At 45.0% G+C, this 71,292-nt stretch overlaps 3 protein-coding genes across 9 annotated transcripts in view; all 3 read left to right on the forward strand.

The window, feature by feature from the left end:
* The first annotated feature begins 12,026 nt into the window (after nt 1-12,026).
* LOC118228218 (cytochrome P450 1A1-like) lies at nt 12,027-17,642 on the forward strand. The gene is made up of 7 exons (XM_035419563.1): nt 12,027-12,159; nt 12,997-13,900; nt 14,009-14,135; nt 14,340-14,429; nt 15,089-15,212; nt 15,520-15,606; nt 15,736-17,642. Exons 2-7 carry the CDS (start codon nt 13,061-13,063, stop codon nt 16,031-16,033), a joined length of 1,566 nt encoding a protein of 521 aa, XP_035275454.1. The 5' UTR covers nt 12,027-12,159; nt 12,997-13,060; the 3' UTR covers nt 16,034-17,642.
* A 367-nt stretch (nt 17,643-18,009) lies between these two features.
* On the forward strand, nt 18,010-43,196 carry LOC118228412 (enhancer of mRNA-decapping protein 3-like). The gene is made up of 7 exons (XM_035419931.1): nt 18,010-18,179; nt 19,353-19,527; nt 19,782-19,963; nt 27,705-28,055; nt 36,176-36,329; nt 40,917-41,134; nt 41,371-43,196. The coding sequence occupies exons 2-7, from the start codon at nt 19,364-19,366 to the stop codon at nt 41,703-41,705; spliced, it is 1,404 nt and encodes a 467-aa protein (XP_035275822.1). The 5' UTR covers nt 18,010-18,179; nt 19,353-19,363; the 3' UTR covers nt 41,706-43,196.
* A 10,011-nt stretch (nt 43,197-53,207) lies between these two features.
* The window catches only part of LOC118228322 (tyrosine-protein kinase CSK-like), a 48,870-nt gene continuing 30,785 nt past the window's right edge, over nt 53,208-71,292 (forward strand). The window contains exons 1-3 of one of the 7 annotated variants that reach the window (XM_035419766.1): nt 53,208-53,396; nt 53,767-53,907; nt 70,135-70,213. The gene's annotated coding sequence lies outside the window, so the exon portion shown is untranslated. The remainder of the gene's footprint in view (nt 53,397-53,766; nt 53,908-70,134; nt 70,214-71,292) is intronic. The other 6 variants (XM_035419768.1, XM_035419767.1, XM_035419769.1 and 3 more) reach the window with 6 other exon arrangements.

Below are 71,292 nucleotides of genomic sequence, written 5' to 3' on the forward strand. Positions count from 1 at the left end.
GACAGGAGCATAGCATACCTGATCATTTAGTCACTCAGCTCCTTGTGTACAGGGAGAGACTGAAAACAAGACAATCGCCATAAACTTTAATGAGGCCCAAAACGCAGCTTGGGTGGAGCTCACCACACCCGTGTGTGCTTTTCGTCCACGCAACTCTTTTTTATCCAGTCCCAGGTCCCCAGAAGCTGATAGGGAAACAGTGCACTATGGGGCTTACCCCTCTGCGGACGAGTTTAGCCGACTGTACAGTGTGTCTGTGCAGGACGTTACATGGCTTCTGTCCAGCGCAGAAACACTTCTCTGTTACAAGGGCACTAATGCTGACTGGGCAAGATATACAGTATATATGCTGAAGAGCTGAAAGTAGCAAAAGAGCTTCACATAGGTTTGTGTTTATGTTGAACTATTCAATTCTCCATTTGTCCATCTTCCCAGAATTCAACTTGGTCTCCTTTTATGGGGGTGGGGGGGTTAGTTTTCAGGTTTTTTTACAGTAATTTTTTTAATAGAAATGGATTGTGCTCTTATTTCAATTTCAACCACCTGAACCCCCCCCCCCCCCAACATTCTGCGATCACAATCTTTCCATTCATTTAAAAAAATTAATGATCAGGCTATGCTTCATTTGCTTTATTAAAGTGTACAAAGCCCTTCCATGTGTTCATGTGATGTAAATAACTTTGCAAAGTCAACTGAATAGGCCCCCAGGTTAAACTGAAATGCCCTCCCTCCTGAAATACCCTTATGCCGACTCTGTCGGCACGCCATATAGGACAAGTGGCAGATGCTCTCTTAGTTGTTCAAGAGCACACGGTATGCCTTTTCTCTAGCTCCATTCCCCGGTTTGTTAAATGCACCCAAGAAAATACATGTATAGCTTAAGAGAGATTTGTAGTACAGCTGTTTTCACCTTCATTTTGAGTACCAAATTCATGTGCTGAAATCTATAACCAGATGGGTTTTGGCTGCTCAAACTTTTTTTTTCAGTCAAAAAATGTCGCTGAAAGTTGTGGCAAGCAGACTGAGAGGTAATGATGTGGAGATAAGGCAGCATTGCCACAGGTGTTCATAAACCTTTGGTGTTGCGACATTTCAACTGGGAGAGGTTCCATACAGGAGCTCCACTAGACCCTGCCCCCCTGCATAGCTCCTGCTCTCCTTCAATGGATCGCCCCACTCAAACATAGAGAGCTGCGGCCTGGCACTGCAATGCTTCAGCCGCAGCTCGTGTCAATATGCATTCTTAAGGAGCACTCAAAGTGCAGCTTTAATTGAATTTATTCATTCCAATGTCAGTTAAAAGATGATACAGTACAAGCCTGCAGGTAAAAAGAGTGGTTATGAAGAGAAGCCAACAGATGAGGAAAACAGATTAGGTGCTTTGAGAATCAAATCAAACAATCAGAATGTTGGAGTCACAGGGGAATTAGGGCTTCTGGGCCAACCTGGCTGCAGGTTTGTTTTGTGTTTTTGGGACTCTTGTTGAAGTCAGGTGGGTGGAGGGGGAACATCACAGCTGCCTTTGGGAGACAGCAGTTTATTCAGGACAGGCAACACCTTGGCCCGCTATGGCGAGCAGTACAATTCAAAGGCCTCCATGAATTTATGTAAACACACACATACACACACAAAAAATGTGTGTGTGCAAGTATGCGCGGGCATGAACGTGCTTACCTGCACACATGTACCCACATGCACAGACAGAAAGACACAGACTCACGCACGTACACTCACACGCACGCACACACACACAGACATATTCCAAATTCTTTTGACTGTCCATCCCTGTAAGCACCCTCCTTAGTTGATTCCTGTGAAGAGTTATTTGCCCTGCTAGCAGTATGATGGGCTCAGAAGACAACATGGAGCATGGACTCTCTCATTAAAGGACTGCAGTGGAACACCATAACATCCAAAGTGTAAAGGGCAATTCAGCGATTCGGTTTTCCAGGGGCAATATGCCAGTACAGACTCCTCACGAAGCTACCCGTTGAGCAATCATTCCTCTGTAGTATCTGAATCACCTTGGTTAATATTTTAATGATTTTTTCATACTGATGCAAGTTGGTAAAAACAGTGCTCATGGCTATGAAAATGTCTTTATATATTTTCCTCAGGATTTATGATAATATGCCAATAAAAGATTAATGTTTGTCTGATTGTATTTGACATTTAAACAGATGCTGTTGTGGCAGTGTGTCCATTTTCTATTTCCAAATCCACTTACTGTACTGAGCATTACTCTTCTGCAGTAGGATAACGCCTTCATTGTAGAAAAAACCTATAACCTACAAAAAACCTACAGGAGGGTAACCGACCATTAAAGCCAGGAATGATAAAGTTCCTGAACATAATTCAATGGCAGAATTGCAAATATACACATATTTACATGATAAATAAGGTGGCTTTGTGAGAAAGGGAAAGAAGATTAATAGTGAGCCAACATATTTATTTTGTAATTAGAATGGCTATGTTGTGAAATACCTCTAATGAGGCCCCTTTCAAGAAGATGGAATGTAAGAAACTGTTTGCTTTGTTTGCTTTGCAGCTCACTGGCACTATAATGCTCTTATCGTAAAAACAAAAAACAACAAACGATGGTAATAAACTGAGAGAACACATATTTCTATGAAAAGTAACAATCAATGAGACCTGTTTCCAGCCATGCAATTTTAAACAAAATCTATCAAATGTCAGAAGTTCTGAACTACTTTCACTGAACCATGAGGAATGAGGTGGTTTCTTATTATCTGACAAAATGTACGGCAAACCCTGGAGATCTTTGACTCAGTGCAGTCCTTTTACGCTGTGACACCTACTGGGAATATGATGCTACTGTGGGAGCTTTTGAAGTCAGCCACAGATAAAAATGCATTGTATTTAAACATTTTTAAGTTTATTTCCCATAGGGGTTGCATATTTATACTTGTAAATAAACTAATGAATTATTTTGTTATTTAAAGCTACATGGAGCCAAGGTGATGACAAGATGAAAACTGTGGGAAGTGTGTCATTTTGGGGCAAGTGGGAGAACTGCATTTTCACTGCATTGTGATATTAAGTGTGGAATGAAACGGAGCTCTCAAACAAACAAAACTCAGTCTTTCAAACATATGGCATTTGCGTGCAAGAGAGAGACTTGCTGAAAATGACTCAAGGAGTTGACCCTAAAAGTGAAAGACTAATGTTTTACTCCCAGAAGAAAAAGATCTATTTGTCCTTACAATTACGAGCTGCCGAAGGAAGACTGTAAAATTATGAAAATACAAACCTATAGTGTGATTTGAAGAAAGACGTGTTCCACAATGCATCGTAATTCTGATGGTTCTGAGAATCAATCACACTTCCCATCCCCTGCAATTAAACCATAACCTCTCCCTCCCCGATTCCCTTCCTGCTGCTGAGAAAACTGCGGAGGAAATCTGAATCACCCTGTGGCGGATATGAATAGCTCCACCACAATGTGCTGTTCAGGCAATTGAAGCCACTCTGACTATTTCAGCTGTGATGATGAATTTAGTGCTATTGCCACTATTGTAAAATGTCTACACCGAAACTTGCTTTGCTTCAGCAGTAGTTCAGACACGTGATGATACAGGCTATTCCATGGCCCATACACATCTGTACGGCACCACATATGCATATTCACGTAGACATGTGTATGTACCCACACACACACACACACTCACGCACACACACACACATATGCACACATGCACACACGCACACACAAGCACACACACACACAGGCAGTAGCCAGCTACATCGGATGTCCTGTCTCACTGGGGTTAAGGAAGAGACGTGTTATGCTTGAACTGGATTCAGTTCATTACTCAACAGGGGCCTGGGGGATAATCTGTTAGTGCCGTCCAAGAAAAACACTGGGTGGTGCAGATAGATGCCTGGTCCTCCGCACAATGCTCTCAGTCCTGCCATCCCAATGCTCCAGTCCACAAGATAGAGGCCTGCACCCACTCGTCTCTGTCCCATGTCGAGTTTCCGATTCCCATTCCCAATTTGCACCCCATTTTCTTTCTCATCCAATGAATACTTTATTTTGGTTAAGATATTTTCATCTTGCGGCTACTGACACTGACACTGTGCTCTGTGCTCTGACAAGAACACAGACTTCCCGAAATGTCCGTGCTGCATTTGCTACCCTATAGACGTCAAGTGAGTTCCCTTTGTGGGCAAATTCCGTTTGATTACATAATTAAAATAATTAATTTTAGCAAGCAGATGCATCCAAGTGTAACGGCCCCACCCCCACAATGAACAGCAACTAATTTTGTACCTGGATACAGTTTAAATGGCCAAGCAATAGAATTTATGATTAATGAAAATTTAATGTGACCTTTATTAAAATTAAATGCAAGATTATTTCAGATAGCTTTTAAACTACACTGGAAAAAACTTTGTAATGCAATAGGCTTTTTAATGAAGCAGGTGGAAACAGAAGGATTTTTTTTTTCTTTTTTTTTTGTCACCTAGCAGACAATTCCCACTAAAATGCACTCAGAAAATACTAATCATACTTTTCAGGGGCAGATGACAGCTTACATTATGTATGATTTGATTTATTGTAAATAAAATAATACCTTATGTCCGAAAAATAGCCTACTTATGGAACAGATATTTTACTTTTATCACTCAAAAACATTAAAAAAAAAATATTTCCCACGAAGGTTGTCGAATTGCTCTGTTCTTTTGGCACGCGGTAGAGGGCTGAATTGTGCCTGTACAAACCAGAAATGGCTACTGACTTGTTGGAGGAAAGCCCTTCAAAAATATATCGTATCGATGCCAAATCCTATATTTACACAACGGCAGCTCTTCCAAAAAAACAGCCAGTGATTGTTTTGATAAAAGAATGACCCACATGGCTGGACTATGCCGCCCTCTGCTCTCACTGTACGCAGCCTCGCGACCCTTGGCACGGCCCGAGCAAACATTGTCTGCACGCAATGCTGGGACTGTGGCACAAATGATTAACCCGTAGAAGCGCCTTCTTTCCGTAGCCCACTGTTGTCTGCAACTGCCTAGTGGCTGCGGCAGGGCAAATGCGGTTAATTTGTTTTTTGGTCAAACATATTTTGCGTGTCAAGAACTGTTGCGCGTTTCATTCCGTGCCTCTCTAAGCACGCGCTTTTATCTTTATGCATTCGTTTTTGTTCGAGCACAATCTGAGTCAGCGAAAAGAAAGCCATTTGGCACCTTCATGTCCGAAAAGTCAGAGGTGGCAGAGAGATGGATGACCGAGATAGATGTGTCCGCACGCAACCATTGTTTACACGGAAAGCGGAATGAAATGGCTCGCATGGGGGGACAGAGGTTGGGCGCCGCAAAGCCATTGTCGAGCGTAGCCTACTCATGTCTGTAAGTGGAAAGGTAATATTATTGGTCCAGTTACCCACACGCTCGCTGTGAAACACTAGCAGTTAGTCTGCGGCTGAATACAAAGCGTGCTCATTTGTTTGCGTGTTTTAGGACACTATAAAACAGTATTACAGCTCTTGACCTAATATTTACGCAACCATGTCGAGTTTATTGTCTTTATCTATCATTCTCACGCTCCACAGTATCCTCCCTTTCCGTTATCTAACACAGACTCTATTTTTTATCTGTCTTTAACTTGACATAGTAATTAACACCTACTTAATTTTTTTTTAATTTTTTTTTTTTTTTTGCTTCTTTTTATACTCCAGTGTCTAGGGCAAAGTATTAACAGAGCAGCTCGGCTACTTTCTGGTGGGAGATAAATAGACATAACTGTTTTGACATTTAAAATGGAAACCTTTAATTCTGCATCCATTTTCCCTAATTGACTACTGGTAGTCTATTGGTAGCAAGCACATTCAGAGCCGGTTCTGGGTGATCGCCTAGGGCCACATTTGTTTCCAACCCCCCAACAATTGCATACCCCAAAAACTATTCTCAGCACCAGTGTTCCGCAATTACAACCCTGCCTGGGTGGGATATAAGTCAAAGGTGGGCCTTCAAAGAAAATTTTGCCAATGGCTACCAATAGTTTAGAACAAGCCCATTGATGTTTAAAAAGGTAGAGGTGCACAACAATGGTCGATCCGTTTCTGCATTTTATACCAATTTCTGCTCTTGATTATTTATTTTTTTAGCTCAATTATATCTTGATCTGGCATTTGTATAAGCACCAGCTACAGCTATAGACTGCAAGAGCATCGTGAAGAGTTTACTGTGCTCAAGTGCTGGAGTGAACCAGCATAGTTTATAGAGCAGTCACAAAACTAAAACTAAAATAATTGGTTGGAACAAAAACCATCACGCAGACCAGTCCAATAACGTATGAGCAAAGATTTTATGTTTGTGTAATTAAATTACCTTTGCAGAGACTTTTCAGCAATATTAAACTGAAAAACTGCAAAGCCCAAACAGTCTAAAAACGCCACTAAGAAGAGCAGCATGAATGCATTTTGTGTAGTTATTGTTAATTGAATGCTTGATGTCATGTTTGCACTATGAAGTTATTGCTTGCTTGTAACAAATGGAGCCAGATTGGCCAAATGACTTATACCATGATAGTACTTACCTCTGACTACACTTGGCCCAGCTTCCCAATTTTTAGAGAACTACTATATTCTGACTGGGCCTATCCAATATTTCCATTGCTGACCCTTACCACATGGTGTTTGACATACTTAAAATGGCTGGATGTGCCAAAAATCTGGGATTGGCCCTAAATCAAAGGCTAGATGAGCATTGGGAGATGGGGCCCAAAATGGCACGTCTTCTTCTTAAGTTCAGTCATGGTCTTTAAAAGGTCTGTCATTTCATTTAACTAGCTATGTGTTTACAGAATGTAGTATAATTTTGGACGATTTAATGAGATATGCATGTGTTTTATTGTGTAATTGATATGTATGCTAGTTTGCTGTAAAATGTTTGAGTACGTAACAGTGGGATATGATTTAAGCACACATTTAAAAATTTAAAAACAATCTCACTGGAACCATGCACACCAGTGGAAATATTGTGTACGCAGTAAAATGTCTAGTGTTAATTCAACTCTTAACAGAGTACATATGAGTGCAATTGGGACCATATTTACCCTATATAGTTGATTTAACACAATTTTACTGTGTGGCAATTCAAAATTAATGTTGTTAGTTAATTATGTACACTAAATTCAATTGTAAATAAGTATTTACTAAACATCTTCTGAGTTTGGAGGATGTGTGATTGCCAAGGCATATTTAATCATCGAAGCTAATGAGAGACTATACACTCATAAAATGTTTCATTGGATAAACCTAAAATGTTAACTTAAATTTGTTACACCTATATTCTTTAGGTTTTCTCAAGTAAACATTTTAAGTATTTTTGTTTCAACTGTCTTTCTTTTCCTGGTTCAGCTCATTTAAATTTACAATAACCGCTATGAAAAATGAGCCAACCAGTGGCTACAGTTCCTGTGCGAGGAATCCCTGCATTGTGCATCCCCTGCTGTCTGTCGGTGTGGGGGGTCAGTGCAAGGTAGACATAGGTAGGGAATGTTATTGTGTGTGTGAGGTCATGACCTGTTGACCCACATAATCCTATTAAGCCTGGCCCGACCAGAGCACACGCGAGGGCACAGGAATGCAGACGGTAGCTCTGCTGCTGATTTACAAGTGAGCCAGTCGGCCGCTTCTCTTCCCCTCTGATCCGCTTGTGGCACAGAAGCTATGTTCCCAACCGCTGTGGAGTCTGTCGCACCTCCGTGGTGCTATACACTAAAGACATGTAGACATTTTCAGCTTCACCCTCTGTACTCCAGGTCAAGGCATACAAGTCAATACTGGATTCATTTCTAAACAACCTGTTGAATGAAAGCACCTGTCAAGTAAATTCATTATCACAAAACCAATTGTTTTGCAGACTCCTGGCAGAAGTATTTTTTAAACAGGCTATCTTTATCGGGTGCATCCTTCATAAAAGTCCTCCTCTAGCATCTACACAAGATGTCAATGTGATATCCTTATTCAGAATGACATGCAGCTGGACTATGGTTTCACCAAGAGAGCAGACAATTAAGAAGGAAAAACAACGATAATGGATCTTTTCCTCTTTTCAGTGGTCTTTTGTGCAATCTCGGTGCTGAATTTGGCACAAGTAAGTTAGGCTGACTGCACTTTTCTCTCATACACCAGGTCGGGAAGGTTTGTGTGACAGGTTCTGGGAGACAGTGTGATGATGATTGGGCCGCCTTTATAGTCAGTACACTTTCATGCGCTTTTCTTGCATGCCCAAGAAGAGAGGATCTATGGAAGATCAGTGCGAAGGGCAGTGATTTTTTAATAGCTTGCCTTCGCTTACAGCTTGTGTGTGATTGAATGTGTCGTGTTTGCAGTCTAATCTTCTGGCTAATCCTGCTCTTATAACATATTTTTTCTTCCTTCGAACATAGGATTTTTTTTTCTCCTGGAGATTAATGGCTCAAAGCATTTTTGAGTTTCCAATTCTATCTTCCAACTAGAATTTTTAGCATGTGATTATTCCTGTCCTGTGCTAAATTTAACCTAAATGCAACTTAACTTTGATTGAAATGAATGTTTTTCACAAAGAAGTCATTAAATTGTGTTGTGAAAAGTGATGTATTGAGGATCTGTGCTTTTGTGGTTTAGAGACCAATACCTCTCTGTCATGGATGGGCTCCTGAAATGAACAGGGATTTTGAACTCTGAGTTTAAAGTCAGAACCATTGTTTCAAAATAAAAGCCATCATATTTTGAGATTTGGAGAAGGGACTGTGGTATATTTCAAAATGACTTTTCACATAACTTAATCTTTCTTTATTTCGGTGCATAACTTAAAGGTGACCCTTGTGAACTCCAATGGTTGTTGACCCAACACCCCTCCTGTCCCTAAAGCTAAAATACAGTGTGAGATGAGCAGAATTTGAGAGTTGTGTAATAGATTTTAACAATAGAGTGAACACTGTTGCTATCGCAAGCAGGTGATATACAAGCTGACAGCTGATTCTACATGGAAGTTCCCACCCATTGTCTCTCACGCTACCGTTTTGCTCTCACAAACGTAAGAATTCCGTATTCACGCCACCATTACTCAACTTTGCCTCAGTTCACAAAGAGTAGATTGGCCGTTTTAAGTAATTTGACGTGTAAATTTAATTTATTAAGAATACGCTGAAGTGATGCTTCTTGAAATATGTTTCGTTTTCTGAAAGCATCTGAAATTTAAAATGTTTAGTGTTAATCAATAACTTTTTTCCTTTCTAATGCATCAGGATGATTTCAGTTCTGACACTGAAGCAAATAACATTCTAGCTTTTCGGTTTACACGCCAATGTAGCTGCCATGGCACTGTGCTTTGAATGAGCTAAAACTGCCGTGCTGTGGCAGTTGACTTTAGCCTATAATGCCACAGTTTGCATGCCTATACGTGAAGTCTGAACAGATCGCCTGACTCCAAAGCCCAAGATCCTCGCATGTACAGTAGCCGCAGCGCACAAATATGTGCACCTCCAGCCCAGGGGAAAAGTCTCACGTCCGGCGGTCTTTGTTCTGCGAGCTTAAGACCCTTGTGTCTTTCCAGGCACCGCTACCGCCTTCGCGTGACTGACCAAGCAGATTTAGGATTGTCCCGAAGAACGAGCCCACCCCCACTGAGCAGCGGGAGCTCCGCTTTCTCACGCAAACAGCAAGAACAGAGACACGCACTACGATGGGGGCACGACTGGCGAGCGACAGAATGAGAGCCAAAACTGTCCACGAGCATCCTCGGAGAAAATATTTAGAGTGGTACTCGATGTGGCAAAATCCGACTGTAAGCTATGAAATGTTAAAAATGACTTTCAGGGCACTCAATCCATTGAGAGTTCTTCTGCCGCTGTTAGGTTGTGTAGACTACCTTGCACCGGCGGACAGAAGTAACCGATTACAGTCCTAAAGAAAAAACCCAAATTAACAAATAAAGTGGCAAATTGTGAAATACTGCGTTGTCATTTGGGGATTTTTTGTAGGCTAATGCAATCAACTCGAAGCGTAGGCTGCCTCGCATGGAAAATATAGCCTATTTGAACACGCAAGCTACTCGAGTCGTGAACAACTTCCCATAATAGCCAACTGCATGCATGTCTGTAAAGTTACTGTCAAACGCAATCCGTGTAGTTTAACCTATATCCAAGATACGAAATGATAATCCGAAAATGCAGTTCAAATAGCCTAACATATCGAATACTGTAGTTTTATTAGCGTTTTCCTTCTATATAAAATAAGTAAAGTTGCGCTGCCCTGCTATCTTCTCTCTTACCTTCAGTGTATAGCCTATTTACATGGCTCTGCAAACTATTCTTTCAAAGAGAGAGAAAGTTAAAGCAGTGAACTCATTTACCCTTTCACCCGTGCAGTGCTAACACAATCATTCCGCCCAGCATCCTTTACCAGGGGAAGAGATACTGCACGAGTAGGCTAAGGCTCTCACGCAACTTTGCCAATCTTTAACGGAGCGCCAACAGGTGCACGCGAGCAGATGTGATCGCGGTTTTTTTTTTCAAGCAATTTCTCATCCAGGGCCAAATCACACTTGGCGTCGTCCTACGAGTATGCTGTTTTATTAATTATAAACGCGACTGGTAACTTAACGATTCGGGGAAGTTGTTTCATATTTTGTGAAACATCGGTGATATGCCACGCGGATATGATTGCGCGTTCATTAAACATTTTCCTTAATAAACACGAAAACAAGACTTGTTACGAGGAACTATTTTATAAATAGGCTATAAGACATCTACCACCTTCTGTTTGGTGAAAGAGCAATGTTTCTTTAATATTTTAATTCCCAGTTCAAATATTTCGCAACAATACCGAACTGTTTTTATAAATAACATATTGCGAATGAGATTTTCATGTTATTGCACTCTTAATTTAAAATAGGAAATAAAACAATTATGTAATTACATTTGATATAAAATGTATGTATCAGATATTCACTGCCAATGCATCCTATTTCTGACACGATAGAAAATGTAAGTTATGTAACAGATAAGAAAAGTGTATGTCATTATGTATAGCCGTATGGCGTAAACAAGGAAACCTAATACCTAAAATATATGGTCTATATCTTTCCTGTTGAAGCCATGTACTGGCAAATGGTTATTTAAATGCCCGTTAAGTTATTGTTTCCATGAAATTACGTAAAAACACGTAGCCTATTCATTGCGGTGATAGGGAAATACCTTTGTTGTTCATTTAATATGTTTAGCAGAAATAAAACATTTTTAATGATGCAATTAAAGAACTATATATCTATAATAAAAATGTCACAGAACATGCTCTAGTAGTAGCCTATAATACATTAAAATATGAATGTTTTAAATGAGCATAGCCAATGTATTTAAAACAATAGTCTATTTATTATTGTTGTTGTTGTTGTTGCTGTTATTAATATTAATAGCCTAATTAATCGGAAATTGTTTGAAATATATTTAGTGAAACAAACTAAGAAAGATTCCGATGCACATTATGGAACACTCGTATTGAATGAAACGCTTGTATGTTTATGTAGTTCTCAGCAGTTGTAGACCAACAGATAATTTTTATTTCTTTTAATTAGATCCTTTTGTTTTATAATGCTGAAATGACCGTTTTAATAACTGATATGAACGAATATGCACTCAAACTAGACTCAAAACTAACGGCACATGGGTGAGTTTATGCTAGGCTATTACGCAGTCAAATTATTAGTTTGATAATTAAAATGTGAACGGGTTATTTCGGTTATTGTAATCTTATTTAATTTGTTGTCACGCATGTGTTAAATTGGAACCCTTCCAATTACTGGAATTATCCGTAGTTTTTACAGCCCGCGTATCTCTTTCATTATCTTTACCTAAGTTTTTTTATTCTCTGTAATTACCCTTCTAGCTTAAACATTCCCTTGCTGCGCCGCGGGGCGTCCAAATACTGAGAAATAACTGGTTACGTCAGTCAGACTGCAGGCCAATAGAACCGAGAGGCACTCTATAAAAGAAACGTCCATCCCCTGGCTAATTCACTCCTCAAGGAGAAAACGGTAGAAGAACAGACGAAATTTATTTTTTCTGCAATACTCTTCCTTCGGTGGATACACAGTTTACTATTTCTCCGACACTTGTGATCTCATATCACTGCTGCATTATTGAAGGTAAATGTTGTTCTAAACTTAGTTTGTAATAATAAGCAATGCTTTATTGATGTGAATGTTTAAGTATAGGTGCCTAATGGTGAATCTACACAAACAATGATAATATAATCCAGATTTCGACATGCAAGCATTCCTGTTAACATACATTTTTTATACTGCTCTCAGAAAAAGGACCGTACAAGTGCTCTAACAGAGAGCTCCATTGAGCTATTTCTAATATGGGAAAAATGCTATTTCAAAGATGTTGGATATTCACGGGAAGGTCTATACAATTTAAACAATCAAAAAAGGGCAGGTGGAATAAGGTTTGCAGTAGCTAATTATCTCGCGTGCACAAATTGCAACTCGTGCTATAAACGGAAAACACCTATACCGGCTTCTCAAAAGGCATTTAGTATTATTTATCCTGGCACATGCAATCATGTGTTCACGGCAGTGTCTTGCAGAGTGCGCTAAATGTACAGAGTACAATGCTTGGAAATTATGCAACAAGTTGGTTGTGGAATGAAGTCTGGATATGGAGGCACTGACATATACTTAAACGTAGATCTACGACTACATCTGCCAATTTGCATTTCAGAATTGAATTCATCCCTTTTGTTAATTTACTCATTAAATATTTTTTTTTTTATCAGAGTGGCAACTGAAAGTGAATAATGCACTCAATGATTGCACCTCCCACAGTAATGTAATCAATTCCATTCATGCTGAAACAAGATTCTGGCAAAGAAACACAGGAGCAAGGTTGATTCATGCATTTAGAAACCTAGGCTGTTGTTTTCCCTGATCTTGCTTTTTGTTTCTCAGTTTAATTCAGTTTTTTTCCCACCTGAACAGGTATTCCTTAAGTGTGCAACCTGAAGTTCCCTCTTGTCTGCTGAAAAAACAAAGCAACCCTAAAATGGCACTGATGGTTCTACCCTTGGTGGGTCCTGTCTCGGTGTCAGAGAGCCTGTTGGCCATGGCAACAGTATGTATAGTGTACCTACTGATGCGGCTCCTGCGCTCAGATATTCCAGAGGGGCTGCAGCGTTTGCCGGGGCCTAAGCCACTCCCCATCATTGGAAATGTGCTGGACGTGGGTGCCAACCCACACCTTAGCTTGACTGCCATGAGTGAGCGTTTTGGCCAAGTTTACCAGATTCAGATCGGCATGCGCCCCGTGGTGGTCTTGAATGGGAGCGAAACAATCCGGCAGGCACTGATCAAGCAAGGGGAAGAGTTCGCCAGCCGGCCAGACCTTTACAGCTTCCAGTTCATCAACAATGGCAAGAGTCTGGCCTTCAGCAGCGACCAGGCTGGGGTGTGGCGCACCCGACGCAAGCTGGCATTGAATGCCCTGCGCTCCTTCTCCACCATCAAGGGCAGTGACTTGGGCTACTCCTGTGTCCTGGAGGAGCATGTCTGCAAGGAGGGTGAGTACCTGGTGAAGCAGCTTAGCAACGTCACGGAGGCCAGTGGCAGCTTCGACCCCTTCCGCCACATTGTGGTGTCGGTGGCCAACGTCATCTGCGGCATGTGCTTCGGGCGGCGCTACAACCACGATGACCAGGAACTCCTGAGTTTTGTGAACCTGAGTGACGAGTTTGGACAGGTGGCGGGCAGTGGCAATCCTGCAGACTTCATCCCCTTCCTTCGCTTCCTGCCCAGCCGGACTATGAAAACCTTCATGGAAATCAATGCTCGCTTCAACGCCTTTGTGCAGAAGATTGTTACAGAGCACTACAGAACCTTTGACAAGGTTGGTGTTGATGTACTCCTGTATACATTTTCTCATTAGCATTATGATATATTCAATACTATCTATGTTCCCAGGTGGTAATTTTTGTCTGAATTTTCTCCCTTCTAGAATAATATCCGTGACATCACAGACTCCCTCATCGATCACTGTGAGGACAGAAAACTGGATGAGAACTCCAATGTCCAAGTCTCTGATGAGAAGATTGTTGGCATTGTTAATGATCTCTTTGGAGCTGGTATGTAAACAAACTCACTTGATCTATTGTTAATGTATGGTGAAAATTCTAGTGATTAATTACTGAGCCAGTGATTACATATTGAGCCAATGGTGTTTATTGTGTTTATTATGTGATCTGTGCCACACTTATAAACACATACATAATGGAGAACTACCAGGTTTTAAAGGAATTGAGAGTTAACCAGTCTTCTCCTTCCCTCAGGATTCGATACCATCAGCACTGCTTTGTCATGGGCTGTTGTGTACCTGGTTGCATACCCTGAAATCCAGGAGAAACTCCACCAAGAAATGAGTGAGTAAAACTTTCTCAGTGTTGTATCCAATTCCCACCCAAATCTGGAAGGTCCAATTGTCTGCAACTGCAGCCGCGTTCCATGCATGAACCACCCTGCTGATTTGGGAGAGCTGGGACATCCTCTGAAACACATGCTGTCCATGGCCTGCTTCTTTTCGCATCGCAGACCATAGCTAAGCTCACACAGTTGTTTCAGAGGAAGTCCTTTCATATGTGGCTTTGGCATACAGTCATATGAGTGCCCTTATTAGCCAGTGGGAGTCACCCAAGAGATGTAGATCCCTATCTGACTGAACCGTCCATATCCTGGGTGAGGCAGGCGCCAATTGCGCATCGCCCAGTGGAGCTATCGGCCACAGTCGGCACTGGCATGGTCCAGATTTTATCCAAGGCCATGAGGCTTATTCATGAAAGACAGCAAGATGCATTAACCAAACGAGCCATCCAACAGCCTATCTTTTTATATTCTAATAAACTTAACATAACTTTCTGATCACATTTACATTTCTAAGACCTGTATATTCTGTCCTTACCTTAGGCTGGATGTAAAGTGTCTACCAAACTGAACCATTTCCCAATGCAGATCTTGTCTTTTTGGTGACTTAATAATATTGCATGTTCACATGTGTATTGTGCCTTGCTATGTCAATCTGCAGAGGACAGTGTGGGACTGGAGCGTACTCCACTTCTCTCTGACAAAGCCAACCTACCTTTACTGGAAGCTTTTATCTTGGAACTATTCCGACATTCTTCCTTCCTGCCCTTCACTATCCCACATTGGTAAGTGATACCTACTCAAAGTATGTCATACTTCTGTCCAGAAATCTACTCATCATTGAGGGTTATCTACATTTTAATGGACAGCTTCTATGTATTTGTAGGGTATCTTCCATTTTAAGATCTCACACTGCACTGGCATGTATGAGCTATATTTTCCACATCTTAAGCTGCTAAACATTGTCTGAAGGCAATACTTGACTCAGATCCCTCCCTTATTTACAACTATATAATGATGTAGGAATAAGAAGCAACTGAGTCTGGTTTGTTATATTATATTAAAGTCTTTCTTCATCGTCTGTCTTTTCAGCACCACTAAAGACACCGCACTGAATGGATACTTCATCCCCAAGGACACCTGTGTCTTCATCAATCAGTGGCAGGTGAACCATGACCCGTAAGTTTTTGTTTATCATTCTACATAATCACTCACTATTTTCAGAAGCATTTGATTCTAATTGGAATTACAGGAGCAGAAAGATCAGTCTTTCAGACAGTTCACCCCTTTACCTCCTGTTTATTGCAGTGCATTGTGGAAGGACCCTTCCTCTTTTAGCCCCGAGCGTTTCCTGAATGCCGACGGCATTACTGTCAATAAGATGGATGCAGAGAAGGTGATGATTTTTGGGATGGGGAAGCGGCGCTGCATCGGTGAGGCCATCGGGCGTACAGAGGTCTTCCTCTTCCTGGCCATCCTGGTCCAGAAGCTGCGCTTCCATGAACTGCCTGGGCACCCATTAGACTTGACCCCTGAGTACGGGCTCACCATGAAGCACAAACGGTGCCAGCTGCGTGCCAGCTTACGGGTCCAGGAGCAGAACTGAGGAGTGTCCCGTTGTTGTGCGCGCACAATTCAGTTTAAGTTATATTCATTGTCCTGAAGTATTTTTAAGATATGAATCCAGGGCAGGTTAAAGAAGAAAAGTGTAACAGGGTACACATCTCTTTTTGGAGTGGCCAGCACCTAATTTCACTGCTTCACTCTTATCCCCTTTAGACATGGTATTTTGTCCAGTCTGTGTAGAAGGGTTGTCAAGAAAAGGGAAACCTAATCCAGAAAGCAGGGAAAGGTAAATGCGACCACATACCTGATATTAATAGGTAATGGCAATCCAGCAAAGGGTAGGAAGCCATTAGAAATGTAGCAGGTGCCCTACAAAGGCAACAAAACATCACAGGTTAATATCAGCTAATAAACATTCATTTAAATTTACATATCATATGGCATATGATCTGATTTATGTTTTTGGCATTTAACAGATGGTATTAAGTAAGAAGAAATATTGCCACCTTCAAATACAAGTGCCTTTTTGTCATACAGTACCATACAGTAAATGAAATGTAGCCACTGCAGTTTTGAAATCATAACCTTCTACATAAAGCTTTTCTCAATTAGAGACAGTCGTAGCATAAACTGGTAAGGTGCTAGCATTAGCCGTAACACTTATAGAAATGAATGATAGCAACAATGAGCAAATCTTCCATCCATTGGTAATGGCCATGTTATAGGTTATGGCGAATTTTGCTACAGTCTAGAGTGCTCAGCCTGTTACCGGCTGAAAAAATGAATGGAAGTCAATTAGGAACGTTGTTAAGGAAGCTACTTAAACCTTGATAACAACGATTGTAAATCTTTTATTCACATTATTTCTTTTTTATACATGAAAAACATGTCTGCCTCAATGTATGATGAACCATGGGGCATGACAACTTATATTTATCCAGCTAAAAAAGCAGTTTTGACATCATGTTCCACTTCTGGTGCTGAAACATTTTACAACAAAAGTCCACAACATACAGCATCTCATTTTATCTGAGTTAGGACCTGAGCTGAAAAGTGCAACAATTGTTGTAAAGTGCTAAGCTAGCGCTACTGAATGGCATTACGCCGTCATCCACTGTATCTGCTCTTATCTCTGATTAAAGTCATTTTACTGAGTTCACCTGTCGAAAGTGGATTAAAAGCAACAAAGCTATTTTGCCTTTTTTGGCTTTTATCCCAAAATGTGACTTCTATTGCCTATGTTTATATTTCTGGTGATACTGATTGATAGAGATTTCTGTGTTTTATTTGAAATGTTATTTGTACAGTGTGTTATGAAAGTGGTTTAGGAGGATGTATTTTACAATGATTCTCTCTGATTTACAAGATCACTGTTTGATTTACAGTGTTAACACTGGCAATTGTTCTCTGTCATAAACTTAGTTTGTAGTTTATAGGCATGTCATCTTGACAAGGCAATGAAGGAATTTGTTACATTTATAGTGGAACTTCGAAGAACAAAAACAACATATGATCAATTATCAAATTGTGTAAACAAGCTCTTACTATCTGTTGGTGTATTTATGTGTATTGTTTGATGAAAGGAATGGCATTCTCTAATGCATATACAGTATGCATCTCTGTGAGATACTAAAAATATGTGGTTAAAATCCTGTCTCTTCGTTTTTCTTTTCATTATCATTAATTCTAAGAGTACAGGTAAATTCAGTAACAAATCACATTCTTCATAAAATGCTATAATAAAAACACTGATATACATTTCTCAAATACTCGTTTGGAATGTACTTTTATTTGATATCCTAAAAAGATTCTTGACCAACAGATTCTCCTTTCTTCCTATGTTCAACCGAATTCATCAACTCCATTTCAGTTCACTTGAAAATTTCTACACGTATTTTAATTTATTTCGTTTTATGATATGCAGGTAACGTCCTGAAAACAACCTGGTTTTGCTCCCCCACCGAAAATGTTGTTTTAAATACGCAGAACTGAAGTACTTTGGACGTCACCGGAAATGAGGTAACGAGCTAAGCTTGGACACAGATTGGCCTTCAGGAAGCGGAACACCGGATCTTAGGATTCGAAAATTTTGTCATCACAGAAATGTAAAATACTAGCTGAACAATAATTTGCTTGTTAAGAGGACATCTAACGTTAACTTTTTAAAAATTGCATTCTGAGAGAAGGTATGTACCTTTTTTCTTCTTCGTGAAATGAACTAGCTGCCAAGCTTCGTGAACGAAAAAGCATACCCAGTAACGTTAAGCTACCACTAACTATACCGAAATAACAATGATATAGCTCGATAAATGTAAGCTAACAAGCTAATGGTAATGCCAAATAAAGTAATATAGCGGGGTCGTTATTAATCTGTTCGCGAAGTCTTGTAAAGTCTAGCGGATGCAGCTCGTTGGTGTAATCCGAAGAAAAGATATCTTGCTAGCTGGGTCGAATGAAACTAGTTCGTTACTAGCTAGCTAACTAACTACCCAACGCTAGCTACATGTGTCATGGTCAGCGTCACTATACTTATTTTCACTTTGTTGTTAATTGTAAAGATCCCAAGTCAAGAAGACTGGTTGGTCAGCTAAGTTATGAGTGTTCCGAACGCTACCTAATGTTACTGTTACTAACAGCTAAGTTAAGTTGGCTGGTTGGCTAACACGGCTTGTTCACCGGCTTGGCGTTGAAGTAGATGGCTACAGGGAGATAGGGAGGATCGAAGAGTGTTAAGCCTGCACGCGATCATGCCTAGTTGACGTTTATTTGGCTAGCTATTCTGCTCTTCATAGTTACATTTTGTTTTATTATCAGTCAGTTGTTTATGTAGATGTGGCTCAGTTTGACACTGGGTCTGCCGCTGCAGTAACGTACTCTGTTCCATAAATTACAGGTTTGTAAACAGCATTACATGGCCATGTTATATTTGCAATCTCGTTAACCAAAAAAAGCAACGCCTAACTCTGTAGTTTATTTGCATTATCTTGTATTTATTATTATTATTATTATTATTATTATTATTATTATTATTATTATTTATAACCGTGTCCAGCTATTTTTAATGCATGGAGTGTTGTACCAGGTTTTATAATTGTAAGGAGCATTGACCTTTAAAGTGTGTGGTACTAAGGAAAATATTAACGCTCAACAACGGCTAAACAACCAGTTGGTTGAAATTCGCTACTCACGCCTTTGCTGCTGGCTGCAAAACAATGAACAAAGTGACATTTAGAATGTAGGCTACTTTTAGGTGGAAGTTCAATTTCACATGAATTACATCTAATTTGTATATTACACCCTTTAGCCCTTTATCTTATTTTTAAATGGGATACAAGTTAACATTAACTACTGGCATCCAGGGAGAGACGGTATGTCTGCCGACTGGTTGGGGAGCCTGGTGTCCATCAACTGTGGGGCAACACTGGGCGTGTACCAGGGGGAGGTGACTTCGGTGGATCAGGCCAGCCAGACCATCTCTCTCAGACAGCCCTTCCACAATGGCATCAAGTGTCCAGTCCCGGAGGTCACTTTCAGGTGAAGACTTGTTAGCATGCATCAGGTTTTATTTCTGCTTGCATTTTCAAATGAAGTGAATGAAGCTGTCAAACACAGTGATAACTAGTGATAGCATGCATCTTAATATTGTCCTGCACTCTGTACTTACAAAGAATAGATCAGCGAAGGGATACAAGGAAATGTTTGTGAACAAATGACAGTGCACTGTTAAATAAAAGGAAAAGAAAAAAATAATGTTCATGGTTCAAGTGTTTGTGTGTCCTCATCTGCAGTGCCATGGACATCAAGGAGCTGAAGATCCTAGAAATTCCAAATGGTGTCTGTAGGAACAGCAGCAGCCAGGGCGTTCCCACTGACCCATGCCCTGCCTCCTCTGGGTTCAGTGGGCGGAGCACTGGGGCTGCAGGCTGTGGAGGCCCAAGCAGCAGTGCCCCAATGGCAGTGCCTCGGAAAGGTGAGCAGTCATTTCTAACTGGTTACATTTGTGCATTCACACGTGATGCTGCCACATTTGAGGGTATCACGGACTTCAGCGAAGACTTGAGGCAAGTGTGGGGAAACTCCTTTCCTGCACTTGTCTCACATCTTCACTGAATACTTTGCTGGTGCATACGCAGGTTTAGTTTTCCGCTTAATTATGCTGGCTGAATTAATGAACTCCATACACCAATGCTGGACCACTTGTAAACTAGTTGAAATTAACATGTTTTGTAGGGACACGGGATCAGTCTTCAGCTGTCATTCACGTTTTTTTTGTTTCCAAAAATGTAGCTAAAATTTCTGATGACATCAATGATTGGTTGAGTTATTTTATTAAGATTAGCCTGACCCAGATTGCTTGGAGGCTAGCCGTGAACTGTGCAGTGTCCTTGCCATCATTTGGGGTACCCTCAAACATGGCAGTCTCAGGGATCACACAAGTCTAATCCATCCATCCATTTCTTTGTGTGTGGTAGCTACACATTGGTTGCAAAAGAGAACAGGGAACCCTGCCAAAAAGATACTACAATAGAGAATGGCTGTGGGTTCATGCTCATACATAGCAACAAAGAAAAGTCAGTTTCATATAGTGTCACTGCTGAACATTTAGTTTTGAGTGGTTTTGATGTATATTTAAAAAAAACACAATAATGAGTGCCACTCCTTTCATATGGACAGGTTTTAGAACTGATTAGGTGTTAGAACTGAAGAATTGATTGACTTTTTGCACCGATTGGCCAAACGGGGGCGTGGTAGTGACTTTACCCAAGAATAACTTCTGAATGGATTCACATAATACCACAAAACTTTGTCCAAAGTTTGGTCATGGGGCAAGGAAGAACTGATTAACTTTTTACTTAGATTTCCCCAATGGGGATTCTGACAGTGGGTGTGACTTCTCTCAAAAAGGCATGTAACTTTTGAATGGATTCATGTAACACCATTGAATGTTTTGTGCCTATCAGCGGGGTGCTGGAGAACTGATGTTCAGCCACTGAACTAATACAGTGCTGATTGGCCTCATGGTGTTGCCATAACCAATTAAAATGTTTAAGAGTGGCTCAAATTTAAACAGGCATATCTCATGCCCGATTCAAGATGTGGTCTTGTAAAATGCTTGCATCTCCTGATGTGAAAGGCATGGAAGTATGAAATTATTAGCTTTTGATGAATATCCAACATGTGGAACTGGCATATCTGCTCTACTGAGTGCCATCTTCTAGTAATTTATTTTTAAATTAAAATTTAAAGTAATTTAAATAGCCTTTCTCACTGATTTGCCTTGTGCTCAATTCTACAAAAATGTTTTTTTTTTGTCATTTTGTTTTCCTGTTTCCCTCATCATGTCACTCAGTTCTAATTCTGACCCTCTACAGCCATTTAAAACTGTACAAGAAGCATTTTAAACGTTCACTATGGAAAGTGTGCTTTATTCTGTGTCCTTATTTTATCAATGGGAACCGAAGACTTGCAGCAATTGGTCCCATTGGAAGCCTGATGTAGTAATGGCTTGCGTTTAAATGGAAACCATATAGCTACTTTCCTACTCATCTTTGGGTACTATGATACCTCAATTACAATGTGTGTACACACTCAAGCGCGCCTAGGCACTTGTATTGCCATCTGAGACTCGGAATAGAGTTTTCAATGTTTATCTTTTGTTTGCTTAATGACATGAAACGTGAAACCGCCTATATCGCTGTCACATGCAGGTCCTCTCTTAAGCCCTAGTTACAGTAGATTTGTCAACAGTGGTTGAAGCTGAGCCAGGACTGTTTTTGCCCTGCATTCCAACTCTGCTGATCACAGCAAAGAATTATCCAAGCACTCTGACATCAGTGCACTATGAAGTGAAAGGAGTCCATTGTCCTTCCTGGAGCCATCTCGTTGTTGTTGCTCTTTCAGGAACTCAAAGCTAAAAAGTGTACTATTACGGAATAAGAGAGAGAAGTCCACTCTGGTTACATCATAGGTTTTTTTGTTTTTTTTCCCCCTCCAGCGGCTGGTGATCAACCTGAGTAAACAATTAAATCTGTAAATCACTAGCAGAGTTTTTTGACAGTCACGCAACGCAAGTTCTTTAACACAGTGTACAGTTGATTATTAACCATACCACTGTTTGTCTCTGAATTCACCTTCACACAGTGCCTCTTTAGACAATGTCAGTGTAATTGCTGTAGTTTTTCCCATGATCTTTTTTTATTATGTCTAATGGCAAAGCCTTTGGCGATTCTTTGAGCCACTGGCAAATCGTTCATCCCTGTCGATGACAACTTCTGAACCCTCATTCGCTGGTCGAGGGTGACCGGGGTGGGCCTGCGGTGTCTCTTCTGCCTCAACAGCAGTGCTATGATTGGTGCATTTCTCAACAGCAGTACTATGATTGGCGTATGCTTAAATCTGCATGTTAATTGTATTTTTACTGCTGTGGTGCGGCACCGAGGCAGTGGTTCCGCAGTCCTGTGTCCGTCGTCCTGCTGCCGGCGTGCAGCGCTGCTGCCGGCAGCCCTCCCTCCAGTCCGGCCGGCCGGCAGCAGCGCCTCCCAGAGAGACACGAGCTGGGAAACGCGCTGGGGGGGGTTTTTACACCGTAGCTGCGACTTTGTGGATTCCCATAGCGTGCTAAGGGCCTATACCAAAGTTCCTTTTTGGAGTTACGTGTGTGACTAAAATCAATAAACATTCCACTTTCCCTCCTTCCCCCCACCCCCTCCTGGCGGTTCCTAAAGAGGAGGTTATGCAAGGCGCCCTGGCTTACGTGCCTCAGTGCCCCACTGCTCTCCCTCCCTCACTTCGGCACGCCACTGTTGCCTCTCCACACAGGAAACCACCCGGCCCCCCCCACAGGAAGTCATGCTGTCCCAGAGCGCATGTAAGTGCAGGGTATATCAATTGTGCAAGCTGTGTTTACCTTTCAGACTTTCTATTTTAAATCCTTGTTGCTTGAGGCTACTGGCCCAGCCAACGAAAAAGGTACTGCACGATTTGTACCGGGGTCGAAGTTCTTATTGGCAGAGGCTTGGCTGACCCTTTCACATGCAAGTGGTTGCTCTAATCCAGCCTTGCCAAGTAAGAAGAGATGTGGGAGGGAAAGCGGGGGAGGTGGCTCAAGTTACACAAGATCATGGGCTGGCCAAGTTTTTTTTCCTAATTTAAATTAAGTGGTTATCTCATCGTGTTATTTTGGGATGGAAAGGGGGGCTGGAGGTGCATTTATGATGAGGTATTTAACAGGCCCTCAGGCCCTTCTGGAGTTTGAGAATTTTTCCCAAACCTAGAATGAAAAAAAAAAAAGAACGTTTTAATGAAACGTCCCTACGGTAGCCTAAGCGTTTTGATTATTTAAAGGATAATTTCTAGTTGGGTTCCCGTCACATTAATCCTTGTTGCTGTTTCCTCCTGGTAGTGATTGCGCCTTGTCACAGTGTTCTGGTTGAATGACAGTGTTCTTCCTTTTCTCAGTGTCACCTTGCATGTGAACAGATTTCCGCCCCAAAACCAACTGATGACAAGTCCAACGCGCTGTCACAACGCACTGTCACACAGAGCAAGCCTTTGTTTACTTAACTGTAGCAATCACAATCTAACAATCTAAAGCGTAGGTTGTCTGAAATGGGGTCGACATTAACTTTTATCTGTAAAACAGACTTTATGTTAACCTTTCAACTGTGCAGTTTTCACTGTTACATGCTGGGCACCATCTCAAAATGTAATATAAAGCCTCCACTGTGTCTCCAAGAGTTTTTTCACCAATTTGCACACATTACATTTTTTTTGGTTGGCTCTTATGTACACTCAATAAATTCAGGGAGTCGACTCTGCAAACCACACATCTGTAAAAAATCTAACCTTGAAAACACTGTCCTTTCTATTGTTAGCTTTTTAGCTCATAATGGGTAAGGAAGGTTAAGCCCAGGACAGGGAAGACCTGACAATAGATCAGTTCTCGATCTTAGAGATGCTTTATGAATGCAGTTCTATGTCGGGGGTCATCTCTGTTTCGGACACGGGTGCATTGTTCTGATAAAGTCACATGCTGAATGTGATGATTTTTTAGAACCTCTGGGGGTTATTTAGAAATGTTTGTAACTTTAAAAGTGCAGCTAATTTAAATTTTAATTCTTGGATTGACTACTTGCATTTCTTGGGCCTTATCTTTATAGCAGGCTCTTATTTTGAAGGTATATATGGTTAAATGCATACATGCAGGATTTTTATCATTACTGTGGTTCTGTATTCCCCTCCTCCATCCTCATTCCCACCCTCTCACCTTCGTTGAGCTAGAGGTAACATTATTTACAGGTCCAATAGAAAGCACTCCCAACTGCTCGTTGCTTTTCATCCCCTTGGTGAACTTTAGCTATTGCCTTTGAGGAAAAGCAATCCCGAATTGGAATTTTAGATGGACCCAACATGCATTTAAGCGGCAGTTTTTTCAGTTTTTTTATGAATGGAAAGTGTGACTCGTTACTGTTTAATGCTCATTTTTGCATCTGTGGTGAAAACTGAGGGCAGAAGGGCAGCATAATGATCATGAAACTGGGCTTGCAACTCTGAAGTTATATGTTAGGCTCCTGATGTGCAACTCTGCGTAAGGCATTGCATTTCAACAGTAAGATATCCAGCAGTATACATGGATTTCATGTAAAATAATGTATGCTGTGTAAGTGCCATATGTAGTGAATGATAAGTTTTAAGAAATAAGAGCTATTGCATCGCATTATGCCCCAACCAGGAATTGCTCTTTCCCTCTCTGACCTAGTCAACCTTTTTCTGTTAAACTGTCGTAGTCACAGAACCTTTGTTACCAGGCCTGCAAATCATTTCTCAAAGGCCACCTAGTCTGATTTGATTTGGTATTGGAATGGTTCATTGGCTTGGTTTGGTCTGAGTTGGTTTCATCCGGTTTCCGTTTGCCAATGTTACCGCTCTTTAAAACAGGCTCCTGAATTGCCAGTGGTTGCGGGCAACTGCACGACTGGAAAGGATGAAAATCTACTGGGCCGGCCCCGACGCCGCCGTTCACCCTGGCCGCGGTGTGTGTGACACGGCGGCCTGGCCCGGGTCAGTCTGGAGCAGCGTTGGGGCAGAGGCGCGGGCCGCGGTGTACATTTGAGATGCGTGAGAGCGCACACGGGCCGTCCCTGCCCCGCTCGCGTGCGACTGCGCCCCTCTCCCAGCTAGCGTGAGAGAGCTCAGCGGCCAGGGTTGAACGCCAGGTTTTTCCAGTTTTTTTTTTTTTTTTTTTTTGGTTGTTGTTCGCATGTGAGTTCATTTTTTTTTTGTTTCGTTTTGTTTTTTTTGCATACGTGCATGTTTGTCAAGGAGCCGTGCGCTGTTGCAGAACTGTTTCATGTCAATCGGGTGGTTAATCTCGCCGCTAAGAGTTGCAGAGTTCATGCTTGTGTCCTGTCATTGAAGTATTATAGCATGGAGAGGCAAAAGCAATTGATACTCAATGATATTCTGAAACCACATATTATTAGGGCTTTACAGACAAAATGCAGGTCATTTATGCATAACAACAGCATTCAGACATAACAACGTACAGTTAAGCACAAACGAGGACAGTGGATGAAAGAGTTCAAAGTGGATTCACTTGGCCATATGTCATCATGTCCGTCTGCCGTCTTTTTTATTGTTTGAGAGCTCTTTCCACACACACGGTCTGTATTCAATGTCTTTTCTCCACTGTGAGTCTTTTACCAGCACAACAGGTGGGGTTTTGGCACTTATGCTTTCTGCATAGCCATGCAGCACAGAATTACTTCATAACTTAAACACAGGCAACAAAATGAAAAGCAGATTTGGGAAGAACCTGTGTAAAGGATCTGGAGGTCAGACAGCAGCTTGGCAGCAACAAAGATTTATGAACATTAGCTTGCATTTAGTAGGTCTTTGTTCTTGCCTGAGGAAAAATGACCGTTTGATTCTTGCTTAATTGTAATTTGTCTTGGAAAATGAATCTCTTTACCTTATCTGACCTTATTAGGCTTTAGTTTGGCTTGTTAGCTTAATCAGACCAATTTCACTTGAAAATGTGAACTGTGAACTACTCTGGTTTGATCATGTTTAGTCTGCCAATGTTAAATATTAGTTACTTCAGTGTTAGTGTTTGTTTTCTATTGGCCCAGACGTTGTTTGAGATGTTTCTGACCACAAGCTGGCTTTCCAATGGTTGGTATAGGGTATTTGGGGGTCATGGTGTAAAGCAAGATGTGCATGTCAAGTATGTCCAAAGCAGCTCGTGCAGGAAAGTTATGTTTCCAGAGCCTGTCCATATGAACTGATTAATTGAATAGAATTTATTCACTATCGTAAATATCAGTTTTTATAATGTGCTGTTACTCCTTTCATTGAGCACAGCTGAAATGTAAATTTATTATTAAATTGTATTATTTGAAGAATAATTTGCTAATATACACTTGTTCAGTCTCTGGGGACATAAGTGCTGTGCACTGCTTAGAAGTTATTTGAAATAGACTTTCTTGCTTTAGACTATAAACCCTTGAATGCGGTTATACCTGGAATTGTAAAGCTGGCAGATGGTCTGGCACTTCTTTAGATATCTATATTTCCTTCCTTATGCAACAAATTGTCAGGACCAATCGAAAACTAACCCCATAATGGAAATATTATCCCAAAAAAAAACCCAAAAAGTGAACCTTTGTAAGTGCTTTAGAGCGCACTCCCCAGTTCCTTGCGGCAGCAAGGATTAAAGTAAATGGTACAGGTGAATCCTTTGAGTTATTTTGATCAATTTGATGTCTTTAATCGACTTTATGATGTGGTATCTTTTTATTATAAAACGGGTAGGGCAAATCTTATAATCTGATTGGTTACTAGCTGTGGTATAGGCTAATAACCTTATACCACAGCTATGACTATAATGTATAATGCTTCTTTACAGTTCCATTTTAATTATCACTCCACGACTAAGCAGTCATCAAAGTCTAAATGTAGAATCTTTCCATGTAACTGTCATCATCACTCACGAAATGGAAACATTTGAAACAGAGTGACGAAGGTCTTAAAGGGCGAGAGAGATTATGTCTGTAAGCGGGCTCAAGTGCGAGAGCTCTCTCTCTCTCCGGAGCCACTGCCGACCGAAACTCGGGGACCGGAGAAGGTGGAGTAGAATCCTGGCCACGGCGAGCAGTGCGCCGCCTCCACCTAACGAAATGAATAGACCTACGCAACGCGATCCCACCGATGTTGTTCAGTTTCTAAGTGGTTGCGCGATCAATGGGAACGTACAAATAAACATCAATAAGGCATAAGCCCGTGTGAGGCTCACTGACACTGGCTTGCTTGCTAGCTAGTTTGGCAGAACAAAATAGAGTTTACTAATATTGCAACTGCCTGACACTACTTGTCATGAAATTGTTAATACAAACTGTTTAAATTGGATTGTGTTTATAATGTTCTTTTTACCATATTTTGTAACCGTTTTATACAATCAATAACTCACGACAGGCCGTGGTATATTATGATTATATTACAGCTAAGGGAGTTACAGTCCGACGTGCACAGCATCCCTTAGTTGCGTTATAATCACAATATATCCCTGCCTGTTGTGAGTAATTCCTCAATATATATAGTAATATAACTATTATCCTTGCTTTAGAGAAATTGGTATTTAAACAGTTTTTTGAACAGTCAAACCCCCCTCTCTCTGTCCTCATCTTTAACATCCGTCTCTCTCTTCCTCCCAGCATCCGCTATCGGCCGAGCCGCCAGCCAGGCCACGCCCAAGAAAAATGGGGTGAAGAACGGAGGAGGGGGGCCCATGAAGGTGAAAGACGACGAGTGTTTCGGGGACGGCATGGACCCGGGCCTGGACACGGACTTTGACTTCGAAGGCAACCTGGCCCTGTTCGACAAGGCGGCGGTGTTCTCTCAGATCGACACGTCGGAGCGCCGCGGCAACGGGGCGCGGTCCCGCGGGACACCCGGGGAGCGGACCCCTTCCCGCTATCGCCATGACGAGAACATCCTGGAGGCCGAGCCAATCGTCTACCGGCAGATCACTGTGCCGCAGCAGGGGGGCAAAGAGTACTGCACCGGTGAGATACCGCTCCAGGTCACCGTAGTCATGACCAGCTCAAAATGACTACTTTCTTAAATGGGCTATGAAACATAAATGTGACATTTAATGTTACCCGAATAGTGTTGCATTAAATATTCCCCTGTTCAGAAGGCTTAAAGATTCTGATGCACGTAGACATAGACAACTGTTTACATGGCACAAGAGCTAACTTCCATCTGCCACACACGCATTCAGCTTGTACACAAAGTTCAAGAAAACAGCTTTTTTTTTCTGCAAATCATAAAATTATTGCAATTTAAGCATTCATGCTGCAAATGGTTACCATTTCAAGTTTAGATACTGCAGTTATTGCTTAATCGGAAGAACAACACTCAGGTCCCCCCCCCCCCCCCCCAGTGAACCACAAAGTCTAGGTTGGGTAAATATCCTGGCGATGCAGCCGCACGCTTTCTCTGTGACTCTGAGGACCCGCACGCTCCTGACCGGGGGCCAGGGGAAGCGGGGAGACGAATGGAGTCTGCGAGGGCAATTACTGGCCCCCGCTCCCAGAGGAGCTCTCCGCCCCGCAGCGCGCTCCCAGCCTAAATAAACCAGCCCCCGCTCACTCTCACTCTCGAATCGAGCACGAGGGGGGGGGCCCGGCCTTTGTTTATTATTCCTTCCTTTTTTAAGGCAGACATTTTTTTAGCGCAGAAGAAGCGGTTTTTTGGGGGGGTCTTCTCATCGCCCGTTACGGTGCGAGGCACAGCTTGTCACTCCACCGCTGTTAAGTAAGCTTTTGGGGTTTTTGAAAACGGGCTGATTTTTTTTGCGGAGAACGTGTTTACGCTCTCTTGCGCGCTGCCCCATGGAGCAGCGTGCTACGAACCCAGGAGGAGAGCGTGTTGGACTCCAGGGATCGTACCATTTGATTTAAGATCGGGGGGTAGCACGGGGGGGGACTTAGTTTCAGCGTGAGCTGGCTCTCTGTGGCGAGGTTGCACTCCTTAGGCCGGAGTTGGGCCTGCCACCCTGGACAACCTCCAGTTGGGAGATGGCCCAGATAAGCCTCATTGTTTCAGTGTTGAGGTGAATAGGCTTGGAGGAGCCGCACACACGTACAGCGGGTCAGTTACAGCCGAGCTTACGGGAACATAAGGACAAAAGAATGCTTGGTGACGGGAACAAGCCATTCAGCATGTCCGGGGCTGTCCTTTTGCATTTTGTGCAGAGAGGATGGAGCACCACATCACCGTAGCATTTCTGGCCTTAAGCTCACCAAGTCTGTTGTAGCAGACTGCATATGCAGATTTTCATACCGTTATATTGTCGAAAATTCAAAAGTTCATGATTGTGTTCCTTTTTTGATAATTACTACAGATATCCGTTGTAATCTGGGGAAGCATGTTATCGTAACTGGAATTGATGACAGTGCTTACATATATACTTTGGATTCCATCGCCTGCGCTTTATATTAATATCAGTGACTGATATTGGCTCTTGCAAGTGCAATGAGGCTGTTCCTGTCGGTTTTAAACCATGTTCCAAACCGTAATGCTGTATGAAGAAATTCTGAAAGAACCTGCATTAATGCATGCATTCTGAGCATGGTGCGCAAACAGTTCAGACAACATTGAAAGTAATACAGGCAGTATTTTTTGTACACCCCGTTATATGGCGTCATCGGATATTGGCCCAATCCAAGTTGCATAAGCTTTTTTTTTTATTTTAGATAAAAAATGGGCCAATCTTTCAGCCTCAGAGTCCAAGGTGTAAGTAGAAGACCTTTCACAACCGCTGGATAAGGTGTACTGGCAGGGGTGGGAGGGACAGGCGATGAAGAGGGGAAAGTGAGGGGCGGACCCGGGTGCCCTAGGACCCCGGGCCTGAGAGGTGAGCCCGGTGTGAGGCGAGTCTGTTGCCCTAACGCGGCAGCGCTAATCCTGGTCCCCCCACTCCCCCACCCCCCCGGAGAACGGCGGAAGCGTTCTCCCGCTCTGTAATTACCCGGCCGCCCACATCTCGCTTTACGTAAACAGCTCGTCTCAAAACCGGAAGAACCGGAGAGCGACAGCCCAGAATTCGCCTTACTGTAAACAACCGGCTTAACCATTCGCTGTGTGGCAGAGCAAAGGTGCGTTCCCCCCCCCCCCCCCCACCCCACACCTCTTGAAGTTTTGCCATAGTGTTTAAAAAGAGTGAAAAGAAGGTTAATTTTGGGGAAGGTGAATGTTGGGCAGAACGTTTTTTCGAGCTTTGCCCTCGTTTCGCGCAGCGTACGGCAGCGTGCGATACCGTCATGGCCTTCCCCTCGCCGTCATTCAGACGGTTTCCTCGGCGCGCAAGATGTTTTGCACGAGGCATGATTTTGGCAATGCACGAGCGTCTTCCTAAAACGCGCCGCACAAGGTCATGCATACGGACTGTGTTCTTCTCCTGCACAACCAGAGCCAGCTCTCGTAAAACCGATGTAAAATACGTACGCCCTTCCGTCTGCTTCAGCAGGAGCCAAATCCATTTCCAGTTTTGACTTTCTGTTGCAGTTTGGGAACTCTAGTGTTCAGTGCATAGGCTGCTTGCTAAACCACATGCTGTTACAGTCATCAGCGTGGTGTTAAACTCATTTTGACATTAGTATTGAAATATAGATCCAAAAGAAAATTTGTAGTGTTATTTGGAAATATGAGAATCGTTGGATTGGATCACTGTCAAAATTGTTCATTTTGTATGTGGTAATTGATATTATGTACTCATTATTGCACTGATACTATGTTCCAGTGTATTCCTCCCTTTCCCTGCTTCCAGCACAGTGTCGGTCTCTTTGTTCTTTTTGGCACTTCTGTGTTTCCCTCTACAAGCTTGTAACAAGCCTTCCGAATGTCCATCTGGTAAATGGTAAATGGACTGCATTTATATAGCGCTTTTATCCAAAGCGCTTTACAATTGATGCCTCTCATTCGCCAGAGCGGTTAGGGGTTAGGGGTTAGGTGTCTTGCTCAAGGGCACTTCGACATGCCCAGGGCGGGGTTTGAACCGGCAACCCTCCGACTGCCAGACAATCGGTCTTACCTCCTGAGCTCTGTCGCCCCTGATCTGCTGGATCGACAGAAGCGCGAGCCCCCCTCCCACGACACCGAGTCTGCTGCTGTTACCGCACGTCAGTCAGCAGACACCTCCGCTCGGTTTCTTTCCCCTCAGTCCGTGAGACACATTCGGTTTGACACAGCGCTGTCAGCGGAGGAGCGGTCACGGCGCGCTTCATCGATCGAGTCTCGCGTTTCAACGTCTTGGTTTTTTTTTTTCGTTTTTTTTTTTCGTCCAAAGCGAGAAGTTAAAGCAGGAAGCGCATGAGTGAAAGTCTTCGCACGTCGCGTTCGTTAACGCGCATCTCTGTTGCAGTGCCTCTGTTCAAAGAGCCAGGCGTACAGAATTTACTAGAATATTCAGCACACTGAGGTCCCGTGAGTGCTGGTACCTCTCATGAATCACAGAGGCCCTTTAAGCACAGCCTTCCACAGAGGCTTGTGAAATCTCACTCTCGCACTTTCTGTGCCAGGTATAATTGGACGTGGCCGCCGTCCAGCTTCCTCACCCCCCCCCCCCCCCCCCCCCCCCCGATCGTGTATTCATTTCAGCTCTGCTTTCTTGTTGTCATGCTTGAAAGATTGCTTCCAGCTCAGTTTATTTTACTGCTCCTGCGTGCTCCCTGGTTACCCAGTTGAGCCGGTCTAACGTTGCGTGTGTGTTCACACCGCTTTGTAGAGTGGGCGTGTGCTGTGTGTGAGCATACACCAGGGCGGTGGGGAGGGGTGGGGGGGTGGGGGGGTGGGGGAGGGAGGGTAGGGGTACTGCGGTAGAGGCATTCTTTACAAACACACCCGGAGGGTTGGTCGAAAAGCAATTAGGACAAAGTACGACAACCCCCCCCCCCCCTCCTTTCTTCTTTATCACTGGAAGGGGTTGCATGACAGAAAGCAGTTGACTTCTTTTTGCTTATCAGTTATGTGTGTTTGTGCAGGGACCAGTTGCTTACTCTCACACATGCTTGCGCTACCCGCCATTGTTGAAAGATCGTGGAAAGCGCAGGGGAAGGAGACATTTTGTGGGGCAGAAATGGGCCCCTTATCAGCCAGGCATGAGCCCCCCGACCCACCCTGTGTGTGTGTGTGTGTGTGTGTGCATGCATGCATATGTGTGTGTGTGTGTGTACATGTGTGTGTGTGTGCGTGTGTGTGTGTGTACATGTGTGTGTGTGTGTGTGTGTGTGTGTGTGCATGCATGCATATGTGTGCGTGTGTGTGTGTGTACATGTGTGTGTGTGCGTGCATGCATGCATGCATATGTGTGTGTGTGTGTGTGTACGTGTGTGTGTGTGTGTGTACGTGTGTGTGTGTGTACATGTGTGTGTGTGCGTGTGCGTGTGTGTGTGTGTACATGTGTGTGTGTGTACATGTGTGTGTGTGCGTGCATGCATGCATGCATATGTGTGTGTGTGTGTGTGTACATGTGTGTGTGTGTGTGTGTGTGTGTGTGTGTGTGTGTGTGTGTGTGTGTGTGCATGCATATGTATGTATGTGTGTGTGTGTGTGTGCATGTGCGGGTGCATGTACGTGTTCAGGTGCTTCAGAGGAAGCAGGGCACTGTGTAAGCGGAGGCTGCTGTGGTTTTAAATGCCTCCCAGTAGCTTCTTCACCTCGACAGTTTCCCAGCTACAGTGCACATCTAGCCCGGCTGTGATCCCTCGCTCTTATTTGGGGAGGGGTGCGGGCGGGCGAGCGGTGGGTCGTTAGAGCGCCGCGCCAGTCGAGCGATCGCCACGGCGCCCCCTGCGACTCCCAGCGCGGCCGGGGGGGCGGGCCTGACCCCCGTCTCGCACCCCGGGCCGCCCCCCTCTCAGACGGCCGGATCGCGAATCCTCTCTCGCTCGGACTGGCCCGGCAGTTCGGCGAGTAGCGTCGCTCCCCCTCGCCCCGGCCTTTCCGGGCTGGGGGGTCTCGGCCGGGTTCGGCGGCGGCTGAACGCGGGGCCTCCCCGCTCGGGGCTTGTAACACCCCCCCCACCCCTGCGCGGTGAATCACTAAATCACTGGTGAAATTTCATCGGTGTGAGACAAACAGAAAAACAGCAGCAAAATCCCCCCTCCCCCCCCCACCCATTACCACCCTCCTGGAAGGGCGAATGGCGCGCTTGCGTGAGCTCTGCGCCCCCGGGGAGCGCGGGGGTGTCGCATTCCGGCCGGAGCGCAGACCCTCGTCTGGCAGCGCCGTGATTTAGGAGATCCAGCGGCGACCAGGGGGGAGAGGGGGGTGCTGCTCGTGTGAGCCTGTCCCACAGGATCGCTAACCCCCCCCTTATCCCCCCCCTCCCCAGTTTATCACGCTCCCAGCCGTTGCCAGCACATCCGCTGCCGTGACAACGGATCGCAAAGTCGGGGGGGGGAAGAAAAATGGTTGAAACGGTCGGAAAAGGAGAGATACTGGGAGGGAAGGGGAGGGTAGCCTTGCGCGGGCGGGGAGGCCAGGGAGAGGGAGAGGGAGGCGGGGGGGGGGGGGGGGGTGGGGGGGGGGGGGGGGGGGCGCGGGGGGGGAGCGTTTCCCAAGGGAACCGGGCTCCTTGCGTGAGGAGCCTGAGACCGGGCTTACGCGCGCGCACACACACGGGGCAGCTGGAAAATCCCTCCAGTTCCCAGAGAGAGGGAGCGCGGAGGGAAGCCTGTGTTTGTGCTCGCAGTGTGGATGCGCACGGCACCTCCTTCAGCTACTCCCCCCCACCCCCCCCGTTCCTCGGGCTCCCGTTCTGCCACGCCACGCCGCTCCTACGCTTGGCAGCGGCCGCGGAGTCGCCTTTCTGCCGCCGCCTTTCATGCCGTCTAGTCTTTCGCGGCTCGTCTTGCGCCGCGATCCGCCGTTGCGAGGAAGTTGAGCGCGGCCTTGGAGAACGTGCCTGAGCTCACGCCGCCCGCAGCCCGCGGCCCGCTGGCCGGGTGTGATCGTGACCTCGTGCGTGACCGTGCGGTTTCTGGAAAGGTGCGCAGGCGTCTTCGCCGCTTTAGGCTGCCGTGGGTAACTGGTCGCGGTTGTGAGTGTGTGTGTGCATGTGTCTGTTTCTGTGTCTGTGTATGTGACTGTTTGTGCGTGTGTGTGTCTGTGTGTGACTGTGTGTGTCTGTGTATGATTGTATGAGACTGTGTGTGTCTGCGTGTGTTTGTGCATGTGTGTGTGTGTGTCTGTCTGTATGTGACTGTGTGTGTGTGTGAGACTGTGTGACTGTGTATGATTGTGTAAGACTGTGTGTGTCTGCATGTGTTTGTGCATGTGTGTGTGTGTGTCTGTCTGTCTGTGTGTGACTGTGTGTGTCTGTGTATGATTGTGTGTGTCTGCGTGTGTTTGTGCATGTGTGTGTGTGTGTGTCTGTCTGTGTGTGACTGTGTGTGTCTGTGTATGATTGTGTGTGTCTGCGTGTGTTTGTGCATGTGTGTGTCTGTCTGTCTGTGTGTGTGTGAGACTGTGTGACTGTGTATGATTGTGTGAGACTGTGTGTGTCTGCATGTGTTTGTGCATGTGTGTGTGTGTGTGTGTCTGTCTGTGTGTGACTGTATGTGACTGTTTATGTGACTGTTTGTGCGTGTGTGTGTCTGTGTTTGTCTGTGTGTGACTGTGTGTGTCTGTGTATGATTGTGTGTGTCTGCGTGTGTTTGTGCATGTGTGTGTGTGTGTGTGTGTGTGTGTGTGTCTGTGTGTGACTGTATGTGACTGTGTGTGTGTGTGTGTGTGTGTGACTGTATGTGACTGTGTGTGTGACTGTGACTGTGTGTGTGTGTGTGTGTGTGTGTGTGTGTGTGTGTGACTGTATGTGACTGTGTGACTGTGTGACTGTGTGTGTGTGTGTGTGTGTGTGTGTGTGTGTGTGTGTGTGTGACTGTGTGACTGTGTGTGTGCGTATGTGATACAGCGAGCGAGAGCAAGCAGTCCCTGGGGCAAGGACCTCCTCTACCGGGCATTTTACTTCCTCATCTTAAGTCTTTGAAGAGCAGCTCTGCCCAATTTTTGAAGAACTATATAGTTTCAACGCTCTAGGCCATGTTCCTCTGTGTGTGTGTGTGTGTGTGTGTGTGTGTGTGTGTGTGCGCGCGCGCGCGCAGTTCTGTATGTGCAGTCGGGTGCGTTCGTGCGCGCCTGTGTGGTCTTTCAGTGAGCACGCAATGGCCCAATGGGTGTGTATCCTGTGTAGAAATTTGTTTTTATCGCATGGTGGTAAGAAGCACAAGTTGTACTGTGAGCCTTTGACATTCCTGTATCTGGTGCCAAATTATTTGTGTATTTTCATATTCTGTTCAGTGTTTTTTTTTTTTTTTTTTTTTGGAAGAAAGCTGGAAACGTACTGTCATATGTTCTTGTTCTTTGAGCCCCTAATCACCACAAGGTCATGCCCAGATTTCTTATGTATTTGCAGTTGTTTAGTTAGGCACTGTAACATGCTAGCCATCTATAATGTATTCCATTCAATATTTGCGTCAAAGATTAACAAGGAAGCGTATAATTTTTAGCATGTGACTTGTATTATGAAAATTGAAATATTCGTATGCTAAATAATGGTTTAAGTGTATAGCCATTTTGTGATGTGAAACAGGCTTGCATGTCAGCTTACTATCTTGAGTGCAAATTTTCTCAACAAAAACATGTTTTCTTCATACAAAATGGACAATTTACTCATGCATATAAAGCACTGTCTATGAGTCATTACAACTTGCAAAATCTAGGCCTGCCGTTAAAAGATTGAAATCAATATTGATATCAAAATGAAGCTAAGTTACAACAAACAATATTGACACAATCTTAGCCCACACAAATTGAATGTGCTCTTTTTCAAAGCAGTGCTGCCCATTGTCTCCTAAATTGTTTCATGTAACTTGGCCCTGTGTTTTTTTTCCCCCGTATTGTCTGAAGAACTTTGAATGTGGTCATTCAAAGTTAGCTGACTTCCACATAAGACCAAGACCACAAAGTTTCTACCAGGGAATATAGACTGCAGTTGGTAGTTGGTTTCTAGAAAAGGATTGAATTGTAATCTCTGTCTCTCTCTCTCTCCCTTTCTGTTGCTCTGTCGCTGTCTCTCTCTGTCCCATTCTATCTCTCACTATCTCTCTCTGTCATATAGACTCCGGGCTGGTGGTTCCCAGCATTCCCTATGAGCTGCACAAGCGCTTGCTGTCGGTGGCCGAGCGGCACGGCCTCACGCTGGAGCGCAGGCTGGAGATGACCGGCGTGTGCGCCAGTCAGATGGCGCTGACCCTCCTGGGCGGGCCCAACAGGTGAGCGGTCGCGTGCCGGGAGGACGAGGAGCGAGAGGGCGGAGCGCTGGAGTCTGTCGGATTCAGTCCCGCCACTGACACTAGCGCAGTTCAGCCACAATGACAATCCAAGCCCCAAACTCGAACACCGTATTCAGCCATGTTGCCTAACGAGAGCCATGCCGCCCTGGAGTCTGTTTCGCCCAATAACAGAGCGGGCCCCTGCAGAGCAGCGTTCCACGGCAGTCTTGTCCTGAAGTCCAGTGGTGGCGGAGTCCCGCTAATGGCCCTTAGCGTTACATTAATGAGAATCCGAGCCACGTCTCTTGACGTTACGCAGGGATGTGGCCCGGCTTCGAAGTTCCGGACCTCTTAGCCAGATATTAGCCGCCGCGGCGGATATTTTGCCCGCGCGGTGTAGCGCACACGCACACTCCGCTCCCTGCTTACGCGGCCCAGATCGGCCGTCTGAGAGCCGGGGTCGGCCGGGCGGGTCCAGCCCTGCGTGAGCCGCTGTTTACCCAGACTGTTTATACAGATGGGTGGCCGTGTCCTTGTACGGTCTCACTGTGTTTATCCTGTCGGCATACGGAGTGAGAAATACGCTTTCCTGGCATGCGCCGAATCACGATTTTGAGAAGCGCTCTTCAAACACACGCAACGTACCGTAAAGCGCCCTCCATACGATTATATGTTCTGCGTTCGGAAAGACCGCGTTCGGTTTGCACGTCGCTCTACTCAGGCCAAGGATTTAATCATTACCCCGCAAGCTGGGGTAATGGGGTCAGGCCACAGCGGTCATGTTCCAGAGAGCAGAACCTGAGCCAGGGGGGGAAACTGGAAGCACAGACCACAAACTGTAAACTGGCAGCACTTCCTCCTGTTCATTTTTCCATCACATTTTCTCTCGCAAGGAGCCGCTCACGGCAGGGCTGGGCGATATACCACAACGGTAATTATCGAATGCAATAACGGTCATCGTGGCCTCACTTTTTGTCTTTTTTTTTTCTTTAATTATACCTGGTGGCGGTAGTAAACATCCAAAGTTCAGGGGCCGTGTGAAATACGTTCGGGGGAGAAAAAAGGCCACCACTGTTTTCTTTTGGGTGTTGATAAGACAGCCAATCAGCAGCAAGGTCATACAACTTACATGTGATCATGTGATCATGTGATGTGTTCTTGTCAGTCAAGGCCTTGCAGCCTCTTTGCTTTCTTATCAGCCAAATAGATCACAGTGGTGACGTCTTTTTTTTTTTTTTTTCCCCCGGAAGCATTTCACGTGGCCTCTGAGCTTTGGATGTTAACTACCCAATCAGGCATAGTTAAAGGAAAAAATACGAAGAGAAAGGCAGTGCACCACATGGTGGCAACGATTGTTTCTTGCATTCAGTAATTGTCGTTGCGGTATATGTCGTCCAGCCCTAACTCACGGACACCACAGCAGTCGGCCAATCAGACGAGAGAGAGGTGTTTTAAGCTATTCAGCTGGTGCAAGATGCCCTGCTAACAAAAACCCATATCTCCTTTGGTGGCTGGTTCCACTCCACCACACGCCTGGATGCTGCTGGAACATTGTGGATCTGATCTGAAATTTCTTTCAGATTTTAGAAAAAATTGGCACATTTCACTCTGACCTGATTGGGAATGAGATCAACCGGTAGTCTCAGGGACTGCAGAACCCTCCTGCGCTCTCGGTTAACTGTTTGCTGACGGCAGCTTCTTCGGACGGCGTTCTGAATTGGGGGGAACCGTGCGGAAAAAACGGCCCCACAGAGCACACCCAACGCAGTCTCCGGCGTCCGTCTCCGTGTGACGGTTCGCAGTGCTGGCCTCTCGGTGCCTTCCGTCGGCCTCTCTCTGACCTCGCAGACGGCAGGATGTTGGCCCTTATCTCTGCTTTGGCTGGGCTGTCACTCCCAGGAACTGAATGCCTGCTGATTTCGTGGTGTGACCAAACGCCTTTTCCGGAGCAGCCTGAGCACTGGGCAGCTGGGCAGTTTAATAATGGGGGCTTTTCATTAATGGATCCTGTAGAGCAGTGTTTCTCAACCCTGGTCCTGGGGACCCACTGCCCTGCATGTTTTAGATGCCTCCCTGCTCCAGCACACCTGATTCAAATGAATGGGTCGTTATCAGGCTTCTGCAGAGCTTGATGACGACCCATTCATTTGAATCAGGTGTGTTGGAGCAGGGAGACATCTAAAACACGCAGGGCAGTGGGTCCCCAGGACCAGGGTTGAGAAACACTGCTGTAGAGCTGTTGCATTCTATGGTAATGAATTAACGAATAGATGTCGACTCAGTCCTCTATGGTAGATTTATCGGATGTTTTTTAATCTATTTAGCATACCTAAAAAGGGGCCTGTCCGAAGGCCTGTTTTTGTCATCAGACTTTCTCAAGTTGATGTTTTCCCAGCTGTTCTCTTGTAGTTTTCCACATTTTCTGGTATACCGGTGCACACAAGACTACAACTTGTTTTTTGTTTTTGAACCAAGACAAGTTCATACAATAAACGTTTCGTTAAACTCTCCTGGTAGTCATAAAATCATCAGTCTTTATCGGTTTTTTCTTTTGTGCTGAATCTTCTCTTAAAAGGTGCTTAACCTTTAAGGTGGTTGTAGAAGTTGTAAGATCATAAATAAGTGAATAGAATGTTCTTAACCTTACATTATAATGCAGATATAACATTCACTACTGGTAACTAAAGCAATGGAGTTCTAAAACACTGCCTTAGAATTTTGAAAAAAAACTTTCGAAAAAACCTCCTCTTCAAAGGGTTAACCACAGTGGTTTATGCCATGTTTTTCCTGCCATGGTGTTACAGTATATCATTTGACAGGATGACTCGACACCAGTTATGTACACGGAAAGCTCTTGACACGGTGTAATCCCCAACCCTAACTGACTTACCGCAGATGTACAGCAGACTCCTCTTTTGAGGAGGTACTACAGTACAGTGGTGATGGATAAACATCAACCATCCACTGAAAAAGCAGACCTTTGTGCTTAAATGGGCTTAGAGATGTACCGTGTGGAGGATATCCCCCTGTAATAGTGTGCACTGAACACTGTTCCCACCATTGCCCTGATGAACACTTACTGTTGCACTTTATTAACAGAACGTACATTTTTAACTTCCGTTTATATTTACAATGAGTTGTTAGTGACATCTAGTCTCAACAAGCACGTCCAGAGACATAATAGAGAACCGTGTTGGAAGAAAGCCTTTTAACCTGTTCTTCTTGACTGCATTTTTCAATGTAAAGCAAAATGCATTTACACTTATTTCGTGGTGTGTGACAAATCACAGTTGTTTTAGGTCCCATTTAAGGGCTACTGTTTCAGCTAATCTCTTTGTCTGTGCAATGCTTTATCTGTACATTTCCAGATATGGAATTTTTGGTTTGGATACACCCCTAATACGGGGAAAAATCCAAGGGAAAAAGGGAGGAAAATCATTGTAATAAGTATGAAATTCCCTGGTTAAATGGGTCAAAATAAGAAGGAAATTAATTGCTTCCGAACTCCACTACACTTTGATATTGGCAGTGGGACACAATGTTTCCCAAAGTGCCTTGACTGTTTTCCATCCATGCTTATAACGAAGAAATACTGAAGTACAACAAAAATTCATAATCTCCTTCATACATTATTTTCATTGAGTCCAAAGCAACAATTTAGACAATGCATAAACAGTTCTGTAAAGCAGGGGTGTCCAATCCTATCTGCAAACGGCCGGTGTGGGTGCCGGTTTATGTTTAAACCCAGCACTACCACACCTGATTCTACTTATCAAGGTCTTGACTGAAGACCATGATTAGTAAATTAGTGGAACTTTTCATATTTAACATTGTTTCTGCTGTTGAAGCCAAAACACTTCAGTTCGATGCATCTTTTGAATTGGGGATGCACAGTAATATCAGGGGCATAACAATATTTGCCAAAAAAATAGCTTAAAACAACCTTATCAGACTCCGTGAATACGCTCAGGTTATGTCCAATATGATGAATCGAAATGTATGTCCCAGAAAGGCCGCATATTTGATGCTCCGCTGATGCTATGACGATGTCATGCTAAAATGAGTAATTGCAGTCATCTGAATCTTTTGATTATTTATTTTTAATTTATCACTTATAAGGGTTTTGGAGATTCAGAAACTCTCTTAAGTCATGCTCTCTGCTTAATAATCAAGTAAGAAAGTTCGAAATGTTTTGTTGTATGTCTGAAATGCACCTTCATAAGTTGACCATTTTGCTCATCAGTCAATGTGAAAACTTGGTTGGAGTTAGTTTAGTGTTATAATAGTATATCGAGTATCAGTATTGGCCAACATGGCAAAATACAGGTTATTGATACTGGCCCCAGCCCCACAATTTCCTTATTGTGCTCTCCTATTATGAATGTTAATGCCAGGGGGTGGCCAAGGGCAATGGTTTGTCATAGAAATGATGCCCTGTATTATGGTACCTGGCACTGTTGTTACTAACCGGACACCAAGTTATCAGGAAGTAGAGACGACAGAAGGGAAGGAAAGCAGGAGCTGACCATCTGGTTAGCGTGTAGAATCTGTGGTTACGAGTCCGGCGTTCTCCCTCCCGCATTGCAGGCTGACCCCTAAGAACGTGCACCAGCGGCCAGCCGTGGCCCTTCTGTGCGGCCCGCACGTGCAGGGGGCGCAGGGCATCAGCTGCGGACGCCACCTGGCCAACCACGAGGTGGAGGTCATCCTCTTCCTGCCCAACTTCGTCAAGATGCTGGAGTCCCTCACCAACGAGCTGACGCTCTTCGGCAAGACGGGCGGCAAGCAGGTGTCCAGCATCAAAGGTACCGCACAGGCCAGCCGTAGTCATTTGAAGTTTGAACTTGGCAAATGACCCAGAAGGGCCAAATCTGGAGTTAATAGTGAATTTTCTTATCTGTTCTTTTTCAAACCGTCTCCATGGTTTTCTTTATCGTTGTTACAACGGCGCCCTCTGTTGGTGGAATTAAAATAAGAACAGGTGCAAGGAGGTTTGCTCTGATCGTCAGGGCTATAAATTGGAAACGTTTGTTTTTCACAGACCTGCCCGAAACCCCGGTGGACCTGGTCATCAACTGCCTGGACTGCCACGAGAATGCTTTCCTGAGGGACCAGCCCTGGTACCGGGCGGCGGCGGACTGGGCCAACCAGAACCGGGCGCCGGTGCTCAGCATAGACCCGCCCGTCAGCGGGCAGGAGCAGGCGGTGGAGGCCAAGTGGTCCCTCTCCCTGGGCCTGCCCCTCCCCCTGGCCGAGAGCGCGGGGCGGGTGTACCTGTGCGACATCGGCGTCCCCCGACAGGTGTTCCAGGAAGTGGGCGTCAGCTACCACTCCCCCTTCGGCTGCAAGTTCGTCATCCCCCTGCACTCTGCGTAGCCAGGGGTCAGAAGGGGAGGCCGTGGACACAAATGAGCCTTAATATCTCGAGAGTGTGAACGTACGGACGTGCCTGCTTGTGATTGGGGAGGGCGGGTGGATCCTTGGGGATACGGGGGGGGGTTTAGGTGGCATGCCTGGAGGGAGCCACCATGTTGTCAAGGGACTGTGGGTAATCTCCCTAATCAGAATGTGCACTCCTTTGTGTTTCAGTTTTCCTGTTGTTTTTTTTTTTTTCTTTTCCGCTTTTTTCCAAAGTTAGCAGGTCTTGCGCTGATATGCCAGCCAGAGGAAGGAAAGGCGCAGCGAAAAGAACGTTCTGTATGTTTATGCTCATTTATTTAGTGATAAGCCCACAGAAATAGACTCCCCTCTATTTATGTGCCGTGCTGTTTACAGAGGTCTGAAGACTGACCGAGTCTCTCTCTCTCTCTCTCTCTCTCTCTCTCTCTCAAGGGAAGTCCCTCCCCTTTTTTTTCTCTTTCGTAGTTTCTGCCGTTTCTGCGGGAGATTGAGCCAGGTCGTGCGACATTGGCTTTTGACCGCATGCGAATGCGACCGTGCGTCGTTGACCGTGTGGATTTTTGTTGGGAGTTGGGGTTTACGTTTGTGCGCTCTTTAAGGTCAGCTAAAGAAAAGTGGTTGAACGTTACCACAAAGAAGTGTTGCAGACTCACAGGGACAACATGAGTCTTTAATTTTCCCTTTAAGAGAAAACCTAATGTCACAGGGATGACTCCTTTGAAAGATGTTTGTGCCAGGAGTGACCTGCAGTCGGAAGCATTTCATTACCATTTCGTCCTTCTTACTTGTGCTCAGTGTTTATTGTGGTCTTTATTTCTATTTATTTTTAGTTGTCACAAGTTCTGACTTGTGTTGCTGTGTCACAAAACAGATTCCTTGGTCTTTTGTTAAGACTTTTCAGTTACATCTCATAAAACATTGGTTTTTAAAAATTGATTGTCTTTGGAGGGGGGGGGGGGTATGTTTTTGTATAATATGAATATTCATGTGCACATGGTTTTGTTTGTGACTGAAAATGCCATGACTCCTATCCTTTACTAGCTGGGAAAGACACCGAAGCAATTATGGGTAAATGCAGTGACCAAAAAAATATTTGGCACCAGGTCACAATGGCAAATAATTTTGTTTCATTGCATTTAACTATGTGGATCATTCTCCAAAAATTGGGTCAGTTCCTACTGGTGGTCTTCAATCAGAATCAGTTATTTTATCACAGAGAACAATGTTGTCCTAAAATATTTGAAGAATATTTAGGGAAATATTGTACACAATAATGGTATTTCTCTTCCCTGTGTAGTTTTTTCTGGTTACAAACTTTTCTGTGACATTTAAGTGCAGTATTTTTTCTGTGGAGGGGAAGAGCTGGTTTTTAATTTTCACTGTGATTGGTGCTAAGAAACCCATTTGTTTCACTGCAAAAGAAAATGGAAAAAAATAAATGCCACTGGTAATATTGCCACTAAACTGTGCAAATGGACATGTACCTTTTTCTATTTATCATATTTTGCCCTAAATGTTTGAATTTGATTTTGAATACAGCATCAATGTAGCTTCTGGTGTCTGGACAGGGGAATATTGGAGGAATCCGTTGACTGCTGGTCATTGGTAACATGCCGTCTAATTCAGAGGTCATTGTCAGGTCAGAGATTTTTTGTGTGCGTGTGTGCGTGCGTGCACCCTCTCCACATCTCAGGGAAATCATAGATGGCTATCTCGGTCCCAGTGGTGGAAAGTGTTGATTTTCATCTCTGATGTTTGAATTTTTGGGGGTGAAGTTGGATTGAATTTATCCATTTACCCACGCTACTTCCTGTCCTTTCCTGCCTCGTCCAGAAGTATCCACTCTTCCTGTGAATGCTTTGTCGTAGGATGACTGGAATCCATCCTTGGAGTGCGTGTGTCTGTTTAATTATAAATGTTTATAAAGGCCCTATATTGATACAGATGTCAGAACTTAAACAATGGTGGCCCCCTAATGGTACCTGTCAAGTGTGCAAATACATGAAAAACCAGCTGGTTTTATTCTTGCAATATCATACATTCTAGTCAAATATTAACATTTATTTTAATATGTTGAAAGGCAGAACATCTGAAGATGTATATTCAAAGGCGTTTTATGCTTTGTGTTAGTTTATCTGTATTTAGGCTAAGAGCAAGCTGTCTTTCATACCATAGCTGTGCTTCACTGTGAATAGAAGGCCTCTGGACAAGCTAGCAAACCTGTAGATAGCTTGGTCTCGTCTCTAATATCTCGTTTAATTCTCATGTATTTCGCACATCGTCCTCATGTCAAATTTTCTTGCTAAGGTGAGTTGTGCTATGACTTGTATGACGAGTGAACCAATAAGCCATTTGAACCTCCGTGTGAACCATGTGATTTGATCAGCCAGTCAAAAATGGGCCACCATTTGTCATTTATCTGTTAATACAGTGCCCCTATGCTGACCCCTTTACAAGTTGTGCGTCACGCATATGGAAGAAAGACAGTGCAGCTCAGCTTTTATACATGAGCTGAATGGTCGAATGTAGCCAATGGCAGGAAAGCTCCATTTGACTCTGGTCTCTCCATCTGAAGGTTATTCGGGTCATCTTGTTTTTTCACTGCCTTAAAAGGAGCAGACACTGTGAATGGTTCCCAATGAATCAGTTGCTCCCAACCCGTTCTAAATTTAAAAAAGGCTTCCAAACTGCATTTGTAAACATGTTATCCCTGTCATGGCTAAATTAATCGATTAGTCATGTTTAAAATAGAAGCATTGGGCAAGTTTGGGTTTATGGGATTGATAACTTGGTGATAACAGATACGTGTGCACACATTCAAGTTTATCAAGAACGAAATTCATTGGTTGGCTACATCGATTTGTCAGCCATCGACTGCAAAATAGGTGGTTGAAAAGGATGTTGTTAAAAAACATTTTTTTGAAGCCCAGCCCAGTTATTTCACAGCGCTTGTACATCATTTACTGAAAAGAAAATGTCCTGAATCAAATGGACACTGGGTTACATCGTCTTTCCATTATTATCCAAACTACTTGTTTAAATCTTGGAGGAGAGCCAGCTTGCACTCCCCAATATTGAGCGGATATTGAGCGAGGCCTTCATTTCCATTTGCTTCACTAGGTCGCATGTCGGTAGCATGACATGCCAGATTATGAGCATTATGATGCCCAATGGATTCCCCACACAAAGCTGCTGGCCTAAGTGGTGATCTACAGCAGTTCATTATGGCTGGCTTAGCAAAGTCATACATACCCTTAGTAGTCTAAACAACGCAGGAATACCGCGGCTTCGAAATATACAGGAGTCGGATGCTCACAGGAAATCAGACCGGTTGTTGCACCGGCCTACTTCAGCGTTGGTTACTTTCGAAATTGAGCGAGCAAACCCCTTCTTTCTGTCCCTGGCTGAAATTCAGTTGACTGCACCGCAGTTTTAAAATTCAGATTCACATTTTACCAAGTGTTACCTTCCTCCCTTAAAGCCCATTTTGGTTGAAAAATACTGTGTCATTGACCACATAACTTGTACCACTTAAGTCAGGAACTTGTAACCATTGCTTGAACGGGTCATACAAAGTTACCAGAGAAATGTAGTAATGATTTGTTGAATTTCAGCCAGTTCTATTTTAACATTGTGTCTGTGATCAATGCAAAGCTGTGTTTCAGTGTTGGAGACCTGTGCTGTTTTTGTAGAATTATTTCAGGTATTCTTGCTTTTGCACGAAAATCCACTCTAACAGTAGCATTCAAAACGGTGCATTATGCACTATTAATGCAGACCTGCCAACCTGCACGCATTTTGTGTACCAATCACGCAATTATTGGTCAAAATACGCAGGTACGAAATGCCAGCTGAAACTACGCAAAAAAAAATAAAAAATAATATATATATATATATATATATATATATATATATATATATATATATATATATAATTGTAATTTAATTACGGAAAACAATCAAATAATACAGAACAATACCATACATTTATTCGGTATTTAAACTACATCCCTCGGATTGAAGTAGATGCTACGTCCTTGTGCTTGTGGTTCTGTAACCCCTCCCCGACCCACTCAACATCCACTGATACGCAGCGGTACTTTATTATCCACCGAGGCGTAACGCTGCATTGCTGAGGTAAAATGGGAAGTGGGGAGCAATAATCAAGCACAAAAATGTGACCGTAATGTTAACATATAAAACATTAAAACATGTTCGGTAACTTTACGAGATGATGCATTTCAAGGGGTATATCCAAATGAGATAAATTTGTGTATATAGTTAGCCGTAGTAGTAGCTCGCATACGATTTAGCCTCGTTAGGAGACATGCGAATAACTGATGGAGTAATTTAGCTGCAGTAACTCAAACGCTACGGAGACTCCGACAGTTTGTATAAGCACACGTCATATAATGAAATATTAATCATGAAAAAATTGTTTTAAGCAGGCGTACTCAAACTTTTGACTTGCAAGTGTATCATAATATAGCCCAGTGCAGTGCAAGTGATATTTTAGAATCAGGTCAAATGATACAATTTTGCCTGATCACTTCAACAGTCAAAACTAGAATTATGAAGAAAGGCTTGTGTGTGCGTGCAAAGCGACGTGGTGCGAAAGCATGTGAACTAAGCGTTACACTGACTATTGTGGTACTCAAAATATTTTCCTAAGGTTGGCAGGTCTGTTAATGTATAAATGGCTGGGAAAAGGGTCACCAACAATTCCTACTGAACATTAAAGTTTTTGGTTTGCTTAGTCTTTGTTTGAAAACGGAGTCTATTCGTGGAATGTGCTGTGCAATTTATTGATACTACTTCATACGCACAGATTTAATCATTCAAGGTCCTATATTTCACTGTCTCAGCCAACCCTTTTTTCTTTTTTTTTCTTTCTTTTTTTTTACAGCACAATGCTCCTGGTTTTTGACGTTGCCCGCCCACACCTAACGCACACACATTTTTTCTGTGCACATTTATTTTTCTAATTAATTTTATTTTCTCAACAAATGCATCGATTCCTATTTGGGGGGTAGTTGGTGGAACGTGGGTTGTCCGCTAGGTGGCACTAAAATTATTCATCAATGTTGGTTACTATGGTTACTAAGTAGTTGGCTTCCGAGTTAGTACAACAGGATTGCTTGACCACAGAGGTCTTGGTAAAGTTGGACAGGAACTTCCAATGGACTGCCTGCTGTAGTCTTTCATTTAGAGTACAACTGATGACATGTTGCAGATATGGGCACCCTTTGGAGCCAGTTCAGGAATATGTATCGGCATATCTCCCCATCGATATTTGTCCAGATGTTTTCAACCTATGTTTACGTGGGGGAGCAATTCCCCTGTGAAAGGACATGTTATGTACATACTGTCCTCTGGGATACGTCAACATGAAGAATAAACCAGAAACCTTAAAAGAAAAAGCACTGCAGCAGCTGTTTTTTTCTCTTGTGTGAGCTAAAAATTAAATTCCAAGAAGAGGATGTGGTAGTTCAGTGGTAGTGACAGAAACCGTGACGCAAGTCAGAAGACACAAGCAAGCTGTCAGTAAGTTTGACACATTTCCTATCTCTAACCTGGTCCCCAATGTATAATGTTACAGGGGGAATGCGAATATCGGAGTGGTAATCAAGGTTTTAGTGATTTATGAGGACATGAAGTTACTGGAATAGATCTAGACAAGGGCTGAGAAAGAAGGTCAGTTGCAAAGGTCTATGACCTGATGTTCATCGATGTAATATGGCCACAAAGAGGAAAAAAGTATATGAATTTAAACAAATTATGCCAAGAATTAAATTGAGTGCTAACTTGAACTATGGCAGATAACTGATTAGCCACTGCTTGACCATTGTCTCTTCTCCCACTGCAGCCCCACTGATGGAAGGGTGGGTTACCTGTCACTGTTATTGTCTACCCCAGTGGTTCACAGTCTGGCCCTGTTGACTGCTAGCAGTCCAATGCCAACGGTTTAATTTCATGGAAACTGTATTTGTACTACAGCTGCTTGGTTATTATTAATTCAAGCCTCTACTTGGACAAGTGTTGATGGTTGAAAGTAAGTTTGTGGTCATCCTGCATTTCTAATGTGCCTCGTTTGTTTCTGGTAACGGAAATGTCTGTAGTATATATATATTTTTTGTGGTCTGTGGAAGGAAAGGCCTGCAAACCATTGATCTAGCCTGTCAAGCGAATTTTATGGATGAAGAGGTACTGAAATAATAATAACTTGATTTAGTTTTCTTTTTCCTTTTTCCTGTAGATTACATCACTAAAAATGCTTCAGTACCGCAATCAATAATTCTCATTGGACATTTAGCTACATCAACCAATAACAACATTGGATCTTGAAATTAGCCAGTTGCTTGTAGAATACTTGGATACACACGCAAAATGGACGTATAAGTAAGTGCACTAATTTTTAAAAACTTTGCAGTTACCATCTTTGATTTCTCTGCAGGTTAGTTTGCTCGCTAAATAATAATTGCCAAAAAACCTATTAATAAAACTATTGCTTTTACAGCTGTATAATCTTTCTGGGAAATCACATTTATATTTATGAAATACATTTTCTATCATTTAACATGCAAACCCCAATTATTTATCATTTCATTCCTAGGGATGGGTATCGTTTATATTTTGATGATACGGGTGCTACGACGATACTTTTCACAACTGAACCAATAGTCTACCTTTTTTAAAAGAATGAGCAAATGACAGTATTAAAGAATGTCCTTTTATTGCAAAGGTATGTCCCATTGTTTGAATCCTTCATACTGTAAAATACAGCCACACAGTTTTGCTTTCAGCCCTAAAATTTCAGACTGCTAATGCAGGCTTCGCCCAGCCAGGGGTTTGTTTTTGTTTTGTTTTGTGGAGCTGCGGCAACAGTGTGATACGCGCAGTGATCTGAATGATCAAAGACATACAGGCTATAGGAATGACGATCTATTTGATCTATCCATGGCCATTTGAGTGTTTATAACTTTATTTCCTTGTGCAATATTGATATTCAAATTGTCAGAATGTTCAATACATACATTTGTTTAGGAAAGGTCATGAATATTAACTGTGTTTTTTCATCCTACCATCTGAAGAGAATGTGGTCATTCCAACTTTATGTGTTGCATTAAGTATCAAACAACAAAATGACCTTGTGGAAGAAGACATCATCTACATGAATGTTTTAAAGGCTGATGACAACTTACATTATATGTTTAAACTTGGTTGTCAAGTTGTCAAGGGACTGAATAAATAAATACAGATAAAAATGACAAATATTTAGGCCTATTACATGAATATTGAATCTTACAAAGTGATGCAGACATATGTTTACTACATTATGTACTGTATGTTTGTGGGTCAGATAAAGTTTAGCCAAAAAGTACAATCATATAATTTCTTTCACAATGTAATATCCATCCATTATCTAAGCCCACTTATTCTGGGCAGGGTCACAGGGGGTACTGGAGCCTATCCTAGTGTTCATTGGGCGAGAGGCAGGAATACACCCTGGGCAGATTCGAACCCAGCACCGCTGTGCTGCCCTTCACAATGTAATAATAAATCTTACTTGTGAACACAATTCATCTTAACAAAATAATAATAATAATAATAATAATAATAATTAAAGCCGCAAGCGGCGTTGGGAGGGGTCCAAGCATTGGTACTATCGCACCCCCTACGGAGCGATTTTTAACCCTCCTATTATGTTTAAATTAACTAACAACTTTTATGTTTGGGGTCAATTTGACCCCAGCAATATAAACCTGCAGAAAATAATTGTAACTGAAAGTGTTACCAAAGTTTCTCTCTCAGCTACTTTAGGCCTTTCTACTGACCATCTTAATACCCCAGTAAATAAAACATGACTCCTCCCATCCTCCCCTTATACATCAAGTATTGATTTTATATGACTGTTGCGAAATATGCAAATGACTGTAGAATCTCATTCATTGACCTAAAATGGAAAACAAAGTATGTTTTGGTGTTTGCAGGGCTTTATGTTGGTATTAAGTGCTCATTAAAAAAGGAAAATAACATTTGAAAAGAAACACACCTTTTATTATCAAGCGTAGTAACATTTTATGTTCAGGGTCAATTTGACCCCAGGAAAAAATATTAAAAATGTGAAATGTTTCATTTCATTCATTTCCTGAACATTTCAAATGTTTAGGTTCAGAAAACACTTCAGAACATCAATAAGTAACATATGACACTTATTCAATAATGAAGAAACACCAATAAAAAGTAAATTAATCACCAGAATTGATAAAAAAATGAACATAACAGCTCAACTAGGTACCCGTGGGTATCAATTCTTCATTCAGACGAGATAGGTGCAAGTTTGTCACGCTCCTGTCGACCCTGCCTTGTTTCCCTGTCATAAAAGCGTATAATGTGGGAGAAAACATGAAATGTCTCCAGAGACATTGTGGCTGGAAAAATTGCCCTACCAGTGTCAGCATTCCAAAGGCTTGCTGTTGCTTCACCTTTTGACTTGTACAGTCCTGCCAAAATAAGCAACCCAATATAGGATTGCTAGTGGGTCACATCCAGCTCTTTCCAATTGACACCATACACATGCCTCCCCTCTAAGTTTGTCATCTCAAGAATATACTTTTGCATTGATGGTGTTATGAAGAGTTCAAATGCAGACTTTATGTCTTGTACATGACTGCTAGCATATCTGGTGGGGCCTGGAACCATTTTGATGACATTAGCAGCACTAAGTCTACCGTCTTTCAACTGGGGATCCGAACCATAGTAGTTCTCCATTTTTGGAAGTGAACATGTCAGTTCTTGGTGGTTGAGAGATGACAGGGGTGTTTCTTGGGGGTTGAGAGATGACAGGAAGGTTTCTTGGTGGTTGAGAGATGACGGGGGTTTCTTGGGGGTTGAGAGATGACAGGAGGGTTTCTTGGTGGTTGAGAGATGACAGGAGGATCTTTTGGTGGTTGAGAGATGACAGGACAGGTTTATTGGTGGATGAGAAACAAAAGAAGGGTCAGAATGTGATATCTCAAAGGCTTCATTCTCATCATCAGAGGAGGATGCCACACCATTATCCTCAACAATAACCATTATCTTGCTCAACATTATCCTCAGTCTCAGACATATCCTCATCTAAATCACTTTCACCCTCCAAGATCTGTGACAGAACCTCAGTAGCAGAAAATATACACCTCTGTCTGGTGGTCATTGTCAGAATCTTTAGTTAAGGCACAAATGTAAAGAGAAATGGTTTAGAGGGCTGTGTGTGCAGCCTTTATTATAAGTTTGCCCCCGTCCCCATGTTTTGCGAGAATGATCAGAGATCTCGTGGGAGCTATATTTTCTCCTCACACACAGGCATGCTCTCTCTCTCTCTCTCTCTCTCTCTCTCTCTCTCTCTCTCTCTCTCTCACACACACACACACACACACACACACACACAAATTCATGTGAAAGTCCCTCAGCCAACACAGCAAAAACAAGATCAAAATGATGGTTTTATATATCAATAGAGTTTGGGGTCAAAATGACCCCAACAACACCGATGCGTACAACATGTGTACAGGACATTGAAAATAATTTTTTCAGTTAATTTCGTGTTTGCCATGTTTTCCCCATAAAGTTAGGAAAAGTAATGAAATATCTAGCTGAAAAAATATGGTAACCATATTTTTAGAGACAGTAAACATTGAATGGGGTCAATTTGACCCCAAACATAATAGGAGGGTTAAATGGTTTTGTCCTCATGATCATATACCTTCACCCAACATATCTACTGCATCGCCATGGATGTCTCCTAGAGGCTAGGCGTAAAGGCCTTTACTATGTCGTAACACTAAAGGCTGTTTTATACTTCTGCATAGTAGGCTATACGTAAAAATAGGTATGTGTAGGGGTTGTGCGCAATGTGCGGCATGTGCGACGGTTGCAGACCACGGCCGCGTTGAAGAGGCAGACCTCCTCAAGAAATTAAAAGCGCGTAGTTAGTAACCAGTGACCGCATACGCCGTAAAGACGATGATTGGTTGACTGCTGACATGAGGTCACTGGCATACCGCTTTGACTAACAGGTTATAACAGTTGCTTCACAAAACCGATATAGGCAACATTAAATATGCGACTGAAAGCGCTTTTCTCAAGTGAATGTCTTCGTTGCAACAAGTTACATCTAGCTGAGAATGTTTGTGGTCCTTGGTGGGCTATTTAGTAGGTTTTGAAATATGAATGAAGGTGTTGTCTTTTGAACTATAACGGTCAGTAACAAAATCTAATTACATGGCCTGCGCAACCTGTGCAATATGCCGCACAAATGATTTGGCCCTTCGCGAGTGCCGCACACAACGGAAACTATGCAGACTAGGCAAAAGTATAAAACAGCATTTAGATGGTCTGGCGTGTATGTAGAGCTGCAGCGCTTCTGCGCTGCAACTAAAATAGGCGTCACACACATATTCCAATCCATTGCTCAGCTTAGCAGAGAATGCACTTTTCAGAGTGCCTCAGAGACCGATAGAATAATAACACATAAATACACATTTCAAATAATAAATACGACGTTGAGAAAAAAACGAAACAAAAGACGAAATATCAACTGGCGACCTGCGTGCTGCGCCCAGAGTAGCCTACCATATTATTTATTTAGACATTGGCAGATAAGAAAATTTTCGGTTACGCTGACCTATAAAACGCTATTCCAAAAGCAAAATCAGACAGGCTAGAAATCTTATACTCTCACCTACTGAATAAATGAATTGTCAATCAAGCCAAATTGTACTAAAAAAGGGCGACAAAGCCGTAAGCAACAAGTTATTTTTCAGCTATTTTTGAAGGTAGCCTACCCAGGGATCACAAACGCGCGTATATTTCACAAACGGATTGTCCAAGAAAATATATGACCACTCCGTCGCAAAACGGACATCTCTACGCGTAAAACCAATGGTAAGTTGTATATTTATTCAATGTTTAGTCCCAGATATTTACTGTAGAATTACATGGTATAATTTTAAAAAAAAACTTTGTCTCGTTTATTTCGTTATGCAGTGAGCAGTGTATTGGCCACCAGCTTCGCTGCTTGGGCCCCTAATAATAATTTGTGTGAGGTAAGATAGCCAATATTGTTTGTTGTAACTTGGCCCCATTTTGACTTTTAATGTCAGGCCTAGATTTTGCTAGTTTTAATTACTGACTCATGAGACCATGCTTTGTATGCGTAACTTGGCATTTTCGAACATTCAAAACGTGTTTTTGTTGAGATTGATGCACAACAGAGGGCTAATACCCGAATAACGAGTAACAAATGGACGTTCAGCGCAGGCAGCACCGTTTCAATTCGTAACAGTTCCACGTTTTTCTATTTTGTACCGCAGACCAATTTTTAAAGTGGTCACTTTATCCACGAGAGGGCACTCAATACTTTTATTTGTTTTTACCTCGTACTTCTCCCTCCTATCGCGCGCGAGTGCTGTTGCTGGTGGTGGTGCGCATGCGCAATTCTACTGACTGAATGAAGGGGACCATTTCCTTTCGCAAGGCCTGTTCGATTTGGGCAAACAGAGAGCGGCCGTGCCTTCGTTTGGATTGTTTTGTTTATTTTTACGCTATTTAAACTGGACAGCCACATGAACGGACATCGTTCGCTCTGAGTGACGTTTGTGAGCGTGAAGGCACACATAGCTACAGGTTTGAGTTTTTCTAACACAGTCAGCTGCAGAGTAGCGCTGTTTTGTTTTCTTCTCCGCTGTATAGTCTAGCTGCAGGAGCTCTGTACCACTTTGGAATCGTTTGACTGGTATAAACTGGAGGGGGAAGAAGACTGCTTACTTTTTAAGTCATATCTGACAAACTGCACAGCGTTTCGGTCACAGAAACGGATAATTCCATACCATTTTTTTTATGATTTCTCCTCTGTTTTCATTTTGTCTAAAGACTTGTTACAGTTGCTAGCTAGCTAACGTTAGTATTATTAGCTTGTCAGCTAGCGAGTTACGTTTTGTGGTGTATGCTATTGCTAGCTAGCTGGGTACTGAGGTTTGAACGTTTTGCCGCTTAGTACAGCCCCGTTGATGGAATAACGACGGGTCCAGACCGGAGAGTGGACTCAGTACAACATTTACACATCTTTTTACCCTCTTCAGTCCACCAGACAACGCCAAGGGTTGGACGTAGAGCAGGCAACCCCAGTGGGAACTAGGTAAGGCAGCTAACTTGGCTATCCAACAACATGATTCAAAATACATTATTTGATACATTACATTACATTATTGTTGGTGAGGAGCGCGGGTTTGTTGGCACAGCGCGACTTAAAAATTAACATGGGTTGGATTTTCTTCTTCTTCAACTAGATAGTCGCTGTTACGGGGATTCATTTTACATCTTAACTACGGCTGACCAGTTGTCCCTGAAACGTAAATCGTTAAAGCAGGTAGCTTTATAATGTAAGTTCCATATATGGCTAGCTATGGTTATTAATTTATGCTACAATTTGCTAATTGTGACTTGATTAAAATGTACTTTCAACCTCATCGTTTGATACTAGTGACTGTCGATAGTGGTGTAATCCATTTCCGGACAAATGCTTGCTTTTTGCAGTTACGGTGCACAAGTGTCCGCTACACGAGTAGCCATGCATGCAAGCCTTGCTGGCAGTAGGCGTTAACCCAGCCTTGGCTAGGTAATCGAAACGTTTGTTTTCCGCGGTGTGGGTGTTTGAAGATTTTAAGTACAACTAAGGTGCAACCTTCTCTTTAGAGACAAGATATAAAGGAATTCAACCATCTGATTTTGCTATATGTTGTTGATTTTTTTGATCAGATAACAACAAAGTGACTGGTTTTATCTGAATAATTCATGTTCTCGTCAGCGATTGTATATCCGTTTGAGTCTTCTCTAAATGTAGGTACAGGTAGTCCTGTTACTGTTTGAGCACTGCGTTGGAGGCAGCTGAAGCCGTAGTGAGATTTTTTTATATGCCAGAAGAAACGCTTCAATTTTTGACTAGGTGAGAGGATAGACGTGGGTTGAAGTCTCTTGGCATTTTCAGTAAAAGGTCTCATTCTTTTGTATATTTGATTGCAAGACTTGCTTCTCACATTTGAGTTTGGTTCTTCTGATAGAAAATGTTCAGAAATGCTATGTTTACTTTTCTACCAGCGGAGCTCTTGAATAATTTAGTGTTATTTCGACTAGCCATTAATCGAAGACTGGTCTGTGGTTGTCTTGACTTGACGGGTACATGTTTGTTTTGTGAACTACTCGTGTGATTACTGTGTGTTAAAGATACGAGCAACAATGTAGGAGGGGGACTTTATTTTAAAGCTTTGCTCAGTTGTTCAGTTTGCTTAGACGGTGAACCAAAAACGAATTTATTCAGCTTGTTCAGTTCTCTTTTTCCATTTGTGCAAAGATGCCTCAAACTACACGTTTGTGCTTAAATCTGGTAAGTCAGGTGATGCCAAACCTGGGCCAGTGTTAAACAACAGCTCAGTCAAGCCTAATTAATTAGGAGTTCTAACACAGCCCCCAGCGACGTACAGTGTGCACCCAGGACCAGCATAGAGAGGTGTTGTTGCCCTGGGTGACTGTTTTTCACCGTTCTGGGTGAGTAGGACTTTCGATGCTAATGCGTTACCTGGACTTCTCCATTTCTCAGTTCCTCTGCAGGTGATTCGCGTCAGGTTTGCTCTTTAACGCGGCACTGTGTAGCTGATATGTGCAGATGGCCGTCATTACTGTAACACTCACAGCGCTACACTAGCTATGTTACTTTATTCGCCAGTCTTTTAAAGCCCTATAAAAAACTTTCATGTTAAATTGGCAGGTGCTGTACTGTAGGACTGTGTGGCGTTTAGTGTGAAAAGTGGCTGCACTTTCTGTTTTCTGACCCTGCTCCTCCTCTTTGTAGTAGAAGTGTTAGAAAAGTAGCGGTTTGCTTGCAGTACCTCTTTTCGAAAGCAATGTTTCGAATTCAAATCCTCACCAACATAAGGACTACCGTCTTTGTAGGATATAGTAGAATGGCAAGAAGTCCAAAAGAGTCAGTAGTATTGATTAGCCTGGGCTTTCGGAAAGGACACTCAACACGCAGCTCCTCAATGAACGCAGCCCAACATCGCTTATGTGGCTCGGGGTGAGGTACTGAACCACCTGCTCTGTAAAGCCTCGGGTAGTGAAGTGCTTATTGAGTTAAGCTTCGTCTCAAGTTAGACAGCCTCTGGTGGCTTAGAAAGTTCTGGAATTTTGCCTCCTTGCTCAACCTCAATTTGCCGCAAAAGAACAGGTATCTCGTCCATTGCCCTCAGCTGAGAGCACTGTCATGCCTGGTCAGTGTGGTGGCCCTGACTGACACACTGAATGTTTGTGACATCACAATGACAGAAAAACTGCACAGTGGAAGTTCTGCGCATTGTGAAAGTAGTAAACCGACTAGTTTGGTGAACTGCTATAACTGTGAGCATCAGGGCTTCCATCTCCTCCAGTCATGCAGTCACACTTAAACATGACTGTCAGAACCCATTTGGCCTCTGCTTGGTACTGGGCTTTTAAGGGCGAGTATATCAAAAATATTAAAGCTGCCGTATTTTTGGAAATTTGGTTACATTTTTTGTAGATAATGAGCAATGGAAGACATCTTAGCTGTTAAAAGATGCGAGAAGATAAATTCAAAGTAAAATGAGCTTGAAATAGTCCAAAATGGATCTAACATCTCGTGATGGCATTTGAGGAATGGCCTGACGAGATCTGTAGTCTTGGACCCAGCCTCAAAAATGCGTCTCAATTTACGTGGACAAAGGACGTGGAAGTTCTCGTAGGTGTTGCCTTTTTAACCCAAATATTTAGGGTTTTAGGACACTGTCATTCTTGCTTCACTGTCCTCCCCACAGTTCTGGCTTTCTTACAGCATGATGGCTGTGGGGTAAGGAATGTTGCTTGTGCTGCTTGACTGAATGGGAGCCTTACAGCTGCCTGTGTGGAAACAAGCTTGTCTGTCCGCACCAGGCCCAGCAGGGGTTGGGGGGAAGGAGGCGGGTCAGCTGGGCTGAATGACAGGGCATGATGGGTGGGGTCTGTTAATGGGAGTAAGGAGCCAGAGCGCCACGTGGTCTGCCCCCCCTCCCCCGTCTCATCTGTATTCCGCCCCCAGCAGCTGCGTAAGGGTCAGCGGAACACCCTCTCCCTCCCGCTGCGGTAGGCAGCAGAAAGAGGGCATTGTGGCCCGCGTTCGGGGCCCGAAGGAAGCGGCGGGGTTCCATCTGGGCAGCCGCTGGCGCCGGCATAGCAGGCCGCTTCTCAAGTGCGCCGCTTAGCCCCTGCCGCCTCACGCGTGGCGCGGTCGTGCCGGGACTGGCGCTTGCGCACTCAGCCCTCGCCAGATCACGCACTGTTTTCGTAAGCTCAGAAGCCGAAAGAGAGAGCGAGCGAGCGAGTGAGTCAGTGAAGAGGGAGCGAGAGAGAGCTGTGAGCGGAAAGGCCTCGCTCTGAGACTGAAGGCGGCGTTTCTGCCCCAGCAGTGGCGGAGGCGCGCACAGGAAGCGATCGGCGGGAGATAACGGTCTCGCTGCCGAGAACCGCGGTGCCGAAACGTCCGCGTCATCCTCGAAGGGAAACGACGATGAAAACAACCCGAAGATGTTCCCAATCCAGGAGCTCTGGGACTGCTGCCCCTTCCCCTGATGTGGTCCCAGGGAGGGAGTGGCCTCACAGCTGTGTTCCCCTCCATGTGACTGTGGGCCTCCAAACAGTTGTCCCCCCCAAGGGAGGGGGGACCACAGCCGCCTAAATAGCTATAGTGGTGTGAAGCTGCAATGGAAACAGGGCGGTCTTCAAGATGCACCAAAGAAAGGGTAGAGGTTTGAGAGAGAGCAGAGGATTCTAAAGTGAGAGAACGAGAGCAGAGGAGGCTAGAGAGAGAGAGAGATCAGAGGAGACTAAAGCCAGAGAGAGAGAGTAGAGGAGGCTAAAGCAAGAGAGAGGGTGAGCAAAGGAGGCTACAACGAGAGAGAGAGATGGAGTTCAGCAGGCTAAATGAGAGAGCAAGAGTACAAAGGCAAAATAGAGACAGATAGAGCACAGCAGAGGCTAAAATGAGAGAACACAAAAGGGTGAGACCAGGTCCCTGTTTCATGAAGGAGGATTACTGAGTTAGCTGGATAACTGTACTGAGTAAAACCCGGAACCCTGTCAAATCTGGAAAATGGACTGAAGAAATATAAAAGAGCTGCTTAAACTGGGGCGACATAGCTCAGGAGGTAAGACCGATTGTCTGGCAGTCGGAGGGTTGCCGGTTCAAACCCCGCCCTGGGCATGTCGAAGTGTCCTTGAGCACGACACCTAACCCCTAACCCCTAACTGCTCTGGCGAATGAGAGGCATCAATTGTAAAGCGCTTTGGATAAAAGCGCTATATAAATGCAGTCCATTTACCATTTAAACTTTTACTCCGCGCAGTTATCCGGCTAACTCGGTCATCCTGCTTTGGGAAGTGCCACCCAGGGCCTGTATTCATAAAGTGAGTCGTGGGGCTAATCCAGTGGAAGGCTAAGTCAAGAGAGACCAACATACACACAGCCAAACTAATGCAGTTCCCTCACCCCCACACACTTCCCCCTGGGGGCCTGCCCTGAGAAGGAAGAAGGCTCCCCTCGGCATTCAGGACTGGTTGAGCTGTCAGATGTTTCACAATGTGGGGATATTTCAGTTATGCGCTGTCTGTTTTCCATCACTAGCCCCAGGGTACAGTAGTACGTGCTGTCCCCTTGCGTTCTTTTCAGGTTCGTCAGTACATAGGCACGCGTGCGGCTGAAAGACATTTGTGCGCCTCTGTGAAGTTTAGGCTAAAAAGCAAGAAAATGGAGGGGACTAGCGGTTCCCAGACCAGTGAGGAGCTGTGGACCCTTTTGGTCTCATCCCTGAGGCCTTTGCAGATGAAGGGAGAGCCCCGGCCCTTTGTAAGGGGGAGAGAATGAGGGGCAGAGCGCAGAGAAACTGTATGTTGCCAGCAAGCTTCTCCATTTCGATAATTTTTTTACTGACAGCTTGGCCAGCACACCTGCTACTTTCACTTTATTGGATTCAAGTCAGATCATTTCATTCTGGATCCAAAGCCAGTAAACTTGCCATGTTTTATTCAAATCTGCCCACAAGGTCTTTTTTTGCCGTTATCATTTTCATAGACGGATAAACTTAGAACAAGTAAAAAGTTGTAGCCAGCACGGCAGCTATCAGTCACTGGCTGCCTTTTCATAGTCAAATTGTGGGTGTCTGATTGGTCACGAGGCCTTTCTCCTCTGTCTCACGTCTGCTTTGATTATGTTGGATAGTGAAAATTCCCTCTCAGCAGCAACCAGCACGAAGCAGTGGAAAATGTAGTTTCTCAAGACGGGCGGCTCAAACTACACAGCAGCCATGCATGCCACTTTGTAAATTTAATCCTCTGCGGCGTGGTGTAGCATAGCATCGCATACTGCGGTATTCACTTGTATCAGTTGCTGGAATGCGGATTTAGGATTAGTTGTCATTGATCCACACAGAAATTCTGTGTCTCTACAGACATGGAGCAGATGTTAAATTAATAATGATTAGGCTATACAACAGCTATTGAGTGATATTCTGTCTGACCAAGATGCGATGGTCATTCAGTGTAAATTTCAGCACAAATATTATAAGTACTATCAAGGGACCAGATGTGAGTATTCCATTATTCAAATATTAGACCCTGAGATCACCAGTTGATAACCTTGATGAGTATTTGAATGCTTGTTGAGTTATTTTTAATAAAGGAAGAAAATCTGCCATTGTGTTTTCTTATCAGTATTAGTGAAGTAGAGTATGTGCAACGTAGTGTGTTTTACAGCCAGGAAGTTTGCCAGTGCGAGCGTAACTGTGAAATTCAAGCTCTGTAAAGTAGACATGGACAGGGCTGGTTAACTGGGACGTTGCATACTGGAGAGATATTTCCGCTATGTTTGCATTTCCTTGCCAAAGGTCAAAATACAACACCCTGTTTAGTCCCTCTGTGTTCCACAGAATATGACCACTTGGGTTGTGATCCTTCTGTTTATTTTTTTTTTTCGTGCTCATTTAAGTTTTTTTCTTAGGAACATTTTCATAAACTCATTTGAAATCAACGTATTTATTTGTTTTTACACAGGGCACATTGTCCACTCGCCAGTAGATTGTGAAGCCTGTTCCTGCTTTGCAAACGGCTCAAAAGAACCCCTGTCTTCTTAAACTTCAGGTGCAACGTCCAAAATCCTGCTCCTGTGGTCAATTATTCAAATATGGGGCTTGCAAGGTAGCAGTGAGATTTTTGTGTTTAAGGCTGCGGCTTGGGCCTAATTTGAATTAATAAGCCCAAGATAAATTGGATGATGGAACCTTAAGGTTACTTCCTCCTGCAAACCATGCAGGAGGCAGGCATGGTGGATACCCAGGAACGTGACCTTGCCCTTTGGACAGAAGCGCTGTAGACCCAGGGCCCAAACCTCGTTCTCTGGAGAGAAGCACTGTAGACCCAGGGCCCAAGCCTCCTTCTCTGGGCAGAACTGCTGTAGAGCCAGGGCCCAAGCCTCATTCTCTGGGCAGAACAGCTATAAACCTAGGGCCCAAGCCTCATTCTCTGGACTGAACTTACACACTGGGCCCTGACTTTATGGACAGAACCACTGTAGACTCAAGGTCCCCGACCTTCTGCGTCTGGTTCTGCAGAACCAATGGCATTGCAATGGCCCAGGGTTGTAGCGCATAACAGTGTATTGTGACTGTTGAGATCTGCAGCACTAGTGTGTGATATCCCCAATTTCAGCGCCACCAGCAATGGTAATCTTAAAAACCTTTTCTCATTGGTTCAATGACATGTCTGTGATAGGTCCCTTAATTTGATCAGGCAGCCTTGATAAGATGCCATTATTACAAAATGCATTTATTGTGCTACTTATTGCATTATTAGGTTCAAAGGTTCCGCTAAGTGTGGTTCTGTGATTTCCGTCACGCTAAATTGAGTAGCCTATCCCCTCCGCATGAAATGCTGATATATTTGCTCATGGCACTGGTCTGTCTGATATTTTGATGTTTGCGGTCTTTTTCTCGCCGTAGTCTCTCTCACTTGCTCTCCCCCCCCTCCCCTCCTCTGCAGCACCTTCCTGTAGTGCTTCACAGCTTGTAGTTTCTAAGCCAGATAACAGACGCAGAATTGTGAACCAAATTGCTCGACGATGTGCATTTTATCGGAAACGTCAAGTTAAGCAAAGGAAATCAGTAGCCCGCTCGTCAATGCGGGAGGGAGGGAAAATGACCACTTCGTTGTTACCCCTTTGGCCTATGCATTTCCCTTTGAAAAACAAGTCTTAATTTGGCAATGAAAAGTTAAATGCTACTTTTGCTTTTTTTAAGCCTGCTTCTTCAACCTCAACTTCCTCGTCCTCCGGCTTGCACTTCCAGCGGCCTGCTCCTCAGCCACCTCCTCTCCAGACACTGCTCTCCACTGCCAGACATGATTGCTGTGCGCATTTCACGCCAGATAGCTTTACTATGCACTTAGAGAAGCTGCACGGCGTCCGTTCTGTGGTGTCTGTGGCCCGATTCCAAGGTGGCGTTACGGTGAGGAGCTGGAGTGCTCATAGGTACGACTCTCTGTTACTCATGGAAGTCCTTGATACCTTTATTTCCAAGTACATTTAGATGAGTGTTCATGAGACCTTGCAGCACACGTGTTGTTTTGATGACTTTTAGTGAAACTTGGTGTTGAACAGAAAATACTGTTCGCCGTTACTGAGTTTCTGGTTTTTTCGGTACCTGAGCAATTTACACATCAGAGCATGGAATAAACAGCAACATGGGCAAAGAAGTCCACGCAAAACAATAAAGAAATTTAGTGTCGTAATAAAACTGCGTTGTGGTAATGAATAACAGGCGGGCACGGACAGGTGACACGATGCAGGACTAATAGGGAAAGAAAGTGCCGGTCCAGCAGTTGCGAAGCGCCCGCGGTCCGGAGCTGGCTGCAGATGAGTCGAATGGCCTCGAGTTGGCAGAGGACAAAGGTCCGCAACGGGAAAGGCCCGAGCTACTGTGGCTGCCCACACCGACGCATCCGGACGCAGACGCTTCGGATTTACACCCAGGGACTTCCCCCTGCTCCAAACCGACTGCGAATTTCTCCCTATCCCTTCCTGCTCTTCTCAAAGGAATATTGTGGTGGCCGTCCAAGTATAGATTTCTACGAGAATGGTGGTCGGTCAGTGGTCACTATACAGACCCGGATACATGTTTGCTTGTTTTGCTGTTGCTGGTTTCATTCCATCATTGAATGGGCTGACCCAGGGATCAGCAGTCCTGGTCCAAAACAGCCAGAGATGTTGTTTATTTGTCATGAGCTTGTTTACTGAGTTTGAGCACTAAGAGTCGGATTGTTGAATTATTTTCAGCAAAAGGTAACCTGCATTCATTTTGCGTAATAGGCTAATTAATTCAGTTATGTACTTATGGGTTTGGATTGAGCAAAATCTAGAAACTTCTCTGGCACTCAACAACCAGGCCTGTGTACCGATGGTCTTGCCATGTTAAATGTTAGGCTATGTCTAGCAGCAGCTTTCTCTCTTCTTTGTTTTTTGTTGTGTCTCTACCTGGCATAGCTGAATCTGTAGAATGAAGTCCAGCTATCAGCTTACTTTAAAAACAAACTGAAATGGCCTCAAATCCTGACTTGTTTTACCTAAATGGCGAAGTTTTCAACTACCCAGAAAGCCCTTTGGGTCCAGTCAGCCAGCTCAGGATTAAACTGAGTAAAGGCTGTTAGCTGTTTGCTGTGTTGTTATTCATGGGTCAGGCGTGAACTCGGAGTGTAGTTTACACATCCCTGGTGGATTGTAGTAATGTTTATGGACCAGGGAAGGGGGCTGCTCAGCTAGATCACCGGGGAGCCTAGATAGGTGGAACCCCCCCCCCCAAAAAAAAAACAAAACACAAGCTCAGGCACAATGTCAACTTCTGGGAGCTTTCAGGTAATTAGGCATGTCAGCAGGGACTGTGGGACCATGGGTCAGATGACTGCATGGGGGGATCTTGGTTACAATTTCCAATCGCAAGAATCAACATTTTACCAAGCAGGCTGATCCAGGAGCCGTCTCACCGAGCACTCCGTTAGCTCTGTTAGCATAGTTGTCCTTTTTCAGTTTGTGTGGTTGCTCTGGGAAGTCCTGCCAGGGTTGCGGAGCAGTGACTGCAGATTATAGTGCGTAGGAGGACCCCCCAGCGCTTCCTCATTCACTCGTCTGTCCCCGCGCTCAATGGAGGCACTCTCCAATCAGCTAATGGAGCCTCCTACGGGGGATCGTAAATCCCCCACCCGTCCCGCACGAACCCCTGCTTGTGCTCCGTGTCAATTATTACATTACTGCCCCCCCCCCACAGCAGGCCCCCGCTGTTCTCTCTGCTAAAGGGAGATTGCGGGCTCTCTGTGTTTGGGTCTGGCTGTTGAGTCCTCAGTGGTAAATCATTAGGCTGCTTACTACAGTGGAGCAGTGCCCGTTGAGGGCGGTCTGCTTACAGGAGGCTTTAGAGGTCCTTAGTGCAGATGTAGGAGAACATCTCCTGCAGTTTTATGTACTTAGAGCACTGAGCTCCTTTCCATTTGAACCTCCACCTCATTAATTTTGACCCTAATCTAGCTCTGGGTCAACTCAGAGAATTGGCAGGGGATTTGTAAAGGGGTCTGTGCTATTTCCTCAACCATCCATATTGAAGAATTTAAAATAGGAGATTGACGGCTTGAGATCAGTATTTGAAAGGGAAGGCACTCATTTGGCAGGTCAGGGTTTTAAGACATTTGTGTGCCTCTGTGCAGTTTAGGCTGCTCGGGAAAGTGCGTTGTACATGTTGTCATGGTGAAAGTTTGATGTGTGCGAATATATTATTCATGAGGTCCAGGCTTGACTATTTTTGCAGATGCAGCAGCAGTATTTCCTTAGTCTACAAATAGGTTACTGCAGGAAGTGGGTTTTTGAGAATGCCACCAACTGTGAGTATTTTTAATACACGGAAGTGTGACTGCTGAAAGGTTTCCAGGCACTGTAGAGAACCCTTAGTCATTCCTTTGTGCCCCTGCCTGGATAGGGCTGTCCACAGTTGTCCTACTCATGGGCCACCAGGAGCCAGAAAGGGTTTCCTCTAAAAACCCCAAAAAAGCAGCAATCACGCTCAACTAATTTGGCCCTTCCCTGAGGCGGCTATTGTCCCACAACTTGACTGGAACATCTGGAACCTTCTGGGTCGTAGGCATAGAGGAAGCTGTCTGAGCTATAGAGCCTGCAGTGTAATTCTTAGGCCAGTAGCTTCATAGCTGACTGTAGTAGCCCCCACAGCCCCTGGAAAAACACTGCCCTTTGCGTGCGTACGATTGAGCACGCTTGTATGTGCGTGCAATCATTAACACTTCCCCGAAGACGAGAAACTATGTGTGTAATCTTCCCGCCTGCGGAATGAGTGCAGCGTAACTGCGTTAGTCACGTCATCGCATACCGTAGCTCTGGGGCGTTTTTGAAGCGACAGCGGAGTGTCGTGCGCGCATGCAGCAGACGGCAGGGTGTCGCTGCAGATGCTGCGGTCTGCGGAGGCGTGAGCGGGGTCACGCAGCTCAAATAGGCCTACCTGTTAAACGAGTACGTCTGAGCTCCACTCTCCGTGGCTCGCTTCACCCAGGAGCGTCCCTCCCTCCCCACCCACCCCAGGGCTAAGGGGTGAATTTGACAGAACCACAGTGGGGCTGTCCTGGACTGCAGATCTTGTAGGCGGTTCCGTCTCGACAGGAAGTTCAGTCCCACTCGTTCTCGCGCAAATAGTTTGAGCCTAAATTCGAGAAATGGCGACTGGAATATCCCTTCCCGGCTGTCAACTGTAGCTAGTGATCTTGGTAGTGCACAAAGCGTGCATCTCTTCCACAGCAGGGCAGCTGCCGGTTGTCACCTCCTCGTTATCTTCCTGCGTTAGAGTTTCAGTCGGACCTCCTCTTCTCGTTCGTTCAGATTGGCTGTCCTTGGGCCGAGATGCAGGGGCTGATGGGAGCCCTGCTGTCATCGTCTTTGCTCCATCACCCGGTCTCCCTTGCATTTTTTTAAACGCAGAAATGACAAGTTGCCTCAGCTTTCGGAAGGGCCTCACGCGCACGGTTCCCTGTTTTTGCCTCTCTTGCCTGAGCGCGATCTTGGACTTGGCTCGGTGCATTACGTGCACAGGAGGGAGCGATGGCCGTCAGCGCTGCACTTCACAGCTCAGACACCGATCCTTGCATCAACGCGTATGGTTGGTCATTGGTCAAGTTCCTTGTTGGACTGTTGAAATTTGTGGAAGAGGTGCTCTGTGCTCGTGAAGATCGTTTGAATTTGAAAGCTGTGCGCACGCATAGAGGAACGAAGAAAGCGGTCGGGCTCCCAGGAACACACGTGACCAAACACGACCGTGTTTGCGTGAGACCGTAAGTTCTACACCAGGGCTGCCCAGCCCTGTTCCTGGAGATCTGCCGTCCTGTAGGCTTTCATTTCAACCTTGTTTTGACACGCATGATTGTACTAATTAGCAGCTTAATACGATCTCTAGCCATCGAATGAGGTGTGCTTTGTTAGGGTTGGAGTATAAACCTGAAGGACAGTAGGTCTCCAGGAATAGCATTGGGCAGCCCTGTTGTACGCTGATTAAACTCCTTTTCTCCATGAAAATGATTATCATTCGCTTCATTGTTCAGCCTGTTTGATTTTTCTTGTGAAGCTGGGGCAGTGAGGGATCAGCAGAGTGAGTGAGCGATCAGCAGAGTAAGGGATGAGCGGATGAGCAGGGTGAGGGATGAGCGGAGGGGAGACTGAATCCATGATGGAGGCGCTCTCTCTCTCTCTCTCTCTCTCTCTCTCCCTCCCTCTCCCTCTCTCCCTCTCTCTCTCTCTCTCTCCCTCTCTCTCTCTCTCTCCCCCTCTCCCTCCCTCTCTCTCTCTCTCTCTCCCTCCCTCTCTCTCGCTCTCTCTCTATCCCTCCCTCTCTCCCTCCCTCTCTCTCTCACTCTCTCTCTCCCTCCCTCTCTCTAGCTCTCTCTCTCTCTCTCTCTCTCTCTCTCTCTCTCTCTCTCTCTCTCTCTCTCTCTCTCTCTCTCTCTCTCTCTCTCTCTCTCTCTCTCTCTCTCTCTCTCTCCCCTCTGTGCAGTACTGTTAGCGTAGGTCGGTGCGGCGCTAATGGAGGAGTCTGGTGACTGGATGAATTATTCACAGAGTTACAGTAGCAGCGCTGTGGCCTCGGGGAAGCTCTATTATTCATGACCGCCGCCGCAATTAAAAAAAGCGACGAACGCGCCGCCGACAAGCGTGCACGCCCCACCCTAGCGACCTCGGGTCCGTGGCAACCGGCCCCTGGTCTGTCGGCGCTCCCCTTCCCGTTGTGACCCTTCTCTCTCTTTCTTCCCCATCGCTCGCTCTCTCTCTCCTCTCCTGATCTCGTTTCTGAAGCGGCCCGTTCCTCAGCCGCCGCTGCGCGCTGAACTCGCCGCCGTCGCTGTGGGAAAAGCACAGGCGCGCGTTTTTTGCATGATTAGCCCTGCCCGCCTGTCCCAGCAGGCCGCTGCTGCGGGTTTGGCAGCGCGGCCGCGAAGCGGATCCAGCACGCCAGCGAGAGCGCAGACATGCAGCGAAGCCTGTGCAGCCTCTACACAGGACTGTGTTCAGTTTAAATTTAGCGTGGTAGAGTGGAATGTGCTCATTATTAGTTCAGTAGCATAGAGTGGGATGTGCTCAGTAATAGCCTACCTCATCACTGTAGAGTGGAATGTGCTCAGTGTGAGTTCAGCAGTGTTGAGTGGACTGTGCTCAGTGTTAGTTCAGCAGTGTAAAGTGGAATATGCTCAGTAATACTTCGTCACTGTGGAGTGGAATGCGCTCAGTATTAATTCGCCAGTGTAGATTGGAATGTGCGCAGTATTAATTTGCCAGTGTAGATTTGAATGTGCTCAGTATTACTTTGGTAGAGTGGAATGTGCTCGGTGTTAAGTATCCAGTATGGAGTGGACTGTGCTGTGTATTAGTTCAGCACTGTAGATTGGGCTGTGCTCAGTATGAGTTCAGCTGTGTAGAGTGGAATGTGCTCTGTGTGAATGCAGTAATGTATAAGGGAACGCGCTGAGTGTAAATTGAGCAGCGAGTGAGGGAGGGCACATGCCTTGTGTAAATTCAGTACTATAGAAGGTAATGTGTGGAGTTTAAATGCGGCTGTTTGGAGTGAAAGGTGCTTCAGACCCAGAAACCACCCCCCTCTCCAACTCCGACACCCCACCCCCCCCACCCCCCCGTGGAGAGGCCTGTTGGGACGCGCTGCTTCTTACTCACCTTTCTCTGCGACTCGCTGTTGTTCGTCTCTGTTCTCACCCTTTCCTACGTCTCCCTCTCAGGTCTCCCATTCACGCCTCTCTCCATTCATCTGTTTTTGTTTGTGGCGAGAATTCCCTCATTCTTTTTCACATTCCTCAGTCCTCCAGCCACACCCCCCCCCCACCCCCCCCCCACAACACACCTGCCTACAATTGCCCAAATAATCCTTTTTACATCGCTCCTCCGGCCGTACGGGCCTGCTCCACACATTACATGATACGCCGACGCGGCCGCCGCAAGGTCGGCAGTGTAGCGTAACGGGTAAGGAGCTGGTCTTGTGTCCTAAAGGTCGCTGGTTCAATTCCCAGGTAGGACGCTGCCATTGTACCCTTGAGCAAGGTACATAACCTGCATTGCTTCAGTATATATCCAGCTGTATAAATGGATACAATGTTAAAAGAAGTTGTGTAAGTCACTCTGGATAAGAGCGTCTGCGAAATGCCTGTAATGTAATGTAAGGTGCAGAACGGCCGCAGTTAATGCCGGCTCCCCCCCCAGCTCGGTGTCGCGAGGCGTTTGCCGAATGCACGTAGGGCCCGTTTGGCCGCGCGGGTCTGCGCTTCTGCAGGCTTCCCCTGCCGCCCCCGTGATTTTAAATCGGGCGGGGTCGTCCTGTCCGTTCCGACGGCATTTCGCAAAGGGGTAGAAATGTTTTCCCCGGGAGAGAAACCCGGGGGTCTGTCGCTGCGTTTAACGTGGCCGCCCCGTCCTCTGCGACGGCCGCTGCGTTTCAAAGTGAGACGGCGTGCGGCTCGGCGAGGAAGGGCGATGCCGTCGTACAGACCGTATACATTATTTTTTTTTTTTTCTTTTTCAAGCAGGAAAAAAATAGCGGGAAGAAAATGTGTGCGTATCGATCGTTTCGGTTAGGAGTTGAGTTGTTGTCTTCGTTGATTTGCGAAACCGGCTGAGATTTGTTGGGAAGCGGGACTGACGTGGCTTGAATGAACTGAGGCTAAATGCGGAACGCACTCGGAGTGTGCTATCTCTGGCCACCCGAGGCAGCAGCTTGGAATGAGTAATCCGTCGTGAAAACGCGCACGCGCCGCACGCAAACACACGAGCACGCGCGCACATACTCAGCGTCAGCTGCATTGTCCTGCGTAAGCAGACTGCAGTTCAGTGTGAATTAGGTACTGAATAAGAGAATGCACTGGAGTAACTTAGCAGTGTATTTTTGTGTTGGTTCAGCAGTGTATAGTGTTGTATGCTCTGTGTTTGTTCAGCAGTGTACAGTGTTGTATGGTTGGTGTTAGTTGAGCAGGCCGTAGGGAGTGCGCTCAGTGTGCAGTGTAATATGCTCAGTGTTAGTCGATCAGGCTGTAGGGAGTGCGCTCAGTGTGCAGTGTAATATGCTCAGTGTTAGTCGATCAGGCTGTAGGGAGTGCGCTCAGTGTGCAGTGTAATATGCTCAGTGTAAGTTGAGCAGTGTACAGTGTTCTATGCTCAGTGTTAGTTGAGCAGTGTACAGTGTTCTATGCTCAGTGTTAGTTGAGCAGTGTACAGTGTTCTATGCTCAGTGTTAGTTGAGCAGTGTACAGTGTTCTATGCTCAGTGTTAGTTGAGCAGTGTACAGTGTTCTATGCTCAGTGTTAGTTGAGCAGTGTACAGTGTTCTATGCTCAGTGTTAGTTTAGCAGTGTACAGTGTTCTATGCTCAGTGTTAGTTTAGCAGTGTACAGTGTTCTATGCTCAGTGTTCATTCAGCGGGCTGTAGGGAGTGCGCTCAGTGTTTTGGTTCTGAGGGAGTGGCGCTGGGGCGGGGGAACAGCCCCAGAAGGGAATTCTGAGAGCCTGCCTCATCTTGCCGAGGAGGCCGGACCACGGCGGAGCGGAGCCCCGTCTCCATCTCCCCCCTGCTGCCGCCGCCACCGCAAGCAGCCGCCGTTACGCAACCCGCAGAGGAGAATGCGGACTTACCCGTTCGCCCTCGGCCGTCCGGGCTCGTTCCCAGGCGTTTCGCCGGTGGGCGGGGTCAGGAACGGGACGGCCTGGGCGTGTCACTGACGCGCACCGCCTTCCCAGGTTACTGCGTGCCAGGGGGCGAGTTTAGCGTCACGCAGATCATCGGCCTCTTTCTCTTAAGAGTCAGAAGTTTCCATTGTTTATTTATAGACCTTTGAAAAGAGGAAGCGGTTCTAAAATTGAGAAAGGGAAACGGGTTGCGCGGGAGTCGGGAGCAGAAACGCTTCTGGCGTCGTCAGCTCCGAGCTCCCCCGGCCCAGATTTTTTTAGGAAGTGATCCCGGCGCTGCCCGCCGCACGGGCGAATCTCCCTCTTTGGCGAACCGGAGTGCGTTACGCGCGGTAGCGCTGTCGCTGCCGCTGCGGGTAGGTGTCTGTGTGCGTCTGAGTTTGCACGCGCGCGCGAGCGTGTGTGTGTGAGAGAGAGAGCGAGAGAGAGAAAGTGACACAGGCGGCGGAGAGGGAGAGGATGAGGGAGGGAGAGAGGCGGGGAGGACGCAGGGAACGGTGATGCGTCGCTCTTTGGCGGGTTCTCCGCGCCGCGCGAGTCGCTCCTTCCTGCTGAATTGCAGCTCGCCGCGGTTACGCTCCCTCCGCGATCCCGTTCACCTCGATGTTCTGGGCGGCTAGCCGCCGGAGCAGAGCTCCCTGTAAATAAGAAGGGGACGCTCGTTCGTTCGTTAGATATTTTATCTGTGACAGAGCGGGATAGTATAGGCTACCAGCAGGATCGGCAATGTGTACGGTGTTACGTCATGCCGATAAAGCCATTTGAATTTGACGGTGGCTGCAGCTGGAGCGTGCCTCTGGGCCCGGGTGACCCACCGAACCGTTCGCTGCCGCCGGGTTTCGCGAATCGCCCTCCGTCTTGGTCGTCGTCGCGTTTTCCACGTCGCGTGGGTTTTACGCGCGGCAGTCGGAGATGCGACGCCGCCCGCTTTCTCACGGTGTGTCGAGTTTCGCCGTTTTCTGAAGTCGAGTCAGTTTTACTCTTGCTTGCCGCCTCGGATTTGACCCGGTCCCCGTCACCCACGGCCCCGCCCTGCCTTTCTCTGTTCCAGACGAGCGGCTGAGGAGAGGGCCCCGGAGGATTGTGGGAAGACGCCGGGAGAACCGCCGGAGAGGCTTCGGCTCGCGCAGGTCAGAACGGACGCGCTCTCCCGAGTGGCGCTCGCCGATCGCTTCGCAGGTGTCTGTTTGGGGGCGTCAGAGCGGCGGAGCTCCTCCCCTTCCTAACGGTTATGGCGCGCGGGCCCAACCCCTGGTCCCAGGGAGCCCACAGAATGCGCCGGTTGGCACCGTTACTCAGAACTGAATTTGCCAGCTGAAGCGGGTGAGGGCACGGTTAACTCCTCCCGCCTGGTTTTCGGGTCTGAGTCGGCCGTTAGTGTTCGTGTGAGAACGAAACCCAGCAGCCCCGTGCCTGACCCGGACCAGGGCCGGGGAGCCCTGCGATGGAGTCTTATCCTGCGCGTTAGCGCGCGCAGTTGCCCTGAGTCGGTGTAGATCGCTTGCTTGGTTTTTTTCTGATTTCCTCTGGTTTCCTGTGCAAGCGCGTGCGACTGCGTGCAGCAGCTGCAAGAGCGTGTGCGGTCGGGGCGCACGGTCGCTTCAGGGCCCCGCCCTCCCGGTCCGGGGGTAACGGTGCAGAAATAGGTCACGGGGGTGTGAGAGATGGGGCCCAGAATGTCGTCCACTAGGCCATGCTGGTGTGTGTATTTGACGGGTCTCTGAAAGGTACTTAATCTCTCATTTGGGTCTTGATATTAAAAAGTGAAAGAACCAGTTCTTTTAGGTGTAAGATCGCAGAAATGCGATCAGAATGTCCTGAACTGAGCATTCTAATGATGATGTAACAATCACTGCTGGTAATTGAAAGCAGTGCAGTTGTAGAACACGTGCGTGCGGACGGCAGGTGGCACAGGTGCTCAGACGGGGCTCGTTTGTGACCCAGTGAGCATGTGTAGTTTTTTTTTTTTTTTTTTTATGATTTTTTTTGATGGCCAGTGTGGGACTGGGTGGAGAGGCGGAGCTTTCCCGTGCTGATTTCACAGCAGTCCTTTTGGGCGACTGCGGCCACTGATCAACATGGCTTGCCATTTGATGTGCCGAAGGGGTTTCCGAGGTGCTGTTGGTCTTTCTTTCTGCTTTCGGATAGATGTGCAGAAAAAGAAAGTAAAATGGTGGATATTGTCGATATTTCCTGTGACTGTAGTAGA

This window comes from Anguilla anguilla, chromosome 5 (genome assembly GCF_013347855.1).
Source record: "Anguilla anguilla isolate fAngAng1 chromosome 5, fAngAng1.pri, whole genome shotgun sequence".
In the NCBI taxonomy this organism is placed as follows: domain Eukaryota; kingdom Metazoa; phylum Chordata; class Actinopteri; order Anguilliformes; family Anguillidae; genus Anguilla; species Anguilla anguilla.

Bases quoted from the DNA above. Each gene is read 5' to 3' on its own strand.
- LOC118228412 (XM_035419931.1), top strand. From the start codon at position 19,364: ATGTCTGCCGACTGGTTGGGGAGCCTGGTGTCCATCAACTGTGGGGCA. The intron at 28,056-36,175 runs GTGAGATACCGC...TCTGTCATATAG, and splicing joins GGGCAAAGAGTACTGCACCG to ACTCCGGGCTGGTGGTTCCC. The intron at 36,330-40,916 runs GTGAGCGGTCGC...CCCGCATTGCAG, and splicing joins CTCCTGGGCGGGCCCAACAG to GCTGACCCCTAAGAACGTGC.
- LOC118228218 (XM_035419563.1), top strand. From the start codon at position 13,061: ATGGCACTGATGGTTCTACCCTTGGTGGGTCCTGTCTCGGTGTCAGAG. The intron at 13,901-14,008 runs GTTGGTGTTGAT...TCTCCCTTCTAG, and splicing joins ACTACAGAACCTTTGACAAG to AATAATATCCGTGACATCAC. The intron at 14,430-15,088 runs GTGAGTAAAACT...GTCAATCTGCAG, and splicing joins GAAACTCCACCAAGAAATGA to AGGACAGTGTGGGACTGGAG.